General features: G+C 35.4%; 1 protein-coding gene, 1 long non-coding RNA gene and 1 pseudogene across 6 annotated transcripts; 1 reads left to right on the forward strand and 2 right to left on the reverse strand.

Annotated features, from left to right (window-relative positions):
* Positions 1 to 9,736: 9,736 nt before the first annotated feature.
* LOC147396244 (ABC transporter B family member 4-like) lies at positions 9,737 to 37,810 on the reverse strand (annotated as a pseudogene).
* LOC147396245 (uncharacterized) lies at positions 12,147 to 16,280 on the forward strand. Its single transcript, XR_015180419.1, has 6 exons — positions 12,147 to 12,556; positions 12,652 to 12,706; positions 14,871 to 14,919; positions 15,290 to 15,432; positions 15,598 to 15,693; positions 16,169 to 16,280. It is a non-coding gene; the product is annotated as an uncharacterized LOC147396245 (long non-coding RNA).
* A 6,758-nt stretch (positions 37,811 to 44,568) lies between the features above and the next one.
* On the reverse strand, positions 44,569 to 52,039 carry LOC147396246 (ABC transporter B family member 11-like). Of its 5 annotated transcripts, none has more exons than XM_086449950.1 (13): positions 51,759 to 52,039; positions 50,454 to 50,869; positions 50,112 to 50,166; positions 49,800 to 49,975; positions 49,491 to 49,712; positions 49,175 to 49,413; positions 48,550 to 49,075; positions 48,168 to 48,441; positions 46,880 to 47,766; positions 46,026 to 46,292; positions 45,658 to 45,921; positions 45,253 to 45,546; positions 44,569 to 45,125 (listed from the first exon to the last, which is right to left on the reverse strand). In XM_086449950.1, the coding sequence occupies exons 2-13, from the start codon at positions 50,796 to 50,798 to the stop codon at positions 44,772 to 44,774; spliced, it is 3,903 nt and encodes a 1,300-aa protein (XP_086306076.1). In that variant the 5' UTR covers positions 50,799 to 50,869; positions 51,759 to 52,039; the 3' UTR covers positions 44,569 to 44,771. The 5 variants fall into 5 exon arrangements, with proteins under 5 accessions (XP_086306076.1, XP_086306075.1, XP_086306073.1 ...); XM_086449949.1 differs by having other exon boundaries at positions 51,594 to 52,039; XM_086449947.1 differs by having other exon boundaries at positions 51,264 to 52,039.
* Positions 52,040 to 72,089: the final 20,050 nt, after the last annotated feature.

Here is a 72,089-nt window from a genome sequence, read left to right on the forward strand (position 1 = left end):
TAGGGTAGGGTGCGCCCAAGGAATTTTTCAAACAAATGGCCCACGGGCCAGATCACATCACCGAAGTATGGATATCAGAAAAATATGATCACAAAGCATAAAAATATCCATAACATCAATCAAGATCCATGCACACACATCAAAGATATATATCTATCTAGATCACGGCATATTAGATAGGCAATCAATCAAAGTAGTGCAAAAGATGATAACGATGATCAATCAATCAAGATAACACTAAAAAAATATCAATCATCGATCAACCATAAGCACATGAAACTTTTTTTTGAGGGACATGCTTGGCAAACCTTTGATTGAATTTTTAATACAAGATTCCCTTACTTTATGAAGTTTGTTACCCAACAAATCTGTGAGTGTGAACATAGGCTATCTTAACAAATTAAGTAAGATTTGAAACCTTACTTAGGGTTATTGAGTTCACATGGAGCATCACATCGATACATCAATATGACAACATTCTTGGTTTCACGTACAAAGCTTGAGTTGAAAAAATAAAATAAAATTTGAAAACAAATTCTCCCTTTAAAAAAAAAATTGTTTGGACCCAAGATTTTGAAAATGGATGGCTATCGAAATTTTAAAATTAAATTTTTTTCAAAATTTTCCTTCTTTGCTATCACGTGGCGTACTCAAGACCCCTTAGTAAGAAAGAAATTATACAAAATTAGTGAAGTTAACTCTAATTGTCAGTGCCATAATGATGGGTCAGGACACTTTCGTTGCCAAGAAAAGTGATTTCATTAACTAATCAAGGAGTGGGACTCTGAAAGCGCCTTCAATCCGCGGGGTGCGCGGATCCGCTTTTTACCCTTGAGGTTTGGGAGTCGGCACCTAGTTATTACGGTCTAGGAACCGAATACTGACTCTAAATGGATAAAAAAACTAATCTACTACAGAAAAACTGAATCCGGGGATCACATTACGGGGTTGGAAGGTGTTAGGCACCAACCCTGCCCGGCCAATACCGGTCTCTACTTATCCCAAATAAGACTACATTGCTAATGACAAAACCTAGATAAAAAAATAATAGAAATGTTACCTTCGATACGCAAAGGTTCTATTCCCTCAGATCTGGTGAAACTGCTCCTTGTACCGTACTTCTTGCTTCGTTCTATCTCCAGATCTAATTTCTGATCTCCGAGGCAAGGTATCTTCTTCTTGGATTTGGATGCTTCGAATTTGCTATGGATTTTGGGGTGTTTTTGAAAGGTTTCTAGGTATTTTTCAGGTTAAAATTGAAGTATGGGTGTTAGGTAAGGAGTTGAGGCTTCAAAATTAGGGTTTTGGGGAGGTTGTGGAGGCTCCTATTTATAAAGTTTTTTAAAAGAATTAGAATTTGATTAGGGTTTTTTTTAGGATTTTAATTAGGATTTTGACTTTAGTCATATGAGATTGACTTAGTCTTTAAGATTTTAATTTAGGATTTTGACTTTAGTCTTATGAGATTGACTTGATTAGTTTAGATTAGGGTTTTGACTTTAGTCTTATGAGATTGACTTTAATACTTTGACTTTAGTCTTTCTTGGTTGACCTTTAATATCTTGACTTTAGTCTTACTTGATTGACTTTAATTTTGGAGGACCCCCTTTTATTATATCTTTAATTCTTTGGGCCCCAGATGGAGAGGTCCTTGAATATTCTGGCAACCATCAACAATTTTGCCCGAAAGCCTGATTGATTGATTTTTTTGTTCAAAATTTTAAATTAATTTTATTAATGTTTCACTTTATATTATTTAATGGTTTATTTATTAATTTCAAAAAATTTAATTATTAAAATTGTAAAATTACTGTTTTACCCTTGGAGATGATTTTTTGCGTTTTAAGTCGTTTTTCAATGTTCCAGGATGTTTTGGAATCAATTTTTTCATAAGGAATTCAATGGAAATTTTGGTTTTTTTCATTTATAAATTTTTTCTGTATGAAATGATCGTGACCTTTATGAGCGGCATTTTCGTAATTTTGTTGAATTCTGTGAAAATTGGCGAAATGATTTATTTTGTTTCGATTTGTTATTTTATGTGTTTGAATGTGTTTTCCTAATCGTAACATAGGATCTAGGATTGTTTTTATGTTAGGGGTATTTTGATAATTTGATCATTTTTAGTGATTTTTATCGTGAAGCTTCTTTTTGGTTTGCAAGATGATGATTTCTATGTTTCTGGGGTCGTATTTTCCTAGGGTAGCGTGGTTTCTAAATTTTGTCAGTTCGAGATACCTCATCCGGATTTCTGAAACATATCTGGTAACAAAATAAAGCATTGGAATAGACATCCATCATTGGGAACCGTTGCGATCGGGTTGACGAGTTGATTAATCAGGCGAGTGCAAAAATGGGGTGTCTACAGACCCCATATATTTATAAATGATTTGAGTACCTAAAATACCCGAACAAAAGAACAAATGTTGAGAGGAGAGAGCAATATTCAACGTTTTATTGTTTTAAGAAGATGCAGGTCCCACTAATATATAACTGACAAAAACAATGGAACAAAGGTTCATTCTAAAGAATCGGGTCCCACTCCAAAATTGGTTTCAAGTAACAACTTCACAGGGCAATAGAGTTTTTGTGTTAAAAACTGTAACATAGTTTTCTCAAACCTTTTTGAAGTCTAACAAATCTTAAGATCGTACAGCTTATTCCTATACAAACAACAGTAAAAGAAAACCAAATATTTGGTTGTTTTTTGTTTTTTTCTTTACTTAAATTAAAAAAAAAAAATTATAAGAAAAAAATAACAGTGAGTCGGCCCAGTCAATCTCTTTTCTTTTATGTTGCTTCCAACATAAGAAACACACACTCACAACACCACGCATTCACACGAGGTTATCCCTCCACAACTTGCTCTAATTGCCAGGTAACAGATTGGGACTCAAACACAATTTTCTTCAAAGAATCATCAAGAAGAATCTTCGGGTCAGAATTAAAAGCAGCAAACAACAATTTTTTAGATGCATTGGGACAGCAGCAAGATCCTCCAAACAAGAAAAATATTGAGATGAAGAAGAACCAGAAGGCAATAGATCACCTTTAAAATTTCTGATCTCTTTGCACAAATGAGAGAGAAGAGAAATTCTACGGCTGAGATCTATGCAGTCTTTCTTAAGGGTACCTTCGAATGGTCCGATTTGTGGTGATTTCACTATAGTAACCAAAGAAGAACTAGGTTACAATTTTTCTCTATCTCTCGTATATCTCTCTCCCCCTTTCCGGTTTCATCTCTTACCCTTTATATACTTAGGGTTACAAAGAGGTTAAACTGGTCAGATCCAAAACCAAACCAAATGAGCCCAATATTTGTTAACGGATCATGAGGGAAACCCCACACATTACCAATTAAACCAGCTATACGGGTCGTTAACGGATTATCAAAAGATTCGGTTTGAATCCACGACAATCTCTATATATAAGAATAGAATACATAACCCAACAAGAACCTGTGTTTCGATCTAGAGAAACAATGGTTTCGTCATCAATAGGGGATCTCTTTACTCAAGCAAAAAATGGATTTTCTTCAATGATTTCTCTCCGACTCGATCGATCGAAAAAAAATCAAATGGGCTTAGTTTCAACGGAGATCCCTTTTGAGCTCATAAGGTTATTGCAAATGGAGCAATTCTGATCGTTTGAGCTCATACACAGATCATTGAATCCTCAATCTGAAAAAGGTATGAAAATAGTATAGATTAAGAAGATTTGAAAGTTCCGACTCTATATGTGGTCATTGGAGATGAAACAATAACATATATGATCGGTTCAAATGTTTGAACAATTTGCCAATTAGATGGAAAATATCCTACAGGTAGAAAACAAATTCCGATCTTTGATTATGATGGACATGGTGGCTGGTTTCTCCTTTCCTAGAGAGAAAGAGAGAGAGAGAGAGAGAGAGATAGAGAGAAAGATGAAGAAGAGAGGACATCTCTCTTCTTTTTGCCTCTTCAGCCCATATGAGAAGAAAAAACACAACAAAAAAGAAAAAAACTTTTTTTAATAGTAGCACACCACTCACAGGAACGTGTTTTTTTTAATCCCCCTTCATCACGAGAAAAAAAAACAATTTTACTACTACTAACATCAGCATCCACTTTATTTATTTTATTTTTTAATTTTTTTACTAACAATACATCACTTACGTATAAAAACAAAAAATTTCTTTTCACAACCCACTACCCATGCATAGTAGCGCGCTAGAATTTTTTTATCCATTTTTTTTTTCAAATTTCATGGCTCCTTATTCCAATTCCCATCATTCCATCTTTATTTCATTAACTTTTTTTTTTGAAATCTTGAATTATTTAGAATCATCAAAAGTGACCCTCGATTGGATCATAAAAAAAATCATAAAAAATCAAAAATAAAATATCCAAAATCCAATTAAATGATACACAATCAAGCCAAAACTAGGTTGATTGGGCAATGCACCAATATTTAGGATTTTTTAAGTTTGATCCACAAGATGTCCCCAGCAGAGCTACCACTGAAAACGTCCTCGATTGGCAGGTGTGAATCCATTTTTTGGTATTTTGTGAGTCACCACCTAGTTTTACGGTCTAGGAATAGAAACATAACTCTAAATAGATAAAAAGTATTGATCTATGAAAATAATGGGTCTGGGGATCATGTTACTAGATTGGAAGGTGTTAGGCACCAATCCCACCCGGTAAACGTCGGTCTCTAATTTTTTCAAAAATTTTACATTGCAAAAAATGACCTACAAATTAAAAAAAAACCTTTTTTACTTGGGTGATTGCGACGGTTGATTCCCTCAGAGTGGAAAACGTTCCTTGTGTAAGTCTTCATGTTTTATCTCTATCACTATATCCGCTTCCGATTTTCGAGATGAGGTATTCTCCTCCTACATCTGAATATTTTCTAACTTTTCTGGGTGTTTTGAGGGTTTCTAGATATTTTTTAGCTAAAAAATAGGATTTGGGTGTTAGGTAAAGGCTTCCAATTTAGGATTTTGAAAAGTTTTGGGAGAGTTTTTGGCCTCTCTTTCCTAAGATTTTTCTTGACCTGCAAATTTAGGCTGTGGAGGCTTCTTTTTCTAGAGTTTTTTTTTTTTTTTTTTTGGATTTGACTAGGTCTCTTTAAGTTGTTTAATTAAGGTTTAACTAGGATTTTGAATTAGAGTTTTTAATCTTATGTAGATGAGAATTTTTTTTAGTTTTTGGATAACCCCCTAATGGAAGGTTCTTTATTAAATTATATTTTTAATTCTTTGGGACCCTAAGTGGAGGGTTCTTTAATAAATATCATGTGGGCCACCACTTAAAATTTGACCTGTAGGCTTAATTAATTAATTTTATTTGTTATAATATTTAATTTAATTATTAAAATTTCACTTTATGTTAATTAATATTTTAATTATTAATTTCAAAATCTTGAATTTTTAGGGTTGAAAATTACTGTTTTGCCCTCAAAGAGAACTTTTGTGTTGAGAGGTTGATTTTCGATGTTTGGAATGTTTTGAAATCAGTTTTTCATAAAGAATTCAATGAGAATATTAGTTTTTGGCGTGAAATGATTGTATACCCTATGAGGGCATCTTCGTAATTTTGTCAAATTTTCTAAAAAATGGTGAAACATTTTATTTGGTTTTAATTTATTATTTTATGTGTTCGAAAGAATTTTCCTATTCGTAATGTAGGCTCTAGGGATGTTTTGATGTTAGGGGTATTTTGATAATTTGGTAATATTTTAGTGATTCTTCTCGTAAAGCTTCTTTTTGTCTCAAAATGATGATTTTTATGTTTTTGGTCATATTTTCCTAGCGTAGTGTGGTTTCTAAAGTTTTGCTTGCTTGAAGTAGCTCATCAGAATTTCTGAAATATATCTAGTAACAACAAAAAATATTGAAATATTCATTCATCATTGAGAACCGTCGCAATCGAGTTAATGAGTTGATTAATCAGGCTAGTGCTAAAATGGGGTGTCTACATTGAGCTCAAAGAAGTTTTTGGTAGAATTTATACAACTAAGGAAAAGGAAGGTCGGAGTAAATACGTTATTCCACCTGTGGCAGGAAGCAGGGGAGAGCATCCAGACTTTCATGTCAAGATTTCAGACTAAAACATTGGCAGTGAAGAATTTGGATGAGGTGACTACATGTGCAACTTACATAACATCGATTATTTTCGAAACACAGTTGCATGAGTCACTAATTAAGCCTGATCCATCGTGATTGGAAGACCTATATGTGAAGGTGAAGGAGTATATCCTGGTGAAAGAATCGATGAAGAACAAGGGGTAGACATCACAGACAACCACTATTAGTATAATAGAACCTGGAGTTCCCAGGAAACCAGAGCAAAAAAGGGTGAGAAGGCTGGGAGAAAGAGACGAAGGGAGACCAAGGGACAGTTGGGGTGGAAAATCATACGAATTTACACATTATTAAATGAAAAAATGTTCAAGATTCTGACGCATGTACGGAATGATCTAAGTTTTGTGCAACTACCTTGAGAATATCGAGGAAAACTGGGGAAGCTGTATTGTGACTATCGCGGAGCAAAAGATCATCCAACCCATGATTGCTACAAGTTAAGGCATATCATCGAGGATATGATAGAAGATGGGAAACTTTAAAGATTCGTGGCTATGACCACAATGAAGAAACAGAGACACCAACAAGAAAAGGAACAGATCCCACCTCCCCCACCACCGAGGGAGGAAAGGCATTGAGATCGTGAAGAACGAAGTGTAGTACATACGATAACAAGAATGTATAGTTTAGAAGGTCGGATGGGAAATATTCGGGATGAAGTCGTGATGTACCAGGTTTTAGTAAGGGTATGCATGTCATGGGTACCTGAGTCTGTTTGGGGGGACAAAGTGACTGTATTTACTCAGGATGACCTCTAAGGGGTTGCCACACCCTATTATGATGCCTTAGTAATAACACTCCCAGTTGGAAATGTGGATTTAAAGAAAATCATAATCGACGCCAGTAGTGCAGTTGATATCCTCTTTCTGGGGGCAGTAAAGAAAATAGGGATGTTAGAAAGCCTTGAGCCAACACGAACAACCGTGTTTGGATTCACTGGTGCTCCAACTATCCCTATTAGAGAGATTATGCTCTAGGTCGCTACTGGGCCAGAGGTCGTCATGACAAGATTCATTGTAATCGATGCCGACTCGATATATAATGCAATCTTAGTAAGAAGATGGATGCATGGTATGAAGGCTATCCCATCAACGTATCTTCGGGTGATGTGATTCCCAAGTAAAGATGGATCGATGAAGATTAGGGGAGATCAGAAGATGTCACAAAGATGTTTTACGATGACATTCAAGATTGAACAAATGTATTTGCATGGTCATTCGAGGACATGCTTGGGATAGACTCTCTCATCACGAGCCATCGACTGAATTTAGAAACAACAACCAGACTAGTCCGACAGAAGTCAAGGAAGTTATCTCCCCACCTAAGGCAGGGGGTAAATGAAAAAATCAACAAGTTACTCAATGCGGGATTTATTTGAGAAATCTGTATCCAGAGTGGATAACGAATATTTGGACTACAACCAAATCCCCCTAGCTCCCGAGGAACAGGAGAAAACGTGTAGGACCCCAAATTCTAACACAAATCTCCCTAATTACATGTTAGAATCCAAAGTACTAAAACAACAGTCCTCAATGATAATAACATAAACAGAGAAGTATGGTGATAAATAATAATATTGTAGTGAAAATTTTAGCAAGTCTGACATATAAATGTGCAAATGACAACCAAATAACTGAAATGTAAATCAGTACTAAACGAAAATCTGTCAATAAATTAACATGACGAAACCTTGCACTAACATCAAATTTTACTTTCAAACAAACTCAAATAAAATTGAAAACATGAAGTCCTAACATCTAATTCTTAATGGAATTAGTAAAAGTAATTCCACTTCTCGTTCGAAAGTAGACTCAGATCATCAATGTCACCTAAAAGTTGATACTTCTCAATAATTTCCTCTAACTGCTCCTTAATAGGAAAAATGACCTGCAACTAAAATTGATAGGGTGAGTAATGGGGAAGTTTCCCAGTAGGAAAATACTACCCCAAACTAATAGTCTCCTAATATAGGGAAAAACATTCTAGTACATTTGAAAATATATTCACGTTTTCCAATTAAAAAAGAAGTAAAACAAGTAGAAACATATTGAAATATAGTCAAAACAAACATAAACAATTTCAAATAAAATTTTAATATGAACAAATAAAAAAAATGTAAGTTTAAATACAAGTAGTGGTAGTGTGTTTGTTAAGAGCGATGAGAACCATGATTGGATACCTCCCAGTCAGGATTTGAATATGTTACAAACTTCATTGATGTGGAACCTCATCGTTAGTTGTTGATTTTGTGGTCGATCACTGTATTTACCACACTAGAGTGATCATTTATTCAGCTCAGGTTGGCCATTAACTATGACCATAAGGTATAGGTTTTTTCATGTAGTGTTAATACGTTCAACTACTAGTAGACAGTTAATAATCATTGACTCGTCATTTTCATTTAAGCTTATCAGGCAAACATATGGTTCTCTAAGACATCTCTACACTTTTCACAGCTACCTTTACATCACATAGTTCACCGATAAAGATAGAGAGGAAATTCTCGGATCTCAATTGTGATAGAGAGGAAACTCCTGGATTCCATTCCTACCGAAGGTCAAGAGGCACCTCGTTTTAAGCCAAATGGAGTTTTTGGGGATCCGTTGACCATATGGATAGGTGGTCCATCCCTTGATGAACCTACACACAAAAAATCATCTTGTTTGATAACATGTATCCACTAGATATAATATCTTGAAAAAGAATTTAAATCCAACGATTAGAAATCATTCTTAAGATAATGTTATAATCAATTGATGCATATCATCAACTTTCATACTATTTTGGTAGGTAGGACTTGGGAGGAATTAATTTTCAGCTAAACTTCAATACCCTCAGCACTAAGTACCTAAAATTGAAAATTTTCAGTAAGATGACTTGGGGGTCCATTTGGGGTCTTATGTGGATTCTCTGCCGAACTAATTTTGTTCTAATGATTGTTTGTTGGGGAGACAATTGAGCTGATGATGTGTGCATAAGCACCTTTCCATTGTTTTCATTTGGCTTGCTTTGTGAAAAAAAAATGGATGGAGTATCGTAGGCCAAAAAATTGTCTAATTCAAGAAAGAGACGCCAGTGTCGGATAATTGTCTATAAAAAATACTAAAATGTAGATTTAAGATACACACCTACTACGAATTTAAAAACAACCCACTTTTATTCTAGTAATATTATGATATTTTCTAATATTTGCTTGTGGCATTTTTTTATATAAAAAACTTATGGGACAGTTCTTTTCATAATTTAATGTTTTTGAAGAACGAACATTCATGACGAATTGGACTCTATTGTATCCTGCAGGTAGATTCATCAAAAAATTTATATTACTTTTGTTTCTCTATTAGAGTGGACAATAACTGCTATAGTACTTTATGTGCTGGGGAGCAATTTTCATGTTCTTCCCCGACGCTAACATTGTTAAAAGAGTGTGATTCATTGAGCAACCATGTTACAAAGAAGGGAAAAAAAAAGAACCTATTTTCTTTCTTTTCTCATTCTTCCGTAGAACATTACATTGAATCCAACTTCCAGACCAAAAAAAAGGTTAACATGAAGAACACACAAAAATCTAACACGAAAAAAATATGAGAACAATAGAGAAAATTACTAGGACGAAGCACTCATGTGAAGTGCTACAAGGGAAGCATAAATTCCATCCTTGATATTTAGTAGAGTGTCATGCTTTCCTTTCTCGGCAATAACCCCATTTTTAACCACTGTGATTAAATCTGCGTTCTTAATTGTAGATAAACTATGAGCCACCACAATTGTGGTTCGGTTCACCATCACCCTGTCTAAAGCATCTTGAACCACACGTTCGGATTCCACATCAAGTGCGCTAGTCGCCTCGTCTAACAATGATATCTTTGGTCCTTTCACTATGGCATGTGCTATGGCCACTCGTTGCTTCTGTCCACCTGATAATTGGATTCTTCACTGTCCAACTATTGTATCGTAACCCTGCATTGTTTTTTTTTTTTAATCCAACTTTTAGAAGATAGATTAACAAATTAACACTATTGCATTTAATAGTACTATGTCCTAAGAGGTAAAAATGATTTAAATTTGATATGGACGTGTGTTCTAACCTGTTGTAACCAACTAATGAACTTGTGTGCATTTGCAAGCTCTGATGCAGCAATGATCTCTGCTTCTGTCGCCTGTCCTTCCTTTCCATATGCAATGTTGGCTCGGATTGTGTTGATAAAAAACACGGGTTCTTGACTCACCAAACCCATTTGTAGCCTCAACCACCTCAACTGAAGCTTCTGAATTTCGATGCCATCTAGTGTAATGTGACTGAATCAGGGTCGTAAAATCTCTGCAACAATGAGATCATTGTTGCCTTGCCGCTCCCACTCTCTCCAACAAGAGCAACCGTCTAACAGATGGGATCCAAACCATAAGATTTTGTAACAATTAAAAAAAAAAACAGTTTTTTGTGTGTTGGACATAATAGAATAGCTATCAAGAGTTACCTTGCCGGAATGAATGGACAAGCATAAGTCCCAGAATATCTGAATGTCTGGCCTTGTCGGGTACTTAAAACTGACATGACGAAGCTCAATCTTCCCTTCAACATTGTCTAACGTCGTTCCAGAGTCATCACTTGGGTCTATCTTTTACTTCTGGTCAAGAATCCCAAATATTGAAGCAGTTGAAGCCTTGGCTTTACTGGAATCTGGTGCAAAGGAGCTTGATTGAGATATTCCAATTGCTGCCATGGTTAGAGCAAAGAAAACCTGTGAAACAGCAGAGAAACAACATATTAACGACAATAGAATCAGGAACCAACTTACATGTCAAACGACTATAGACTAAGAAATATTTGTGAAGGAATACATACGCTTAAAACCTTGGAAAATGTTGTTTTGCCGTTGTCAACAGGTCGAGCTCCAGCATAGAAACTGGTAGCATAGACACAAAAAAGCAAGAAAAAAGAGAGCCCGAAACCAACCCCACTAATCAACTCCTGCCTTATACCTGTCTTCATTGGGCCTTCACACTTCTTTATGTATAATTGCATCCCCTTATGTTCAGCGCGGAAGGAAGCAATTGTCCATATACTCTCTACCGCGTCATTCGCAACTTGACTTGCTTCCTCATACATCATCTGCAACCATTTGAATGTTAACCTTGTTCACAATCTAATAAAATATAGATTATTTGAACACCACTGAAATTTATGTTGGTGTATATCCCTAACTTCGCTTATTTTTTGGGTGTATCTTGAGCGTTCCCCCCAACACTGGACCCTAAAGGGGGCCAGGATTTGCTTTGCTTGGGCATCCATACAACTTGGGGGGCATTTTCATCTTTAGAAAGTGCATGTTTTGCCCTAGGACACCATACGTATTTCATGTTCAGAAACCGTAAATTTATATTGTATTTTCGCAATTGTCATCAATAAAGAACTATTATTGCAGCCCATGGACGTAGGTAATATTGCTGAACCACGTAAATCTCTAGAGTTTTGTTTTCTCTGCTTTTAATCTTCGTAGTTTATCAATCTTGATCAATCTAATGGAGTTTTTCTACAATACTTTATATATAGGTTATCGTCAGATATTAATACGGAGAGCTTAAATGAACAAAACTGAAAATACGTAAAAAAGATTTTGGTTCATCGGAAGATACCAACTTTCAAAGATATTTTTTCAATAAGAGAAATTTTTGGTGTTCTGGGTTTTAGACTGAACCTTTGCATCTGCACCGAAACCTTTCATGAACTTAACTTGAACATATCCATTAAATCCAATCATGGGCAGCAAAACAACAACGATGAGAGCCAATTGCTAGTTTACTACGAATGCGATAACCAAACCAGCTACTGCTGTTGCCGTGTTCAGAACAAGCAAAGCAAGTGCATCACCAACCAGACCACGGACAGTTGCTGCATCTGCAGAGAGCCTCCACTACGTCACAAACAGTTAAAAACGACTAAATAGTGTGGAAAAAATGACGGACTAAAGCCGTCGTTTATATATGACGACTTTCACCAATTGTTTAACACTTAATGACGATAATAATAATCGTTTATTAACAACTACTTTAATCTGTCATTTAATTAGTAAAAGAATCACTATTGCCACACCAAAGTTTACTAATGTTACACCGATTGGTGTGGCGTTAATAAAATGTGATTATCACTATTGCCGCACCAACTTTACCAAATCCCATATTCAACTTCTTCTTCCTTTCTTCTCTGTATCTTCTTCCTTTCTTCTCTGTGTCTTTTTCCTCTATAACTCCCTAGAGTTTTAAATCTCTAAAGAATAAATCCTATTTTCGATTTCTTCTCTCGTTTGTATCTTCTTCCCCTAAAAAAACCCTATTGTTTTAAATCTCTAAAGAAAATATCCGATTTCGATTTCTTCTCTCACGATTTTGAGTTTCGGACTTACGAATCCAGGCGAGGTTCGTGCGGTAATGCTCTCTCTCTCTCTCTCAGGCATAATGTTTTCTACATCCATTTGGAAATGATCTCTATCTGATTTTATCCTCACTGATTTTATTCACAGATCTCAAAGTTCTGATTTTATTCTCACTGATTTCAGACTTACGAAATCAAGCTAGGTATGATTTTAACGATGCTCACTGATTTTTTTAGTTTATATAGTGAACAATCTCCCATTATTTATTTCTTTGTATCCACTTATTGTGAGAGCTCAGGTTATGGTTAAGGATTGAGCTAGTGTTATTGAGAAATGATGTAAACATAACTGTTTTTCATCAGATATTAAATGCTTATAATATAGATAATGTTTTTTTTTTTTAACATTTCTCTTGGATCTCTTAAATTTGAAGTCTCAATAATTCAATTTACATGAATGGTGAGCATCTATTTTGCTGTCCTTTTATCTTTCCCACATTTTATTTCCATTGATGTATGCCAACATCAAGGTAAGTTCTAGGAAAGATCAGTACCAAAGATAGTTTGGGAAAATCGAAAGGGTCAATAAATAAGGTACCTTGGTGGGACCTTCTTTATTGAAATTCAATATTTCAATAAAGGGTAATATACTTACTGTGAGAGCTCAGGTTATGGTTACAGTTTCTTGGACTAGTTCAACCATAGAGGTTCATGATTTAACCTGTTATTGAAAGCTGATTTGAGAAAATCAATATTGAAATTCAATATTTTCAGGGATGTTTAAGACGATATTAGTGATACTACAGGCTTGGCAGATCCAGATGTCTGTAACTGTTGAAAGATCATGCATGAGTTCACATGAATATATTTATTGGACACTTCACAAGTCTGTAGAAGTTATTTTGTCATGTGTTTGTTTGATCCCTGTTTGATCCCATGCACCTGTAATGGTCACAATAGCGTCATTGAAACTTGCTGGAATATAATAGTTTCTTTTCATATCGAAACTCAATGCTTTGTGTGTTTGTGGGTGTGTATGTGTGCACAAGACAAGAGTCCAACAACATAAACAGATTTATGGATCTTAGCTATTAACAATTAGATTATCAAATTAAGGTCCAAAGACCTCATAACGTATCTTAAAACTTTCTTTGACTTTAAAACAGTTCATATTGGGTTCATCAAAGCTTTTGTAATTTGGCTCTTTTAGTAGCTTTATAGAGATTTGAAATATTTTACCAAGTTTCCCTTAACTTTTCATTCAAAATCAGTGCCTTTGTTTACAAATGTGCTACAGCTTTAATTTGTTGCTGTAAATCTGGATTGAACACCTCATTCTTGTAAATTTGAGATGGGGGTCAATTTGAGACTAATCCAACAAGGATTGGATCAAAACCGTAACTGATCTGATAAACATCAGATCAGATTCTTGTTGAATCAGGTTTATTAACCCTTTATCATGGTATTTATGGTTCTAAAACTTGGCCACTCGGCAAGTCATTCCAGTCTTTGGAAACTATTAGGTGAGATGTCCAATGTGAATTCTCTTGCCACCCCATCCACTATGAAGTATCCTGTCTTTTGGGATGAGATTAGTCCTTACGGTCACACATTTTTCGTATCTTCTTTGAAGTAAAATGAGATTTCTTGGTGAAGGTTGCACAAGAATATCAACCTATTAAACATTAGATATAAACGTAAGGCAAGAAGCAATGGAGAGAAATTTAGCCAAAGTCATCCAGTTTCATTATTTGCACTTGTTAAAGAAACTACTAACAGTTGATTATTTGTAGAGATATTGAACACTTGCACCTTAACAGATAGATACACAGACATAACGAACCTTTATCTTGATTGGGCTTTTATTCTCTTGATCTTATTGTAATTATGTGTATCACGATGGAAATCTGTTATGAGGAAAAATGAGTTTTGTATAAGAATAACACTCAAGTCTGTATGGTTGGTTGTAGCGAAAACATTTTGGAAGGGAAAATGGTCATGGAAAAATGAATTCTGTTGTGTCATTGCATCTAGGAAAATTTCAAAAAGAGTAGATTTTTTTTTTTTATAAATTTCAACGGATCATATTCTTCATTGCTTGGAGGCAAGGGCAGTTTGGGTGCATTTTCTTCAAAGTATTACTAGAATTCTATGCACAATTTCAAATATATTTTGGGATTAATACTATAAGGTTTTGAATCTTGGCCTATACCTGTCTTATCTTTTCCATTCTTTGCCTAGGACTTTCCATGTCAACCTACATCATTCAGTGACAGTTTCCATCGCCTTACAATGTGATTTGGAAATAGTTATTTTCGTTACTTGTTTGCTGGTCAACTAATCTATTTTATTTATAAATTCTTGTAGACATTGGGAAATTCAAATTGGGCTCATCACCAAGGTTGGGAACATCCAGGTTCGTTGTGCTCTGCAACTTAGTGCTTACCATGTGTTGCTCATCTTTAAATAATATGTTATCTATTTAACCCTCTCCATGCCTTGTGGATAACGTGCCTGAAACTACTTGAGTTAGTTGAACCAAAGCAAAGCATGTTAGCTGATCATGTGGTCCAATTGGGCTTAATCTCTTGTATCGAGCTTTGCTTTATTAATATTGATTTCTCTAGTCATGGGACTGTAGTAGTGGGCATGATGCAATTTTTGCCATTATCTTGGTGGCCCATTGCTAATAGAAGCATAAGAATTGAACTTAATGTTTTTCCTTTTCTCCATTCATCATGCATATGTGTGAGAGAGAATCTTACAGTTATATGTATTTTGAAAAGAATTGAATTTGCTGGAATGTAGTTTTAATAAGGGAGGCGAGAGTCATACGAGTTCCAACTCAAAAGTAATGGAGAAATGCAAAGATTTCTTCTTAGCAAGAACTTACGAGCTGAAAAGATGAAAGTTGCTGCTTACCAAATAGGTACTATGACAATATAATTGCTGCTTACCAAATAGCTTATTGCTGCAACTCAGAGCTAAATTCATGTCACATCGTGTATATAATTGCATGAAATCACTTTATACTTGATTATCATTCCCGAATCAAGTATTTAATAGAGAATATGTAGAACTTTTGTTTTTTCAGTAATGATCGCCATCATATTGACATGCTTGTTACATTTGTGCCAAAGCCCAATCTTGTATAGTCATTGGTGGCTCATGTGCCATTGGTGATGGCAATGTAAGTTGTTTGAGTTATTAACTTCTTTTACGTGTGATTTGATTTTGATATAGTTTTTTTATATTTCTACTTGGTTCCTTTTTATCGCATTTTTAGATAACTATTTTTTTAAATTCTAATTCATTCTTTCTTTCTTCAAAGTTCATAGATAAATGTTCTGATATTTTATTGTAGTGAACAGAATTGTACTTTTAGCTCACGTAAATGGTAACTATAATTCAATCTGTGTTACTTGGTGTACTAGAAATTCAATTCTAATTTCTTAGTAATTTCACATTTACCTTATATTGAATTCACAAGGTCTCTCTTTCCAATGCTCACTAGGCCGATTTAGTTTAGTCATTGTTAAAAAATTATAATAAAATAATAAAATGTTTGACAATGATAGTTATGAGAACTCTTTTATTTTGTAATTTGGTATATTTATCTTTCTTGCATAATTACTTGACAATGTTTTTTAATTTTTCAACCACAGATTTCGGCAATATGTCGCAAGAAGTAGAAATGTATGTTCTCCTTAAGAATCGCTACGTCATTCTTCCAAGGACCGAGAAAGACAGATGTTGGTTTTGATTTCTACAAGTGAAGTGAAGTGAAGCTGGTAGAAGATATTTTTTGAGAAATTATTTTAAATATTGGGATGTAGATTAAAATCGCCACCATGAAAACAGGGCATGTTGGATTATGATTGCACATGTAAAATTTGAAGGAAACTCGTTTCCATTTGAAAAATGTAAACATTTGTTTTTTTGGTGTATTTATTTATTTTGTTAGATTTCAATTTTTTGTCCAATGAAAATTGTCATTTTCTTTTTAAGTGAAAAATATAAAAAATGACAAACAATGATGGTTAAATAAAAAAAAAAGTTTGACAAAAAAATGACGGCTTTAAGCCGTCGTTTATATCTACTAATTAAATTTAAATTCGACAAAAAAAATGACGGGTTTGGGCTGTCGTTGTTTTTTGAAAGATCATGACCGTCGTTTTTTTCAACACTTTGTTGACACGTGCCAACCGTCGTTCACTAAAAACGACATCGTTATTTACAACTGCTCTTGCGACGGCGGGAGCCGTCATTTTTCTTAAAACACGATGGCTTTGGCCCGTCGTTTTTTGTAAAATATAACGTAGTGCTCGCACCGATTGCACCACTAGAGTGTGCAGGCTCATCAAACCAACTGACCTCCATGTGAACCACCTTTGTGAAGCACATCGACCGGACCCGTTTTATTAATGCACAACCAGCCACAGAAAAGAAATACGTTCTCGCCGGGGATGCCACGAATGTTGCCACCCCAAGGATGACAAACATCAATCCCCAAAACCTTGAATCCTTCTGAAGTTGACTTGGTGGCTCATAGAGTGTTTTAATGACACCCGAAAGAAGTATACCGAATACTGGAAATATAACTCCATTGATCATGGCAGATACAACACCAAGTGATATAAAGGGGATCTCTGGCTTGTTGAGATAGGCAAGGTGGTAAAGTGGAACTTCCGCTGCCCTTTCTGTTGGTGGTGGGGTTGTAGTGTCAAATTCTGTTGCTGAAGTTTCGAGGATGTTAAGTCTCGTAGGTACATCGAATGACTGAGAACAAGTGGCGGCTACTATTTTCGACTCCAAATGATCCCTGACTTATGGATAGAATGAAGGACATCCGTTGGCTTGACTTCCTGCCCAACTCCACCAAAACATCTGGTCTATCTTCATTATTTATGGTTTGGTCTAAATTTCGGTTTATTTCTTGTAAGTGTATAAGCTGGCAGTATGCTCCATCAGGATCCTCAAGAAGCTCTGAGTGTGAACCTGATCAATTGACACAAAATATATAACTCATTAATAGATTTTTTTTTCTCATGAAAAATAAATAAATAAATGCTAGGCCATTTCATCATCATCGAAGCTTTATGCCATAGTTTTTTGGGTTGGCTGAAGCTACGCCATTTCAATCCCCAAAAGGACCATAGTGAGCATATAATAGAGATGCACCTACAGTGAGCATATAAAATGTCGAGTCAATTGAATGTTTCGGTTAATGAAAAATCGATATGGTATTGACCGATACATTCTGGTATACCCAATGCATTTCTGAAACATTAAACGTTTTGGGATCAATTTTTCGTATCTGACTCAACCTATACATTCAGATATTTTAAACCATGCATCAGTGCTTGAAATAGGATGCTATGAAATTGTGTAAGATTGTATACCTTTTTCAACAATCTTCCCTTGATGAATGACGGCAATCATATCAGCGTTCCTAACTGTACTCAAACGGTGAGCAACAACAACCGTAGTTCTATTGACCATGACCCTGTCTAATGACTCTTGCATAATTCCCTCGGATTCTGCATCAAGTGCACTTGTAGCTTCATCTAGGAGTAAAATTCTTATGTTAACTCGGTCATTGTTGAAAAAAAAATATTTTTATTTGGTTTGCTAACATTGTTTGTGTTTGTTGTTTATGTTCTTTTTTTATTCACGCATGGACATGTTGTAATATTTACTTTCTTTTGCTTTAATTACATACTTGTAAGGGGGTCGATTGAAAAAACAAAATGATGAATGAAAATGCACAAGCACTTGTGAGCATAGCCAATTACATAAGCCACCACACCCTCAATATATCTAGCCCCGATATCTAGTAGTTCTACGATTTGAGATTGTTATTTCAAGTGTCGTAGATGAATACATTAAATCTGATCACCAACCAACGACATGTGTACTTTGGTATGCATCGAGTTTTGAATATCGGGCAACCATAAACCCGCCTATTAGCAGCATGCATGTGCCCGATTAGATGAGCTAGGACACGAGTTTCCAAGAATGTATCGACCCCCGAACAAAGTTGTATTTGTTTAAGTTGTTGTCGGGCCTCAAAGTCCAAATTGTAAGCCCACGAAGGCAACCTTGTATAGATTAGAATTTCTTTCTTTTCTTGCATTTCCTTGCTTTGCCCCTTAGGTAAAAGGGGAGGATGTGCTTACTGCATTACATTCAAAGAAAAACAGGAACTAGTGAGGAGCATTCAAAACAAAAATCAAGAAACCAATTTTTGTGGAATCTATAAATTGGATTTCTTTCTGGTTCGTGTTCATAACACGGATAACCAGAAATGTACCTTGTGCTTGAAACACGGATAACTTGAAATGTGTCTCATCCATGCTTGAAGCAAGGATAAAATAGGGAATGTCTCACCCGTGTTTAAAGCACAGATAGAACAGTTAATGTCTCATCCGTGCTTAAAACACGGATAAGACAAGGATAGTTCTATTCGTGCTCCAAACACGGACCAGTATGAATCCTGAACAAACTAGATTCATGAGAACTCCCACTTGTTGTTTAAACATCAATACCACTTTCAAAAAAGAAATAATAAAAAAATATCACAAATTTTGGAAAACTAAGCAAAGGGGATTTTCTTCAATGAGCCGAATCAAAACAAATTTTAGACTTTAGGCCTCAAGTGGGCCCATGGCACCTCGTCCAACCATGAGGGGTTTTCCGACCAATCAAGTTAGCCCCAAAATCTGAGGACAAGTAGGATCTAACATCCTCAAGACTCCCATCAATTGTTTTCAAAAAAAAGAAAACAAAAAAAAATGTGGAATTTCTCAAATCAAACCAATTTTATAGCCCCACCCATAACCGTTCGATCTGGGTCCACGACCTGTATCTACTCAAGCTGGGTCCATGACCCGTACCCATCCAAATCGAGTCCACGACCCGTATCCATCCAAATCGGGTATATAGCCCATATCAATCCAAATCGAGTCCACGATCCGTATCCATCCAAATCGGGTCCACGATCCATATCCATCCAAATCGGGTCCACGATCCGCACCCATCCAAATAGGGTTCATGACTTGTAAGGTTCATGACTCGTATTCAATCCAAATCGAGTCCACGACCCATATCTATTTCGAATCGGATCTGCCCATATACAATCTGGATATGTCTACGACCCATAACCGATCCAAATGAGGTCTACAATCCAATTTCGACCCGAACCGAGTCTAGGATCCATAGGTGACCTAATAAGGACAACAAACCAAGTGAAATCACTCATTGTCCAAAAAATTATCTTCAAAAAATACAAACAAAAAAAGATTCAAAGGCCCCAATTGCATTTATTGATCAAAGTCAGTGCCTAAGAACGATCTTGCTCTGTTGATACAAGATTAATATACTACGTCTATTCAAGGAAACGAGATGATTTAAGAGTGCCTTTGCGAAAGCATTGTGCGCTACCTCTTCCCTAGGGATCTGACTAGCCGGCCTTGATTTTAAAGAATTAGATTGGGAGCTAATAGAAAAGGTATTTTTTCAATTCAACTTATTTGCAACAATCTACTTTTACAAAATGCTATACCGACTTTGTGTTCATGCCAGCTCATGCTGATGTAATTCTTTTTCAAAATGTTTTACCAGCTCCGTGCTGATGTAATTATCTTTAAATTATACTGACTTTGTGTCGATGCCAGCTCCATGCTGGTGTAATCTCATTTTTCAAAATATTTTACCAACTCCGCGTTGATGTCAGTTCCGTGGTGATGCCAACTCTATGCTGATGTAGTCGTTCTTTTTAAATTATGCGTACTCCATATCAATGACGGCTCTATGTCGATGTAATCCTCTTTTTTTCAAAATGTTTTCTAATTCCATGTTGATGCCAGCTCCATGTTGTTTTAGTTCTTTTTTTCTTTAAAATATTTTACCATCTACGTGTTGATACCAACTCTGTGTTAATGCCAACTCCGTGCTGATGTAATTCTTTTTTATCAAAAGATACCAACTCTGTGTTGACGCCAGCTCCATGCTAATATAATTGTTTTAAAGTATACCGACTCCGTGTTGATGTAATCATTTTAAATTATACCGACTCTATATTGATGCCAGCTCCATGCTGATGTAATTTTTTTCTCAAATAATACCGATTCCGTATCGATACCAACTCCGTGCTGAGAAAATTCTTTTTTCAAAATGTTTTACCGACTCCGTGTCAATGCCAGCTCCGTGTTGATGTAATTATTTTTTCAAAATGTTATACCGAAGTTGTATCGATGCTAGCTCCGTGCTGAGAAAAATTCTTTTTCAAAATGTTTTACCGATTCTGTGTCAATGCCAGCTCTGTGCTGAGGAAATTCTTTTTTTAAAATATTTTACGGACTCCATGTCAATGCCAGCTCTGTGTTGATGTAATTCCTTTTTCAAAATGTTATACTGATTTTGTGTCAATGCCAGCTTCGTGCTGATGCAATTATTTTCAAAAGTACACAACCCAGCTCCGTGCTGATGTAATTATTTTCAAAAATATGCAACCTTGCTCTATGCTGATGCCAACTCCGTGTTGATGTCAGCTCCATGCTGATGTAATTATTTTCAAAAAAATACATAATCCAGCTCTGTGCTGATGCCAACTCCACGTTGATGTCGGTTCCATGCCAAAAATAACTTTATCCGACCTAATAAAACATCGTGCATTTTCTTTTTTGTAAACAAGATAATAACGCTTGGTCTTCTATACCCACAGGTGGCCAACCAAAAGAAATATAAATAGCCAGAGGTACCTCTGTATTTTTTCAGATCTTCAACCACTACCATGAGTACATCTGAAACAATATAACCTGCAACAACCGAAATGTTAGATATTGATGCAAAGATTACAACATTATTGAAAATTACTGAGTGGCAAGAAAATATGTTGAGTGTCGTGTTAGCCAATGCCAGCTTTATACAGGCCCGGACAATACAACACCATGCATTGGGGTCAAACCAGGATCTACCCGAGCAACCTTCACAAGGGCCATAGACCACCCTACCACCCACAGTGCCGGGATAGCAAGGGCCCCCACTTTACATTCCGTATAATCGACTACCCCCTGTGGTCATTCTTAATGATGAGTGTAAATATAAGGCCCAAAGACTAAAAACATGATAGACGAGAAGATGGCCCAAAAAATTGAGTTTCTTCATGAGGAAATAAGGATAATCAAAGGCATCAAAACCATGAACAAAACTTGATTTAAGGACCTCTGCTTCTATCCTAACGCACAGTTGCCGGCCAAGTTCAAGTGTCTGGAGTTCGAGAAGTACAATGGGGTAGGGTGTTCTATGTCACACCTAAAGTTGTACTATGGTTCAATATGCCAGTACGATGAGGATGACAGATTGCTAGTATAGTTGGTCCAAAGAAACCTAACGGGGTCGACCATCAAATGATTTTCAGAACTAGATCACATATTTATTAAGAATTGGCAAGACCTAGCGAAAATATTCTAGCATAATTACAGGTTCAATACAGATATGGGTCTGAACCAAAATGACATGTCTAAAATGACACGAAAACAGAGAGAAATAGTGAAAGAGTATCCCAGAGGTGGCGAGAGTTTGCTTCACAAGTAAGGCCTACGATGATCGAGCAAGAGATGAACACCACGTTTAGCTAAATACTAGGACACGCCTTTTATACTCATCTGGTGGGACATACTACGGGCTCCTTTTTAAATCTAGTACAAGTAGTAGATCGGGTCGAGGACAGGATCCGAATCGATCTGATATTTGACTTCACAAGCCTAGGGGCAGCAGCAGGGGCACCTCCACAAAGGAAGCTAGTACCATTGGGAAGGAAGAAGGAACAAATACAAGTTAACAATGTACAATCAAACCGACCCATCTTCATCCCGGTACTAGCACCAAAACCACAAGTTTCGTTTACTTCATAGGCTCCAACGCCTCCACCAACTTGGACCCTCACACCTTAGAACCCATTCTGAGCAAATCCTCCACCAGTCGTACAACAAGTACCACAATAAGGGTAGAACCAATAGGCATGTCCCAACATGGTAAATATAGTGTTCATCAGGTTGCTCATGACACTGTCAGATTTACTCCCAATCTTGCTCAAAGGAAAATATCTTACCAAACGACCACCAAATCCAGAAGTTGAGAAAGAACCAAGGTACAACCCTAACTTGTTTCGTGAATTACATATGGGTGCTCCAGGGCACTCTACAAATCAGTGCTGGCAACTCAAACATCAGGTACAGAACCTGATAAACAAGAAAGCCCTTATATTGGATGGACCAACACATCCCACCCAACAGCAGAACATCAACCAAAACCCCCTACCTACTCCCAATGGAGGGGGAAATGGGCACAGAATAAATGTCATTTTGAAAAAATTAGATTTTAATCCATCAACTTTGATAGCTCCTATCGGGACGAAGATCAGAATCCACCTAACAAGGGAACTAGAGACATCATTAGTTAACACCATTTTCCAGTATACAACGAACCCACCTCGAAACTTGTAACTACTACTTAGAATAGTTGATCTCACCATCCATCTTACTCATCAAATTCCCAATACTACTACCCGACCACCTCTTATTATACCTTGTACATCGTCAAATCTTCAAAATTTAACTCGGCCGCCTCTTCATAAACCTTACACCTCATCCTCACGACCACCACTCATCATTCCTTATATTTCATCGACTCCTCGAGTAGCTCTTCCCATCGCCACAACATCCAAATCACAACCACCACCCTTTATCCTTAATGTAAAACTTGATCCACCTCCAATGACCATACGCTCACCTAAACCATTCCCCTATAGCTCTAATCAAGCAGTCTCATGGAGCTACGAGACAACTATCATCACATCAGTCGGGGTCGAGACGATGAAAAAAATGATGGCGGCCAACATTGGCCACATGAAAAAAGTAGGGAGGTGCTAGAAAATATCGATAAAAGGGGTAAGCATCAAGGAAGAGATAAAAGAAGTAGCAAAATGAACAGTTGATGAGGAAAAAATAAGAAAAAAAAAGGGCAAGATAAATGAAGATGACAAGGAAGAGAAAAAAGGGAAAATGTCGGATAAGGAGGTGGCAGACTTCATTAAGCTTATTTGCAATAATGAACATAATATAGTGGACCAATTGAACAAGCACCCAACTCAGATCAGTATTTTGGGTATTCTACAAAAGTTGGAGGAACACCAAGAAGTATTATTGAGAATCCTAGGAAAATCGCATGTACTTACGACAACTTCGTCGACACAGTTGGAGCAGATAGTTAGTCAGATCATGGCTCCCAACCCCATCATCTTCACAGAAAGTGAATTCGTGCCAGAAGTACGGTGGCACGTCAAACCATTAAATATCATGGTCATGTGCAAGGGCATGATGGTTGTTAAAGTACTAATCGAAAATGGCTTAGCCCTCAATGTTTATCCTCTTAAAACCTTTCGAAAACTCAACGCTAACTGATCAAATGTCAAACCCAACAACAAGGTCATCCGAGATTTTGACAGCTTAAAAAGGGATTCTCTAAGAGAAGTGGACCTACCAATCACTATAGGCCTTTGTACATTTGAGGCCATGGAAATACTAACAACTTTCAACTTACTGCTGGGTAAGTCATAGATCCATATTGTTGGGGTGGTACCTGAAAGCGCCCTCGATCCGCGGGGTGCGCGGATCCGCTTTTGACCCTTGAGGTTTGGGAGTCGCCACCTAGTTATTACGGTCTAGGAACCGATCAATGACTCTAAACGGATAAAAACTAATCTAAAACCAAAAAAAACTGAATTCGGGGATCAAGTTACGGGGTTGGAAGGTGTTAGGCACCAACCCCGCCCGGCCAAAGCCGGTCTCTACTAAATTCCCAAGTAAATTAAATTGCTAAAACCTAGATAAGAAAATAAATAAAAATAAAAAGTTTACCTTTCCGATGGCAAGGACTTTGTTCCCTCAGATCTGACAAAAAGAGCTTCTTGTACCGTGCTCCCTTGCTTCGTCTTGTCTCCGGATTTGACTTCGGATCTCCTAGACTGAGGTATCTCCTTACTTTTGGATCTGAACTCTTCAAGTTTTTTGCGGATTTGGGGGTGTTTTTGGAAGGCTTTTAGGCGTTTCTTATGCTAAAATCGAAGGGGGGATGTTAAGTAAGGAGTTGGGGATCCAAAACTAGGGTTTATGGGGGGCTAGGGGAGCTTCTAGACCTACTTCTCTTAGGGTTTATGATTTGATCCGAAAATAGGGTGTGAGCACCTTTATTTATAGATATTTTTAGGGGTTGATTTGGATAGAGTTAGTGTTTAATTATAGATCTTTTAATTAAAGTTGTGTTTTAGTTTGACTTGTTTTAGGTAGAATTATGTTTTAATTAGAATTGTTTCAGGTAGAATTATTTTTAAGTTAGAACTCTATTAGATAGAGTTATTAATCAATTATAATTCTATTATGACTTTTGGTCTTATTTGATTGACTTTTAATGTTTTGACTTTAGTCTTAATTGATTGACTTTTAATATTTTGACTTCAGTCTTGCTTAATTGACTTTAATTTTGACTTCAGTCTCACTTGATTGACTTTAATACCTTGACTTCAGTCTTGCTTGATTTACTTTTAATTTTGGAGAACCCCCTTCCATTATTTCTTTAATTCTTTGGACCCCCAAATGGAGGGGTCCTTAAAGAAATATCCCACGAACCCTCAACAATTTTGTCTGAGAATCCGATTAATCGATTTTTTAGGTTCAAAATTTTAAATTAATTTCATTATATTTCACTTTAATTATTTAATGTTTTATTTATTAATTTCGAATTTTTTAATTATGAAAATTGTGAAATTACCGTTTTGCCCCCGGAGAGGACTTTTCACGTTTTAAGTCGGTTTTTAATGTTCTAGGATGTTTTAGAATCGGTTTTTCACAAGGAATTCAATAAGAATGTTGGTTTGTGTCATTTATGAAAATTTTTATGTGAAATGATTGTGAACTTTATGAGGGGCATTTTCGTAATTTTATCAGATTTTGTTAAAATTGGCGAAATGATTTATTTGGTTCCGATTTGTTATTTTATGTGTTTGATAAAGTTTTCCTAAGCGTAACGTAGGCTCTAGGGTTGTTTTGATGTCAGGGGTATTTTGGTAATTTGATCAATTTTTAGTGATTTTTATCGTGAAGTTTCTTTTTTGGTCTGCAAGATGATGATTTCTATGTTGGGGTCGTATTTTCCTAGCGTAGCGTGGTTTCAAAGGTTTTGTCAATTCGAGATACCTCATCCGGATTTCTGAAACACATCTGGTAACAAAATAAAGCAACGGAATACACATCCATCATTGGGAATCCTTGCGATCGGGTTGACGAGTTGATTAATCAGGCGAGTGCAAAAATGGGGTGTCTACAGTACCTTCCTCTTTGCACCAAAGGGTCAAGTTTATAATGGGATATTGGATGATATCTGTCTTAGCAGAGAACTTGATCCCAGTTGGGAGAGTTCTGCACATTCATTTTATTGACATAGAAATGACGAAGGATAAGGTATTTTACCATTCTTACCAATTCACTATCGTTAATCATGTCGAAAAAAGGAAAGAGAAGGTAAAAACAAAATTATCAAGGACAAATCTGATGATTGGACGGGTTTTGAAGGAAACAGGTTACCGACCCAGATAAGGATTGGGATTGGAAGGAAAAGGAAAAATCACGCCACTTGAAGCGAAGAAACACACTCATTATTTCGGTTTGGGGTTCAGGCCTACAAAAAGGGACATATCGGATATGAACGAAAAAAAAAAGAACTTCGACTAGCCAGAAAAACAAAATCGTGAACCAAATATTTGGAATCTGGGTAAAGTTCCTCATATCAGCATTAACTTTTAAAAATCTCAAGCTAGACCCGACAGCTTATCAAAACCACTGCTAACAAGCCAACTAGGAAGTCGAGAATAGTAAGTTACAAACCCCAACACATTCAAGAAGACTCAGTTGTTGAGTCTCAATTATCCCTCGTGGAAGGCATTGATATCCTATTCAATGGAGATTCCAACAAAAGTCTACAAAAAACAACCCGAGAACCTGCAAAAGTGGAAATCACTACAAGCAAAAAAAATGAACCACCCTTCTCCATCAGCATCGATTGGGTATCAGCCATCATCCCACCAAGCTTGGGAGGGACCATGCCAAAGTCTGACAGCATTCAACCTGAGATAATGGTCATCTCCGAACCACCAACAGAATCACCTTCCCACCTCATTCGTCCCATCAGAGAATGAGAGGTCTTGTACAACTAGAAAGAATTCCTCTTAGCCCTTGAGGCTGTTGAAGCCTATAAAAAATGCCATTTAACAAATCTAATTTGCATGAGGACCATAAAAAGCATTCGTCCTTAGGGAAAGACTATTTTGAAGGCTCCCTATCTTTACTAATGAATTTGCATGATTGTTCTTATTTCAAATATCTAGAAAACAATAAAAAAATCAAATATTCCTCAAAAATCAAAAACATTTCGAAAAATAAAAAAAAAATAAAAAACTTTTAAAATTGTAAAAAATAGATATTTTTCAAAAATTGAAAAAAGAGTTTTCAAGAGATTTATCTCGATCAAATGAGTACCAAGATAGAATAAAATTTAAAATGGATCAGTATGATTTCGATCTTGAACTCGACTTTGACCTCATAGGGATCAAAGAAAAGTCTGAGGACGAAATGAAATACCCACCTAAAAAAATCAATGACTTGGTAGAATGTCACGAGAAAGGTGTTCATCTAAACATTGGGGGTACAGATTCAATCAATCTTGGTATCGAAGAGGACTCACGAATCTTCAAGATCAGAGCTTTACTAACACAGCAACAAAATGATCAAACTCTTACAGGATTATCAAGATGTCTTTGCATGGTCATATAGAGATATGCTTGGGTTAGACAGATCTTAATGTCCACAAATTACCAATTGCTCCTGGAAGCAAGCCAATCAAGTAGAAATTAAGAAGGTTGAAGTCAAAATAGACCCTCAAGGTCGAAGATGAGGTCATGCTGCAACTCCAAGTAGGATTCCTCGTAGTTTCTACCTACCCCGAGTGGTTAGCTAATGTCGTCCCAATACCTAAAAAGGAAGAAAAGGTACGCATATGTGTTGACTATCGAGACCTGAATAAAGCTAGTTCTAAGGATGATTTTCCACTACCACACATTAACACTCTAGTCAACAGTACAGTAGAGCATGGCATGTTCTCGCTCTTGGATGAGTTCTCGGGCTATAACCAGATAAAAATGATAAAAGAGGACCAAGAAAAGATTACATTCGTTACACCCTGAGGTATTTTCTACTACAAAGTCATGCCATTCGGGTTAAAGAACATATGGGAAACTTATTAATGTGCGATGACCACATTATTCCATGACATGATCCATAAAGAAATAGAGGTTTACATAAACGACATAATCGTTAAGTCTGGCATAGAAGAAGATCATCCGGTAAATCTCAAGAAGTTGTTCGATAGGCTAAAGAAGTATATTTAAGGCTCAACCCGACAAAATGTGTATTCGGGGCAACATCGGACAATCTACTAGGATTCATCATCAATAGAAGAGGTATCGAGATAGATCCAACAAAGACTAAATATATCCTCAAAATGAAGGCACCCATTTCAGAGAGAGATGTTTGAATTTTTCTAAGGAGAATATAATACATTAGTCGGTTCATTGCTCAACTCACACCTATTTGTGAGTCAATCTTCAAGCTACTCAAAAAAGATACACCAAAGAAGTGGAACAAGGACTGTTAAGAAGCTTTCGACAATATCAAGTAATATCTGTTCAATCCACTAGTCTCAATCCTTCCTACTTCAGGGCAATTTTTGCTAATGTATATTTCAGTGCAAGAGACATCAATGAGGTATGTATTAGGGCAACATGATAAATCAAGAAGGAAGGTATATGGCATCTACTATCTCAACAAGAAATTTACCGAGTGCAAAGTGAAATATTCGACACTTGAGAAGACTTACTATGCATTAGTTTGGGCATCTCAATGGACTATGTGATTATTTGCTTAGTTACTTGACTATGCTTATTGCCAGAATAGACCCTTTGAAGTACATTTTTGAAAAATCAACGCTAACAGGTCACACTGCAAAATGGTAATTATTGTTATCTGAGTTTGACATTACCTATATCACTCAAAAGGTCATCAAGTGACATGCCATTGTCAATCACTTAGGCGAGTACCCTTTACTCAATTAATGAGTCGTTAAAGACAAACTTGCCTGACGAAGCCCTATTACTCACTAAGATTGAGAACGATGAAGAAAAACTAGGTTGAAAAATGTATTTTAACGGAGTAACTAATAAAAAAGGGAATGGAATGGGGGTAGTCTTGATCAAGTTAAATGGGTCCCATATACCAATTGCCATCAGATTAAAGTTTTAATGTCTTAACAACGAGGCGGAATACGAAGCATGTATATCAGGGTTGAAAGCAGCAATAGATCTTGAGATAGATGAAATTGACGTATTCGGAGATTCAAGCCTAGTAGTCGATCAGATGATTGGGGAATGAAAGACCCAATAGTAGAGATGGATCCTTTACCACGAGTATCACAAAGAATTAAGCCAAACTTTAATAAGATTTCATTCACATACATGCCGAGAGCTAAAAATCAATTCGTAGATGTACTAGCTACACTCGCTTCCATGATCAGTATTTCAAAAAATCTAGTTATCAACTCTATCGAGATCGAAATTTAAGATGAGCTGGCCTATTATCTACCCATCGAAGTAGAAGAGTCTGAAGAAAAGTCATGATACTCGAACATCAAAGCATACCTTGAATATCGAACCCTCCCCTCAGATGTAACGCCAAATGATCGAAGAACCATTCAAAAATTGACAGGCCAATTCTTCCTAAACAACGATATTCTGTACAAGAAATGACATCACGAAGTCCTGCTCCAATGCGTGGCAAAAGTAGAAGAAAAACAATTAATCGAGACTATACATGAGAGATTCTATGGACCCCACATGAATGGTCACATGCTAGCCAAGAAGATTATGAAGATGGGATATTATTGGACAACGATGGAGAGTGACTACTATTAGCATGTTTGAAAATGCCATCAATGCCAGATTTATGCCAATAAGATCACTTCGCCTTTAGAATTACATAACATGACCACCCTTTGGCCCTTCTTGCTCTAGGGCATGGATGTCATCAGACAAATCTTATCAAAAGCTGTAAACAAGCACTCCTTCATCCTATTTGCTATCGACTACTTCACTAAGTGAGTAGAAGTTGCATCCTACACCAATGTTACCAAAAACAACGTCTTGAAGTTTGTCAATAACAATATCATATATCGGTATTGACTTCCCAATGGGTTAGTAACTGACAATACAAAAAACTTCAAGAACAAGGATATGATCATGATGTGCAAGGACTTCCAAATCACTCATCACAACTTAGTATCCTACAGACCTAAGATGAACGGGTTAGTCAAGGCAGCCAATAAAAACATAAAAAAATGATCATAAAAAAGATAACAATTACATACAAAGATTGGTACGATATGTTACCTTTTGCGTTCCATGTTTATCGAACCTCGTTCAGGACTTCGACTGGGACAATGCCATTGTAATACCCTAAATTTTAACTGGTATCTCGAAGAAATCAAATAGTGATATTTTAAGGAAAATTCTAAAATAGGGATTTAAAGTAAAATATTCGGATATTGTTATATTTATTTTCAAGGAAAACCAACTTTACCATTATATTCAAAAAGGTCAAATATATATACTTTAGCCTATAAGCAAGTTCGAATTCTAGTTCGGACGAAAAAGTTATGAAATCATCGAATTTCGTGTTGAATGGGATCCAAAATAGTGAAATTACATTAGAGCAAGAATTAGAAAAATTTGACATCACCATTAGGTCTGCAATGAAAAAATATTCAAAATGGAATACTCATTCATCATTTTTCGAGTCCGAATAGTTAAGTTATAGCCAAAATTAGGAATAATGGGAAAATTACAAAGATGCCATCATCTCTTTTCTATTTAAAAGAAAATTGGCTTTCTTTTAATTCTTTCTCTTCTTCTCCAAAGAATCAAAATCCAACCTACTATCAATCCAAGGGTTTCAACCCATTGCCATCAAGTTCTAACACAAACGAGGCTAAGTTGAACCTCGACAAAGAAGGCAAAATTGTCTACTACGACGAGAGCTACAACCTCACCCTGTTTGTTGGCCCGTTCTCGTTCATCTTCCCCATCCTTCATAAAAAATCAGCCAGGAGTGAACCTCAACACACTCTATTCGAAGGCTGCATCGAGTTAGGAGTTAGGTCTATCTTCATTGTAGAAGAGAAGAAGAGCGTTGTCGTCAAATGTTTTTCAAATCCTCGCTCATTTTGCATCCAAGTCAACCCAACCTCAACTCTCATGCCATCCAACCTTGATTTGTAGTGCTATCTTATCACCATTGACATTCACGAACTTCAATAGTGGACTTTCAATTCTTAGTAGTAACTTTAGATTTCGAACTATGCATTTAGGAACTTTTAACGAATATGTGTGGTATTTATAAATCATAGAAATCTTGTGTTTGATTTTAAATTCATCTTCGAATTAGATATTTGATGTGTTTTTATCATGTTTTAACAACAAATTCGTGAGTGGGTTGAAAGGTTCGAAGAATGGAAGAAAAAACTCGAAAAATGATCGAAAAATCAAAATTTCGTGAAATTATTCAGTGTTGTCGGCAGGAGCTGGCGGTGCCACTGTTACCTACCGCAGGCCATTCTGGCGGTTCCACTGCCAAAATCAATGACTTAACATGTTTTCCCACCCTTTATTTCATTAAAAACATTTAAGTAAATGTCCTATTTAATTTTTACTTTTCATATACTTTAAGTTATATAATGAAATTATGGTTTTACCCCCATTTCGAAACAATGGGAATGGTTTCAATATCTAAATCTCAAAAAATCAAAATCTGAATTTTGGTTTAAGAACAAAACGTAAATTTTGACATTTTCGACAAATTCTCAAAAGTTAATATCTTTCACGTTATTTTGAATTAAGTTATAAAAATCACATGGTGTCGAATCTCATGTTCGAGGATTTCATTTCCAAAATTTAATTTTTGATTTCAAGAACTTTGAAAATTTGAATTTCTGACACTTAGCCAAATTTTCACCAATTTTTCCAACTTTGACAGTTTGACTTCGCATACTTATTGGGATCCCGTTTTAACAAAAAATTAATAGTCTTTTAATTGGATGATCAAAATGAAATTGAAAGCTTGAAAAGAAATATTTGATTTGAAAAGTTGAGGAGTAAAAATATTGAGAAATGGGTAAAGGGATGATAATGATGTGTTATGTGTAGGTTGGTGAAGGGATATTTAGGGATAATAATTGGTTGCATGTTTATTTAAATTTTGTTGGCATAGAGGCTCCGAATTCTGTTATTTATTTTAAGCTAAGTAGTCACAGTTGCATGGTAGGAAACTGGATATCCATTCTTAACCTTGTATGGTTAATTTCTCTTTTGCTTTCAAATGAAAATGATATATATATATATATATATACATAACTATTTTGTGAGCTGTTAAAAAGTCTGTGAATGCTTGAAGGGATAGTACGTCATATCATCCGGAGTAGTATACTATACTGGATGTACGGTAGAGACCACCAAGCTTATACATGGTATGAGATGCGTATGAGAGTGGAGTCATAACTGGAATCCAGGTCTATTCTTTTCTATCTTTACCAGTAAACGTGTATTGTAAATGTGGGACCGTATATGAATAGAGTGTATAACTTGGGAATCACATGCACGCCGGATAGGCATATACGAAGATGATTAGTAATGATCACTAACAATCTAGTAGTAGTTAAACGTTCTGACACATCGAAAAGACACTCATTGTTTATAGTCACGTTAAACGGCCAGACAAGCTAGATAAATGGTCCTATAAGTGTGGTAAACAACGATCAACCACAAAATCAGGAACTACGACTTATTTAAGGAATATCATGTCCCGACTAGGAGCGATCTAGTCATGAATCCCAACTCTTTAATTCTATTACTCCATCATCGTGTATTATGTAGCTGTTGTTTTATATTAATATATAAACTGAAAAGCGTACCTATCATTTCAATGTTATCAATTATATTTGTGTAAAAACAAAAATATATAATGAGTACTGATGATTGATGTTATGTGAACTTTTAAATTATTTAGTTGCTCATCCCTGGCTATATACCATTCAACAATTTCGACAAATTTTCAAAGGTTAATATCTTTCACATTATTTTGAATTAAGTTATAAAAATCACATGGTGTTGAATCTCATGTTCGATGATTTCATTTTCAAAAATCAATTTTCAATTTCAAGAACTTTGAAAATTTGAGTTTCCGACACTTAGCCAAATTTTTCACTAGTTTTTTCAATTTTGACAGTTTGACTTCGCATACTTATTGGGACCCTGCTTTAAAAAAAAATTAATATTTTTTCGATTGGATGATCAAAATGAAATTGAAAGCTTGAAAAGAAAGACTTGGTTTGAAAAGATGAAAAGTGAAAATGTCGAAAAAAGGGGAAAGGGATGAAACGATAAAATGTCAAAATCACACTTGAAGGGTGATGTCTGTATTTTACATTGTATGTTGTGTGTAAGTTGGTGAAAGGATATCTAGGAATAATGAATGATTGCATATTCATTTAAATTCTACTGATGCAAAGGCTCCGAGTTCAGTTATTTATTTTAGGTCGAATAGTCACAGTTGCATGATAGGAAATTGGATATCTATTCTTAACCTTGTATTATTAATTTCTCTTTTCTTTTCAAATGAAAATGTATATATATATTGTGAGCTGTTAAAAAGCCTGTGAATGCTTGAAGGGATAGTGCATCATATCATTCGGAGTGGTGTACTATCCTGGTGTACGGTAGAGACCACCAAGCTCATACGCGGTATGAGACGCATATGAGAGTGGAGTTACAACTGAAATCTGGGTCTATTAATTTCTAGCTTTACCAGTGAACTTGTATTGTAAAGGTGGTCGTATATGAATGGAGTTGCATAATTTGGGAATCACATGCACGCCTGATAGGCATAGACGTAGATGATTAGTCAGTGATCATTAACAATCTAGTAATAGTCAAATATTTTGAAACATCGAAAAAAGACCCATTACTTACAGTCACGTCAAATGGCCTACCTGAGTCGGATAAGTGGTCTCGCAAGTATGGTAAACATCGACCAACTACAAAATCAGGAACTACAATTTTATTGAGGAATATCACGTCCCGACTGGGAAAGATCCAGTCGTGAATCCTAATTCTCTAATTCTACTGCTCCACCATTCTGTAATATGTATTTGTTGTCCTAATTTGAATTATAAATTGAAAATCATGTTTACTACTTTAATATTATCAATTATATTTGTATAGAATGAAAATGTATAGTAAGTATTGATGATTGATGTTATGTGGACTTATAAACTATTTAGTTACTCATCCTTGACTATATATACTAGTTAATCGTAGTTTAATTTGTAAAAGTTTTGCATGTTTTGAAATGACTCAGTATGATTACTCGATCACGTTAGGTGAAGTTATTAGTATGAATTGTTTGTGGACCTACTCAATAACCATTGCTACTCACCCTTTTCTTTTTATTTTTTTTTTAATTTCAGAACTTGTAGTTACCGAGACAGGCATAGAGTCGACAATGAGGAGTATCTGATTGGTCAGATCGACAACCAAAATCTGTTGTATGGTGAGCACTAGGGCTACACCCTTTAGTAGGGTCTGTTTCGTCCACGATATATATAGGTTTTGGGGTTGAGTGTTAGGCTCATGTTAGAGTGAGTATTTTTGTAATCATGTATATTGTTGAACTTCCGTACTCTGATCTACTTACGTATTAGATGTAATTAGTCTTTCGCTTTTATTTTCATGTTTGCACTTTTATATACAGGATTTGTTGTATATTGGAAATTCAGGTTTTCAAGTTCTGTGGAACACTATCATAAATAGGAGGAGTCATGTCCAAATTTCGATATGCTACCTAGTAATTTGAGGTTTGACCTTTGGATTTGTGTTAGCGTTTGGCGGGGCGCCACAGCCATACTCGTTGGTATACGGAATAGAAACAGTCTTACCTATTAAGGTTGAGATTCCCTCCCTCGGAATCTTGAAGGAAGCAGAGTTAGATGAAACTAAATGGATTAAGCTTGGTTCGATCAACTGAATTTGATTGAAGAAAAACATCTTACTTTGCCACGGCAAATCTACCAACGGCGAATTGCACGTGCTTATAATAAGAAAGTCAAACTTAGAGATTTATTGTTAGGAGACCTCATCTTAAAGAAGATTCTACCAATCCAAGAAGACGCCAGAGGAAAGTTTTAACTAAACTATGAGGGACCATTTATCGTGCAAAAGGTAATGACAGGAGAAGTTCTAATCCTTGCAGAAATGACGAACAAGTCTTCGCTTAAGAAATATTACGCCTGAGATGACGAAAGGCCATCTTTGCTATCATAAACTAACTATCAACCCTAGTCAACCCTTTCGAGCCATCATGTTCATTTCTTAACCTAAGATTGAGACAAGTCAACAATTATAAAATAAAACAAAAAGAAAAAAAAATCAAGAAGAAAGTATTAAAGTACTCCTGGCCCGCATGAGGAAAAATTATGAACGGCTAAAAATACAAAATAAATAAATAAAAAAGTCAAAAAAACTCAGACACTTGATCTTGAGCTCGACCCAAATTTCCAACCTAAACAAGTTCAAAAGACACTGGGAGGAGACATACCTCACCTTTTCGAAACAAAATAGACAAATCCCATGTCTAACCCACTCTAGATAGACCTAAACCTTAACCTTTTTGTATCCTTCCACTACTATTAACTTAAGTCAATGTTTCATCCCACTGAAAGTCCTTTCGGATCAGGGAATGTTCTAGGGCAATACAATGACAAGAGCAGCACCAATGATCTTACAACTTGATCCGGATCTCAAATCTTATTAGTCATTAGAAGACTCGAGAGGAGAATCCAGATCGGATATTCAAAAAAAAATGCGTTTTGAAGCGTAGAGTAGTTGATTCGCGGCTCGACTTAAGTTGATGAACCATGAAAAGTTGTCAAAAAACTCAATAGGAGAATTTATATCGATTAGTCAAGAAAAAGTTCCACTACAAGAGTAGAGTCTTCGATCTTGTAGCTCAACTTGAGCCACCAAACCACAAAGACACAGAGACTCTGAGCAAGAGTTGTAATGTAAAAATAAAAAAAAATACAAGCATAATCTGAAAGAGCATAATGAAAATCCAAACTGGCATTATGAGTAAAATAGTCAAACTATGGCAAGATCAAAAGCATCAGCACAATGAAAACCTGAAAGGGTATTGATGCGTAAAAATGTGAAAATTGGGTCTAATGAAAATAGTAATTAGCACTAGGGACAATAAGGGGATAACAAACAAAAAAGACACAAAAATAAAAATAAAAAAAGGAACTCTTGGCTCGCAAAAGTATAAATTGTGAACGGCAAAATCTTTTCAAAGTCCCAAGGCCTGAAGAGGTAATAATCTTCCAATATCAGGGCACTGGGGATGACTCTAAAGGAACCAAAAGAACAATTGACGTTCGTATCCCTTATGATTAGCAAAAACACAAAGATAGTCACAGCCAAAGATTTTACAAATTCTGAATTTATTGTACTCATGTGATATAGACATTTCATAAAATTTCAAATAAAAAACTACTATTTTGGCCAATGACGATAAATTTAGGACTTATTCAACAAAACTTCATTTTTTTTTAAAATAATAGATATACATGAGACTAAGTAAGTACAAAACCTATTTTCTTTATATTAAATCTTTCAACATTTTGCATACATTCAAATAATGTCAAGAAAATACAAAAAAAATAAGAATACAACACATAACTTGTCAAACATCATGGTAAGAAATAAAAAATGAGTCAAGGCATTCCTCCAAAGCATGGATTCGGGTAGCTTGGTTGGTCATCATTCTTTCAGCATTTGAAGCGTCACGACTCACCAAATATGCTGTAAAGTCATCAAAATGAGGACTCTAGGCAAGCTGGTCCCTCAAATCAGTAACTTTGGCTCGAAGCCTAGCCACTTCACCACTATCATTAGATCTCGACTGTGCAAGTTTGGATGTCAGTCGAGCAATTTCTTTCTGCATCTTCTTCTCGGATATGAGCTAAATAACCTAAATTCGATGATGATTAGTTTGGGATTCCTCTACTCGATCTCGATAATCAAAGAAGAATGAGGCACCAGGATATGCTCGAGGCACTATCGACACCGACTGCCTCCCATAGATGAGTTCCCAAATTCAATGCAAGTATGACGGGAATATGTGAGCTACAAAGATGGGTCAACTCAAAATCTCAACTTGGCTCCATTCTTGCACGAGTCAACTCAAAAGTATAGTTGACAAAGGACCAACCAACTCGCTAAAATTCTCAAGGATGAGCACACCCTAATCATAGGCAAATTGCCAAAGAACCCAAAAGGGTACATTGTGGGTTGCTCCATGAAGATCAATCAAGACAAGGAAACAGACCCCATCAAATGTAATCACCAGAGACCTCCGAGGTTGGAACACACCAACCCATCTCACCTTCTTATCATCAAGGTTGGAAATGAAGGCATACCATTCCTCTTTACCACTCGAGACCAAGGGAGTAACTCACCTCGACATCATGAGCACAAGTTCAGTATTAATGCAGAATGGGTGGTTAACGACTTCGATTGAAGCCACGTGATCCATAAACCAAAGCTACAAAAATAGGAGCATTTTAAACTCTTGAAAACTAAAAAGTTTAAATTGTAAATCTATGCTAAGTTTGGAATTTACCTGCAGGAGTGGAGAGCATCCGTGAAAATTTTGATCATAACCAGATGAACAAGCCGTAAGAGATTGAAACATCTCACTCAAAAGCATAGGGGCCAATCGGCATCCCTCACGGACTTGTTGTATCACATGAATGAGAGAAAGGTCAATGATGTCTCTGCCACCTAGAAACAAAAGTTGACTCACTACCATCTAAATGAAGGCATTAAAATGAACCAACGGCCTCGAAGGATCTGTAAGATGCTCGATTAAGAAAGATCTAGACGTGGTCTTTAAAATCGATCCATTAGTTAAATCCTTAAAAATCTTACGATTTATCTCCAAGAAGTCAAAAGTCTCGCACAAAGGCAGAACAACAACTGTGCTCGACATTTCGAGACCCAATAACACTTCAAACTCCTCAATGGTGGGAGTCATTTCATGTTCCCTAAAACGAAAAATGTTAAGTTCGGGAACCCAACACTACAACATAGCCTCAATCAAACCCATTGCAATGGGACCTTTGGCATGGAGAGTGTGAACCCTAGCTTGTTCAAACACTATTGAACCTTCACACAAAAAAATAAAAAATTCAAAAAAAAATCAAAAATCAAATAAAAAAAAATCAAAAATCAAACAATAATAAAAAATAATAAAAAAAATAAGAAATCACTCAAAAATCAAAAGAATTTCAAAAAACCTTTCAAGTTGCACTTAACTCCGATTTGTCAAAACGGAACTGAAGAAATACCTGAATTTCAAAATTCATCAAACTTTCATCAAATCCAAGATCTCAAACGAGGTCCGTGTCATCAAGATCAAGGAATTAATAAAGCAAAACTCTATCAGACCCCGTGCTTGAGTAGTTATTTTTTACAAAAGTCATCAATTCAATCGGCAATTCGAAGTCGTATTTTTGTAAAAAAAAATTGCCCTATACAAATAGGGGTTTAGTTTATTCTTTACAGTTCTTTGCACTCAATTCTTCCAAAGAAGGGCAACTATAGACACCCCAATTTAAACGGGCTCTTACTCGAAAGGGCCTAAAAAAATTGGATTTTCTAAATAATTGGTTAATGGGCCTAAAAAGACCAATTCACCAAAACGTGACATTTTGATTAATCCAAGGTCCCTAAGACCCCCTAAGAGTCTAATGGACCTACTCATAAGATTCGGGATACCCACCACCTTACCTACCTTTCATTGCTCTACACTTAAAATCAAACTACTCTAAGCCCGTTTAGGGCCCACGAACCCTCAACTCACAAAAATGCATTTCTCACCCCATTCAATTTAACCTAAACTTAATCCCATACCACCTAAATCCTAAAACACACCCACCCCCAAAAAAGCTATCCTAAATAAATCATTCCCAATCCCAAATAACCTAAAGCTTTCACAAAATCCTAAGTCCAACACACCTAAAGCTCACAAACCATTATCCATATCAAATCTGCATTCATAATCTATAACTCATAACCCACAAACCATCATCCATATCAACCAATCACCCTTTTGATCACCAAAGGAGACACATGTCATCACCCCAACTCAGCTCCCTTATCCAATTACCTATCCCCATCACCTTTTTCTAACAATTCATCTACCTTTATCACCTCTCTCTAAAAATCATCTCAACCCATACCCATCTCTAATCTACTACATCATCTTTTTTCTAAACAAATCATCTACCCCCATCTCAACCCATACCCTTCTCTAACCTACTCATATCATCATTTACAAACCTATTTCTACAGATCAAACCCACACCTTTCATCTCCAATCAAACACTTATTATCTCTAATCAACTCATCTAATCACCTCACCTCCCCGTCTCTTTTGACACATGTCATCATCTCCTTAACCCTTTCAAAATCCAATCAACTAATCCCTTACACAGCCCATTCTCCTAACCTAAACACCTCACCTCTTCAACCTACCTATCACTCAACCCACAAACCACTTCCTTACACTCTCATTCTCTTAAACCAAATACCCGTCATTTTACCTCACGAAACACTCCACCCAAATGGATTTAGTAGGATCCAAATCATTTGGATAAAAATCACTCATTACACAACTGCCCTCATCCCAACTCTAAATTTCATAACCCCACGTTCAAAATCCATGTCATTCTCTACTCCTTCATTCATTCACCCCATTATATCCCTAAAATAACCTCTAAACATCTATAAGTAATCAAGTCTTAGACTTAAAACACTTTTCTTTCAACTCACTTCTACTCCACTCTCACACTCTCACATTTAATCTTCTAAAAAGTATACTTTCATATTTTATTAAGGACTCAAAGAAGAAGACATAGAAGAAGAAAGAAGGAAGGAAAAGAAGAAGAAACAAAAGCTTTAAGGTGGGTCAAAAGAACACACCCCCCTCTCTCTCCCCTCTCCAGATCCCTCTTCTAATTCCCTCTCTATTTTTTTATTTTATTTTAGAAAGCTTCTAAGATGTGATGTTCTCCCTCTTCTATCTCCGATAGATCAGACTTCGATTCGGTTGAAAGTATAGGGGTTGTAACCACTTTCAAAATCAAACCATTTTAATCCTTCACAACGTTTTATGGCAACCGACATTCGAGTTATTTTCGACTATTGAGAATGAACGTGTAACCAAAGCCAACACTTTTCAAATATGTGTTATTTCGAAGGCTAATGCCCATTAGGATCATCTCCTTCGTTGAGATGATTCTTATAAGCTAAAGTCGATAATAAATCCCTACTTAGGGTACAAGTTATCAACACATGACACTTTATTTTATTTTGTATTTTCATCTAAAAATGACCGAGTTGAGTTGACACTTTACCACCACTTGGTGGAGAGAAAATGGTGTCTAACACCTTCCATTTTCTTTGATCGAGCCGTTTACCCCGATCTCAAGGTTAGATCAGTATCTTATCCATCGAAAGTCATTAAACGTCAAAAATTACACTTTTTCTAAAAATACACACCGAGTGACCATTCACACCCTTTTATGAATATGAATAGTGGCGACTCCAAACCTTAGTAGAAGTGATCTTGAAAATCCAAGAATCACGTATCTACAATCACAAGATAAGTAAAACAAATAAAATTTGGAAGCATCTAAAGATTCAATTCCAATTTAATTGAACACATTTGATTCAATTAATGTGATAAGATCCCTAAACAAATTATAATGATACAATAATATCACTTATTCTTGTCAAATAAGTTTTGTAGAGGGTAATAACCACACAATCATCTAGACTGTACACATGTCAAGGCCGATTAAGTGGTACCATGCGCAGATCAGCATACAGGGCACTACTCAACAGAAAGGCATGCCAAGGTAGAGAACGCGTGACATGGCTAGAAAGGTAGTGTAGTACTGAATAAGACCTAGTATGCTAAGAGAATAAGATCCCTTGTGAAAAAATAACCCGTAATCTTGATATGTGCACGTCAAGCCCAGAGATCTCGAAGGAGATCTCCTCAGTATAGCATATCCAATCCCAAAGTTACCAATTCTATTTTATTTTAAATTCCAATTTAATTCAATTAACGTGAATAAGATCCCTAAACAAATTACAATGATGCAATAATATCACTCATTCTTGTTAAATAGGTTTGAAGGTAAAGTGCATTCATAAAGATATGATTGTTGGTGATAACCAACAACGCAAGAAATTTGTCATTATCGTCTCCTTTTTAGAACGAAGTACAAATTTGTCGTTGTCGTCTCCTTTTTATTAAGGATATAGATAGAATCCAAAGTTCCAAACACTTGCAAAATTAATTATGAGAGTTTATATTGGCACCCCAACTTTTACCTATCCTCAACCATTGATTTTTTTAGGGTAAATTACCATTTCGTGTGATGAATATGATGAAATTTTGAGTTCGGTACAATGTTCATTTTAATTCCCAAAACATGTTTTCAAGCCAATTCACTAGTAGGTATTCTAATTTAAAATGACGATCTCATTCATAATTAACAGTAATTTTGTTGTTAAAAACTAAGGATATTTGTCTTTAAATTTCCGAGCAAGATTGTCATTTTTGTTTTTTATTAACAAGATTGTTACTTTAAAATCAAGGAAATTTGTTCTGTAAATTTACAAATGAGATGATCATTTTTTATCAATGGGGGTTGTCACTATAAAGTAGAATATCTACCAACAAACTTACTCGAAAACATGTTTTGGGAGTTAAAATGAACAAGGTATCGGAATCGGAATTTTAGCAAAACTTGTGCACGTTTAGAGGAAATCATTTTTTTTTAATAAATGTTTTAGGAAGGAAATTGAATCCAAATTCTTAGAAAATTAAGTAGAATCCAAAATTAATTATGAGAGCTGTTATTGTCACTCCAACCTTTTTTACTTATTACACACCAATTAAAATTAAAAAATAGGAAAAATTACCATTATGTGTGCTGAATATGATGAAATTTCAATTTCGATACACAATTCATTTTAATTCCCAAAACATGTTATCGAGCAAGTTCGCGGTAGGTATTCTACTTTAAAGTGACGGTCTCGCAAATAAAAAGTGACAAACTTGTTGATAATTACAATTGACCTCATCTTAAAAAAAAAAAAGATATTTGTACTTTAAATTTACCAACGAGGTCGTCACTTTTTTAACAGCGATCACTTTAAAATCAAGGATATTTGTTCTTTAAATTTATCAGCGAGATTATCATTTTAAATTAGAATACCTACCAACAAACTCATTCCAAAATATATTTCGGGAATTAAAATGAACAGTGTATTGGAATCGGAATATTTGCAAAATTTGCACACGTTTTAGGAAAAATCTCTAAAAAAAAAACAAGTCAATGATTGTGTAAAAGTAAAAGTTGGGGAGCCAATAGACTCTCTCTCTCTCTCTCTCGAGATTCCGTTGGTTAGATTTAGGATTTTATATTTGCCCAACCCTATTTGTTGAAGTTGTTTCATGTGTTCTAAGGCTTTGTAATGCTAAAATAATAACTTAACCAAATTTTTGTAATGTTTGAGAAATAATTGAAGAAATTAGAGTGTAATAAGTTGGGGTGCTGATAGCAGCTCTCTTAAGTCTTTTGGTCATTTTCTTATTCTGTTTATGGAAGATTCACTTTTACAATCCAACATGCCAAAAATGACAAATTCTAGAATCGGATCATGGATGAGAATGAATATTTAGAACGATAGCGATTTTCTGGAGATTTGTGCTTTCTAAAATCTGTCGATTTTGATGCACCGTGGTGTTGGACCATTATTGTTGAATCCGAAAGTACCAAATCAGGTAGTGTTAGTTAAACCTTTTGTTCTGGATGGGATAAAACCTTTATTTTTCTCTCTTTTTGCGGCAGAAAAAGTGGATTCCCACTAGTTGTTGGCTTGTTTTTTCTGGTGGGTGTATAAGAGTAGTGATATGGTGCGCGTTTGTGCGTTAGAGACAGATGCCTCATCTCAATTGCAACTATCGATCGATGATGAAGATTGATCTAAGAGCAACTCCAACCGTCCTTTGAAACTTCCAAGTATAGATGCATTGGCAATTGTACCAAACTCCAACAGTCCTTTATTTTGAGGAATAGGGCTGGAACTTGGGCGGGTTTATCCAAACTCAACCCAGGTTCAACCCGATTGATTGGTGAACTTGGGCCGAGTTATATACAATATGAGTTGAGCTTGGATTAGGATATCTCAATCCGATCTCAATCCAGGTTGAGGATTCATTTAATATTTTAAATATCAAATCAAATCAATTAACCGATCAAGCTCGATGAAAATTTGTTACAAACTATGAAACAAACCTTTGTAATGTTGAGATTATAATTTGAGAGAAACCTTTTAATGTTCAGAGAGTGTTAAATTTTAATTGGGGGTGACAAATAATTTAAGAAATTGGGGTGCCAACAACAATTCTCTTTTTTTTTTTTTTTCTTGGAATTAGAGTATGATAAGTAAAAGTTGGAGTGGCAACAACAACTCTTTTTATTTTACATTTTTATTGTATTTTTTTAATATGTTTGAATAGTGTTTTAGAATAATGAAAAGTGATTTGAAGGTGGAACCCATTAGAGTAGAAAGTGGCTTGGAGCCTTATTTTGAAGAAGATGTCAATTTGAAGACAACTTTTAAAGCTCCAAATGTCTATATTGGGAGTTAGTTATCTTTACTGCTATAATGAGAGAAGACGGAATAGGAATTGTTCGACATCAAAAAAAATTTAGTCATCATAAATACCCCCACTTTTATATTTAAATTTAGAGTAGGGACTCAATCAGGTGTCCCATTCATACCAAAGGTCACATGACACCTCATTTTATGCTGAGTGGAATTCTTGGGGATCCGCTGACCGTATGGATAAGTGGTCCATTCTTTGAAAAAGAATTTAAATCTAATGATTAGAAATCATTCTTAAGACCATGTTATAATCAATGGATGCAAATCATCAACTTTCTTACTGTTAGGGTGGGTAGGACTTGGGAGGAATTATTTTTCAGCTAAAATTTCAATACCCTCAGCACTAAGTACCCAAAATTGAAAATTTTCATTAAGAAGTCTTGGGGGTCCATTTGGCGTCGTATGTGGATTCTCCACCGAACCATTTTTGACAATCCAAATGAGGTATGAAAATGGACCAATGGAGATAAGTCCAACTTTTTTTTATTTATATTTTATATTTTTTTATGTGGTGAGATGACCTCTCACAAAAAATAATTTTGTTTTAATGATTGTTGCGGAAGACAATTGAGCTGATGATGTGTGCATACGTTCCTTTCCATTGTTTTCGTTTGGCTTGCTTTGTGAAAAAATAAAATGCATGGAGAAAGGTAGGTACCCCAAAAATTGGCTGTAATTCAAGAAAGAGACATTATTGGCTAGAAAGAGACGCCAGTGTCTAAAAAAAGACTAAAATGTAGATTTAAGATACACACCTACTACGAATTTAAAAACAACCCACTTTTATTCTAGTAATAATATGATATTTTTGAATACTTGCTTAAGTGGCATTTTTTTATATAAAAAACTTATGGGACAGATTCTTTTCATACTTTAATGTTTTTGAAGAACGAACATTCTTGACGAACTGGACTCCATTGTATCATGTAAGCAGATTCATCAAAAAATTTATATTACATTTTTTTCTCAAGTGGGGTGGACAATTACTGCCATAATACTTTATGAGCTGGGGAGCCATTTTAATTTTCTCCCCAGACGCCTACATTGTTGAAAGAGTGTGATTCACTGAGCAACCATGTTACAAAGAAGGGACAAAAAAAAAATTTGAAAGAAGAAGCTATTTTCTTTCTCTTCTTATTCTTCCGTAGAACATTACATTGAATTCAACTTCTAGACCAAAACAAGGTTAACATGAAGAACACACAAAAATCTAACACGAAAAAATATGAGAACAATAGAGAAAATTACTAGGATGAAGCACTCATGTGAAGTGCTACAAGGGAAGCATAAACTCCATCCTTGATATTTAGTAGAGTGTCATGCTTTCCTTTCTCGGCAATAACCCCATTTTTAACCACTGCTATTAAATCTGCGTTCTTAATCGTAGATAAACGATGAGCCACCACAATTGTGGTTCGGTTCACCATCACTCTGTCTAAAGCATCTTGAACCACACGTTCGGATTCCGCATCAAGTGCACTAGTCGCCTCATCTAACAATAATATCTTTGGTCCTTTCACCATGGCACGTGCTATTGCCACCCGTTGCTTCTGTCCACCTGATAATTGGATTCCTCGCTCTCCAACCATTGTATCATAACCCTGCATTGTTTTTTTTTTTAATCCAATTTTTAGAAGATAGATTAACAAATTAACACCATTACATTTAATATTACTATGTACTAAGAGGTAAAAATGATTTAAATTTGACATGGATGTGTGTTCTAACCTGTTGTAACCCACTAATGAACTTGTGTGCATTTGCTAGCTCTGATGCAGCTATGATCTCTGCTTCTGTTGCTTGTCCTTCCTTTCCATATGCAATGTTGGCACGGATTGTGTCATTAAACAACACGGGTTCTTGGCTCACCAGACCCATTTGTAGCCTCAACCACCTCAACTGAAGCTTCTGAATTTCGATGCCATCTAGTGTAATGTGACCTGAATCAGGGTCGTAAAATCTCTGCAACAATGAGATCACTGTTGACTTGCCGCTCCCACTCTCTCCAACTAGAGCAACCGTCTAATAGATGGGATCCAAACCATAAGATTTTGTAACCATAAAATAAAATAAAATAAAATAAAAACAGTTTTTTGTGTGTTGGAGAGAATAGAATAGGTTATCAAGAGTTACCTTGCCAGAATGAATGGACAAGCATAAGTCCCGGAATATCTGAATGTCTGGCCTTGTCGGGTACTTAAAACTGACATGTCGAAGCTCAATTTCCCCTTCAACATTGTCTAACGTCGTTCCAGAGTCATCACTTGGGTCTATCTTTGACTTCTGGTCGAGAATCCCAAATATTGAAGCAGTTGAAGCCTTGGCTTTACTGGAATCTGGTGCAAAGGAGCTTGATTGAGATATTCCAATTGCTGCCATGGTTAGAGCAAAGAAAACCTGTGAAACAGCAAAGAAAAAACATATTAATGACAATAGAATCAGGAACCAACTTACATGTCAAACGACTATAGATTAAGAAATATTCGTGAAGGAATACATACACGGAAAACCTTGGAAAATGTTGTTTTGCCGTCGTCAACAAGTCGAGCTCCAGCATAGAAACTGGTAGCATAGACACAAAAAAGCAAGAAAAAAGAGAGCCCGAAACCAACCCCACTAATCAACCCCTGCCTTATACCTGTCTTCAGTGGACCTTCACACTTCTTTATGTACAATTGCATCACCTTATCTTCAGCACAGAAAGAAGCAATTGTCCTTATACTCCCTACCGCGTCGTTCGCAATTTGACTTGCTTCCTCATACATCATCTGCAACCATTTGAACGTTAACCTTGATCACAATCTAATAAAATATAGATTATTTGAACACCACTGAAATTTATGTTGGTGTATAGCCCTAACTTCACTTATTTTTTGGGTGTATCTTGAGTGTTCCCCCCAATCCTGGACCCTAAAGGGGGCCAGGATTTGCTATGTTTGGGCATCCATACAACTTCGGGGGCATTTTCATCTTTAGAAAGTGCATGTTTCGCCCTAGGACACCATATGTATTTCAAGTTCAGAAACCCTAAATTTGTATTGTATTTTCGCAATTGTCATCAATAAAGAACTATTTTCGCAGCCCATGCTCGTAGGTAATATTGCCGAACCACGTAAATCTCTTGAGTTTTGTTTTCTCTGCTTTGAATCTTCATAGTTTATTAATCTTGATCAATCTGATGGCATTTTTGCACAATACTTTATATATGGGTTATCGTCAGATATTAATAAGGAGAGCTTATACAAACAAAACTGAAAATACATAAAATAGATTTTGGTTCATAGGAAGATATCAACTTTCGAGAATAATTTTTTCAATAAGAGAAATTTTTGGTGTTCTGGGTTTTAGAGCATACCTTTGCATCTGCACTGAAACCTTTCATGAACTTAACTTGAGCATATCCACTAAGTCCAATCATGGGCAGCAAAACAAGGATGATTAGAGCCAATTGCCAGTTTGCTGCGAATGCAATTACCAAACCAGCTACTGCTGTTGCCGTGTTCTGAACAAGCAAAGCAAGTGCATCACCAACCAGACCACGCACAGTTGCCGCATCTGCAGAGAGCCTCGCACCGATTGCACCACTAGAGTGTTCGGGCTCATCAAACCAACTGACCTCCATGTGAACCACCTTTGTGAAGCACATTGACCGGACCCGTTTTATTAATGCACAACCAGCCACAGAAAAGAAATACGTTCTCGCCGGGGATGCCACGAATGATGCCACACCAAGGATGACAAACATCAATGCCCAAAACCTTGAATCCTTCCGAAGTTGACTTGGTGGCTCAAAGAATGTTTTAATGATACCTGAAAGAAGTATACCGAATATCGGAAATATGACTCCATTAATTATGGCAGATACAACACCAAGTAATATAACAGGGATCTCTGGTTTGTTGAGATAGGCAAGGCGGTAAAGAGGAACTTCCGCTGCCCTTTCTGTTGGTGGTGGGGTTGTAGTGTCAAGTTCTGTTGCTGAAGTTTCGAGGATGTTAAGTCCCGTAGGTACACCAAATGACTGTGAGAATGAGTGGCGGCTACTATTTCCGACTCCAGATGATCCCCGACTTATGGATCGAATGAAGGACATCCGTTGGCTTGAGTTCCTGCCCAACTCCACCAAAACATCTGGTCTATCTTCATTATTTATGGTTTGGTCTGAATTTCGGTTTATTTCTTGTAAGCGTATAAGCTGGCAGTATGCTCCATCAGGATCCTCGAGGAGCTCTGAGTGTGAACCTGATCAATGGACACAAAATATATAACTTATTAATATTTTTTTTTCTCACCAAAAAAAGAAAAAAAATTGGTAGGCCGTTTCATCATCATCAAAGCTTTATGCCAAAGTTTTTTGGGTTGGCTCAAGCTACGCCATTTCAATCCCCAAAAGGACCAAAGTGACCATAGAATAGAGATGCACCTACAACCAAGGTTTAAAATGTCGAATCAATTGAATGTTTCTGTTAATGAAAAATCGATATGGTATCGACCGATACATTCTGGTATACCCGATGCATTTTGAAACATTAAACGTTTCGGGATCAATTTTTCGTATCAGTCTCGGCCTATACATTCTGATATTTTAAACCATGCATCAGTGGTTGAAATAGCATGCTATGAAATTGTGTAAGATTTTATACCTTTTTCAATAATCTTCCCTTGATGAATGACGGCAATCATATCAGCGTTCCTAACTGTACTCAAACGATGAGCGACAACGACCGTAGTTCTATTGACCATGACCCTGTCTAACGCCTCTTGCACAATTCGCTCAGATTCTGCATCAAGTGCACTTGTAGCTTCATCTAGAAGTAAAATTCTTGGGTCTTTCAGAATTGCTCTAGCTATGGCAACTCTTTGCTTCTGCCCTCCTGATAGTTGAGTACCATGTTCACCAACCAAGGTATCTAGTCCCTAAATAAACAATAGATAGAATTGAAAAACTCAATTGAATCACCGTGAAAAAAAGAAGTGTAAAGAGCAATTTAAACTTGTAACCAAATGATCGGAAAAAAATAAAACCTGTGGTAGTTTATCTATGAATTTGGCAGCATTGGCAAGCTCAGCCGCAGCTTTGATTTCTTCAAGAGTTGCACCATCCTTCCCATACGCAATGTTGTCTTTAATGCTAGAAGCAAATAGCACAGGTTCTTGGCTGACAAGCCCAATTTTGTCTCTGATCCATTTCAATTGAAACTCCTTGAGATTTATACCATCTATAAGAACTTCACCAGCTTTTGGGTCATAAAATCTCTCTATCAGACTGATTACAGTTGACTTTCCGCTTCCACTTTGTCCAACCAACGCTGCAGTTGTGCCACTTGGTATGGAGAGAGAGAACCCATTGAATATTTGTTCATCTGGTCTAGCCGGGTAACTGAAGTAAACATCTCTTAACTCGATATCTCCACGAATATCATCCAATATACGCCCATTGCTGTCATAAGCATCTATTTCTGGTTTCCTATTTATTATTTTAAACATCTTTAATGCTGCAGCTTGTCCAGCAGCGAATGCACCCAGACACGGTGACGCCTGTCCTAGTGACCTGAAACATCAAATATTACTCAGCAATCATACTATAATTTCTGTACGCAAAGAAAAATTGAAGTTATCTCCAAACTTAAAGAAACTTATTGTGACTTACAAGGAGCCAGTCAACACAGCAACAATGACGTTAATGACATCACCCCCGGTGTAATGTCTGTCGATTATCATCTTTGCGCCAAACCATACGGCCAAAGCATAACTACAAAATATGATGAACATAACTGCACCAAGACCCAATCCAGAAGCCAGGCCTTCTTGAACACCAGACTTGTAGGCACTAATTAGAGATGTTTCATATTTACTAATGGCTTCTTTCTCCCCTGTAAATGACGCAACCTATACAGTAACCATGTTAGTTATACTTCCATAAAAAGGTAAAACTAAAAAAAAAAAGGCTCTTTACAGCTACGTACTGTTCTAATTGAGCCGATTGTTTGTTCCACAACAATCCCTGCTTGTGAGTAGGCAGCTTGTCCACGAGTTGCCATCTTTGATATAATAAGGGTCATGACTGCACCAGAGATTACAAGAGGAGGAATAGAAGACAACATGACAAGAGTGAGAAGCCATCCTTTGATGAATGCTATTACAAAACCTCCTAAGAAGGTTGCAATCAATTGTATACACTTTCCAACCTACAAAATATACGATGATCGTTAGTTCTAAGCTTCCAAGCTTGGGATGAGATGATGTTTTCAGTTTAGACAAGGTCGACTTAATACCTTCTCACCCATGGCATCCTGAATAAGAACAGTATCACCAGACATTCTCCCGACAACTTCGCCCGTGTTTGTTTCTTTATCAAAGAAACTGATATCCTGCCTCAATATAGTTTTCAAGTATAAGTTCCTTATTCGTGCAGCTTGTCTCTCTCCTGTGATCATCCAACAAGCCACCTCTGAAAAATAACAAACATGTGTTTCTTCGGTGTCCACTAGTTCGAAACTTCAATTTTTTTTTTTAATATTTTTTTTTGTTCTATATTTGGTGAGAATGTTGGATTCTTGTACAAGTATAGAATTGGATGTACTTACGAAAGAAAGATGCAACGCCAGAGGCGACAGCCAAATAAACAAATTTCAATACTACCTGAAATCATAAAATCAAAATTAATCAAGTGCTTTAGCTGGTATTTCTCGGCTAACAATTGAAAGAACAGGGGTTTTGCTAGAATACATTATTGAATCACAGAATAACTAACCGATAGCAAGTTTTTAGAGTAGAAATACTACAGAGAAAGAAATCGGGACCCTACTCTGCATTCAAAATGGTGCTACAAATAATACAGAAAAGTTTCATACTTGACATGGCTTTCACATCTTGCATATGAAATTAAGCTTAAAATCAAGCAATCTAGTAGTGTCCTTAGTATATACCTTGGAAACCACACGAAGAGTATCTTTGGTGCCTGCAGTTTGCCCAAAAGAATCGATCAGATCTCCAATGAGAAGGGTCATAACGGGCATGGACATCCCATTTGCAATAGCCGCAATTGTGCCGACAGCCATCAAGATGAAATCTTTGGAGTCCGCAAAGGAGAATAGCTTGTAGTATGGAACAGTGCGAACAGTCTCCTGTCCTCCCTTGTTCTTCTCATGATCTTGTTGTTGGTCATCTGTCTGTCCTGAACTTCCATCTGTCTCAATTACAGGTGATCGGCTTGATGATGCGGTGGTTTGGTGTCCATTTATATCAACATTCAAACCATTCTCCTCGGCCATGTTGTGAACCTCAAGATGTGTTATCCTATTGTCTTCTACAAAAGTTGAACCCTGTTGAGCTTAAACCATAACTGCAAGACAATATAAATATGTTAGAAATCAGTGTTCTATAAGTGAAGCCAAATAGGCAAATCGATGGGCAACGATAAAGATAATCGAAAATTTGATGGTTTGAATATTAATCTGTGTGAGAATCAGGAGTTTTAATCTATCTGCAACTCAAAAATTAAATTTAGGAAATTGACCAAAACAACAAAATGAAAAAGTAAGATTGATGAATTTTACTATTACCAATCCATCATAAACCAACCCCATAAGAGTTTTCGCAACAAAATCATTCACAACAGATATGAAGAAAATCCAAAAAATGCAATCAAGATTTGAAAGAATCCCAACAACTACACAAACAAAATGAAATCCATCTTACCCACACACACACACACACAAAGAGAGAGAAAGACCCACCGTTTGGTTTCAACTTAAAAAGGGTCATTCTCTCTTCAAAATGACAATGGAGAACATTGTTAAAGAACATAGAAAAGTATGTAAGCAAAACCCTTGGTTTCAACTGAAAACTTGAAACAAGTACTAGACAATAATCTGATAACTCCAGAAGAATTGGTCAATCTCTCTTCAACTCATCGTACACATATAAAACTATAAGAAAAATCTTTAATCCCTTCTCCCATCTAAGATCAAAATATCATCAACCAAGATTAAAAGAAGAGAAGATTGAACCAATGGTCTGTCTTCAACTCAAAACACAATTACAACAAACAAAGGTGGTTATTGCACCTTCATAAGACAAGAGTGCCGGCTAAGATTACAAAATCCAAAAAGAGAAGAAAGAACATGGATGCCACCATCAAAACTCACTCTGCAACTTTAAAAACCATCATTCAAGGTTCAAGAACAAAGATGCTCAAAGTCCAAAACAATACATAAACATCAAAAACTCACCAAAATTTCTAAAGGGTACTTATATTTCAAAATTTTGGGATCTGGGTTCTGAAAATTGTGAACTTTATAACTTTCTTTATGGATTAAAGTCAAAGGAAACTATCTTAACTAGCAAGATTACTTGGTGAGCAAGAATCATGGACCGAAATGTAAACAGTTAAGATCTCAGACCAAATTTAATATGTGATATTTACTCTCTTTAATTTAATAATTCTTTCTCTTGGCATGAGAACTTTTAAAAAATTTAAATTTTCATTTTAGAGGAATCCTTTTTACGGCACATATGCTCTGTATTTCTTTAAATCACGAAAATCTTCCTTTTTTGTTTGCTTTAAAAGTGATCTATGAAATGGCAAAAATAACCTTGTGATCTCATTACGTGCGTCAAGTATCATATTTTCGCCAACACCGACCACCCACACTATTATCTTATTTATGCCTTGCAATGTCAACGAGAAATTTTTTGCCCACAATCTTTTTCGTCACAGATCTCACATGCTCAACATTGTGTGACACGTGGAACCTAGCAATGCTAGATTTGTAAATTTGGGAGGCGGACTCATATATGATTGATCGATCTCAGATCCTTTGACATCTTTGAAGGAAAAGTCTGATTGAAATTTTTTCTATGTTAATTGGTTAGTAGATTTGATTCTATGAATTTGAGTTCTTTATTTGCCATTAATCATTCCCCATTTGAATTTGGTGCTTTGTAGGAGAAGGAAGAAGTTATTTATTTCTTAGTTTTTAGTTTGATTCAATTATATATATATAGGGAGCGGTTCGACAGCCCTAAAGTTTGCTAAACATTTTTTGTAAATCACTTTTGATGGGATTAGAAGTTTTGTAATAGGCTGATTTTTTGTGAGGATGATCTCTACGGTGAAGAGATCATCCTCACCAAAAATCAGCTCATTTTGAAACTTCTAACCCTAATTTACAAGTTGAAGAATCATGGACCATCCAATTTTTGTAAATCACTTTTGATGGGGTTAGAAGTTTTGGAATAGGCTGATTTTTGATGAGAATGATCTCCTCATCATAGAGATCATCCTCACAAAAAATCAGCTCATTCCAAAGCATCTAACCCCATCAAAAGTGATTTACAAAAATTGGACGGTCTAAAATTTTTCAATTTGTAAACATGGGGTTAAAAGTTTCATAATGTATTAATTTTTACGGTGAGGATGATCTCTACAGTGAGGAGATCATCATCACCAAAAATCAGCCCATTCCAAAACCTCTAACCCCATCAAAAATAGTTTACAAAAACGGTCCACGATTTTTCAACTTGTAAACATGGGATAGAAGTTTTGGAATGGGCTGATTTTTGGTGATGATGATCTCCTCACCGTATAGATCATCCTCACCAAAAATCAGCCCATTCCAAAACCTCTAACCCATGTTTTGAAAAATGTTTTGCCAAAATGTTTGTTGCTGAACGGGACATATATATATATATATATGGGTAGCGTTCAATGGCTAACTTTTTGGCAAAACATTTTTCAAAACATGGGTTAGAGGTTTTGGAATGGGCTGATTTTTGGTGAGGATGATCTCTACGGTGAGGAGATCATCCTCACCAAAAATCAGCCCATTCCAAAACTTCTAGCCCCATGTTTATAAGTTGAAAAGTCATGAACCGTCCATTTTTTGTAAATCATTTTTGATGAGTTAGAAGTTTTGGAATGGGCTGATTTTTTTGTTATGATGATCTCCTCACCGTAGAGATCATCCTCACCAAAAATCAGCCCATTCCAAAACCTCTAACCCATATTTTGAAAAATATTTTGCCAAAATGTTTGTTGCTGAACGGGACCCATATATATATATATATGGGTCCCGTTCAGCAACAAACATTTTGGCAAAACATTTTTCAAAACATGGGTTAGAGGTTTTGGAATGGGCTGATTTTTTGTGAGGATGATCTCTACGGTGAGGAGATCATCCTCACCAAAAATCAGCTCATTCCAAAACTTCTAACCCCAGTTTACAAGTTGAAAAATCGTGGACCGTCCATTTTTTGTAAATCATTTTTGATGGGGTTAGAAGTCTAGGAATGGGCTGATTTTTGGTGATGATGATCTCCTCATCGTAGAGATCATCCTCACCAAAAATCAACTCATTCCAAAACCTCTAACCCAAGTTTTGAAAAATGTTTGTCAAAATGTTTGTTGTTGAACATTTCCCTATATATATATATAGAGAGAGAGCAGTTCAGCAGTCCTAAAGTTTGCCAAACATCTTGCCAAACATTTTTTGTAAATCACTTTTGATGGGGTTAGAAGTTTTGTAATAGGCTGATTTTTTGTGAGGATGATCTTTACAGTGAAGAGATCATCCTCACCAAAAATCAGCTCATTTTGAAACTTCTAACCCTAGTTTACAAGTTGAAGAATCGTGGACCGTCCAATTTTTGTAAATCACTTTTGATGGGGTTAGAAGTTTTGGAATAGGCTGATTTTTTGTGAGGATGATCTTTTCATCATAGAAATCATCCTCACAAAAAATCAGCTCATTCCAAAGCTTCTAACCTATGTTTGGCAAGATGTTTGGCAAACTTTAGGGCTGCTGAATCGCCCCCATATATATATAGGGTGGAGTTCTTTTGATAATATTCTAGACAAAACAGTTTGTCTTATATGGATTAAAAATTTGGGAATGGGCTAATTTTTTGTGAGGATGATCCCTATGATAAGAAAATCATCAGCACAAAAATCAATAAATTCTAAAAAATTTAACCCTAATTTATAAGTTAAGTTAAATAATCGTGAACTGTCAATTTTTTAACTGTTAGTAACCACTTTGTATAGGGTTAGAACTTTCAAGATTAGCTGATTTTTTGTGAGAATGATCTATTCACTATGGAGATCATCCTCACAAAAAATCAACTCATTCCCAAACTTTTTAGTCATATAAAGCAAAATTTTGTGTAAAATGTTATTTAGGATTTTGTCAAAATAACCCTACCCTATATATATATAGGGTAGCGTTATTTGGCAAACATTTTGGCAAACACATTTTTCAAAACATGGGTTAGAGGTCTTGGAATGGGCTGATTTTTGGTGAGGATGATCTCTACGGTGCGGAGATCATCATTACCAAAATCAGCCCATTTCAAAACTTCTAACCCCATAAAAAATGGTTTACAAAAAATGGACGGTTCACGATTTTTCAACTTGTAAACTGGGGCTAGAAGTTTTGGAATGAGCTGATTTTTGGTGAGGATGATCTCCTCACCGTAGAGATTATCCTCACCAAAAATCAGCCCATTCCAAGACCTCTAACCCATGTTTTGAAAAAGTGTTTGCCAAACTGTTGGCCAAATAACGGGACCCATATATATATATATGTGTGTGTGTGTGTGTGGTTCGGTTCCAATAATTCATGAGAAAATACATGAATTTACACGAGTTAGGATCCTAATAACACATATTTCATATATGCATATTGTAAGGATAAAGATTGAGATCATGTAGTTTTTTTTTAAGTTAGAATCCAGAATGGTGTCTTGTTCCTATAAGAAAGGAAAGTGTCTACGTGACAGTTTTTTTTTTTGTTGGAGTTTAAAACACTTTGGGCACTTAACTTAGGCAATATGTTTGAATTCTAATAAAATATGTCACTTAGACACCTAACGTTGTTATAGAACCTGAACACCCTTTCTGGACTACGGTTCAATTTTTTCTTTTTTTTCCATGAGACACTATTCCTAAGTCACTAGGACCTTTTATGTATATATATCATTCAATTAGGTGATGAATGGATTACAAGTACATAATTTTAAATAATCGTAAGCTAAAATAATGTAAATATTATTCAAGTATTAGATATTGATATAATAAATTGACACTAAAACAAACATCACATCTAAAAGACATAGCCTCACTATGTTTAATTGTCATTTTAATAAAAGTATAACCAACAATTTTCTTATTCTAAAAAGTATATACGAAAGAAAAGAAAAAAAAAAAAAACGTAAATATTTACTTCGTTGAATGTTATTTCATGTCATCAAATCGAAATGTTTAGCAGACGATAAAGATTAAATTTACAAATATATTTATAAGTGGTTTTCCTTATATGATACGAATCCAAAATGAATCATACCACAAAATAGTTTGATTCTTACCAATTTGTAGTTTGATATTGGGGAATAGCTAAGATACCGAAACATCGAATCACTGGATGCATCGAAGTATTTTCCAAAGTACACCACTTTCAACTACATCAGTACAATCAAGCACCTTGTTAGCAATTCGGAATATGACAAAAATTCGATACGTGGAAAGTGCGAGTTCTGTTCGATTTTGAATTGCAAAAATCCAGTCAAAAATTCAATAAACGAAAAATATGTGACATATGCTTCATACGTGTATTATCCATCTCATTTCAAATATTTGAAAACCCAAAATTCGATAATATGATAGTGATGGTGATAATGAAATTGGTGATGTTAATGGCGATGGTGAAGGTGATGATATAGTGGTGATAATGAAGGCATTGAGATTATTGTTACATTGGTTTATAAAAGAAGACCAAAGTCATAAGACAAATCATCAATTTGGAAAATTAAGGTAAAATCTCAAATAAAGTTAGAGGAGAATGTCATTAATTTTTAAAAGATAAAAGGGACATTTATCACTTAAAAAGGTGCATTCTTCCAAAATTTTGAAGCATGATAAGTTTAAAGTCGAACTTGTGTTACATGTCAGAGGTTACAAGTTTACACTTTGTAGACACCCCATTTTTGCACTCGTCTGATTAATCAACTCGTTAACTCGATTGCAACGATTCCCAATGATGGATGTTTATTCCAATGCTTTATTTTATTACTAGATATGTTTCAGAAATTCGGATGAGGTATCTCGAACTGACAAAACTGTAGAAACCACGCTACGCTAGGAAAATATAACTCCAAAAGCTTAGAAATCATCATTTTTCAGACAAAAAGAAGCTTCACAATAAAAATCATTAAAAATGATCAAATTACCAAAATAATCATAATCTTAAAATATCCCTAGAGCTTACATTACGCTTAGGAAAACCCTTTCGAACACATAAAACAACAAATCGAAATCAAATAAATCATTTCGTCAATTTTCACAAAATTTGACAAAATTACAAAAATGCTCCTCATAAAGTTCACGACCATTTCACACAAAAAAATTCATAAATGACACAAATCAATATTCCTATTGAATTCCTTACAAAAAATCTATTCTAAAACATCCTAGAATATAAAAAATCGACTTAAAATACGAAAAGTCCTCTCCGAGGGTAAAATGGTAATTTCACAATTTTTATAATTAAATTTTTTGAAATTAATGAATAAAATATTAAAGAATTAAAGTGAGACATTAATAAAATTAATTTAAAATTTTAAACTAAAAAAATCGATCAATCAGGCTCTCAGGCAAAATTATTGAGGGTTGTCAAGATATTTCTTTAAGGACCCCTCCATTTGGAGGTCCAAAGAATTAAAGATATAATAGAGGGGGTTTCTCCAAAAAATTAAAGCCAATCAAGCAAGACTAAAGTCAAGGTATTAAGGTCAATCAAGTAAGACTAAAGTCAAAATTAAAGTTAATTAAGTAAGACTAAAGTCAAGATATTAAAGTCAATCAAGTAAGACTAAAGTCAAAATCTTAAAGTCAATCAAATAAGATCAAAAGTCAAAACACTAATAGAGTTCTAATTAAATAATAACACTATTTAATAGAATTCTAACTAAAATATAACTCTACCTAAAACAATTCTAATTAAAATATAACTCTAACTAAAAGAATTATAATTAAACACTAATTCTATCTAAACAAACCATTAAAAAAATTTATAAATAGGGGTCTTCACACCCTATTTTTGTATCAAATCATAAACCCTAATAGAAATAGGTCAAAAAGCTTCCCTAGCCTCTCATAAATCATAATTTTTAAGTCCTAACTCCTTACCTAACACTCATACTTCAACTTTAGCTTGAAAAACACCTAGAAGTCATTCGAAAACACCTAGAAATCTATAAAAAAATTCGAAGAATCCAGATCTAAGAAAGAGATACCTTGCCTCGGAGATCAGAAATCAGATCCAGAGACAGAACGAAACGAGGAATACTGTACAAGGAGCTGCTCTATCAGATCTGAGGGAATAAGGCCGTTGTCTTCAGAAAGGTATTACTTAGGTCTTTCAACAATGTAGTTTATTTGAGAATTAGTAGAGACCGACGTTTGCCGGGCGGGGTTGGTGTCTAATACCTTCTAACCCCGTAATTTGATCTCCGAACTCAGTTATCTTTTTTAAGTAGATTAGTTATCTTTATCTGTTTAAAGTCGATATTCGATTCCTGGACCGTAATAACTAGGTGGCGACTCCCAAAGCTCAAAGGTCAAAAGCTAAATCCGCGCACCCCACGGATCGAGGGTGCTTTCATACTTTGCAACATACAACAAGTTATAATAACATTTTTTTTCCATAGAGTTTTATAAAAATTCGTAAAAAAAAAAATGCATTTTAATCTTTTTTAATTTAAAATATGTGAATTCTTCATAATAATTTAATAATCCAAATAATAATACTTTCATTGAAATAAAAAAAAATCATGAATTTTTCAAGAATTAAATAGGAGATTGCTAACAATAGTCGAGCATAAAAGAGCTACCAATCAATAAATGCAAAAGATTGATTCTATGCGGGTACTTATGGCATGTAAGACTCATGATTAACTATAAGAGCACTATATATTACCCAAAAATGCCTTAAGGGATTCTGAGAAACTTTCACTTCCAATACTCAGATCTTACTTGTAGACATGAGATTTTCATCTTCAAACCTCAATGCTATGTTGTTTGGAGTTACCACCATTCTTTTTTGGAAATGGGTGTGAATGGGCACTCGAATCGATTTTTTTGAAAAATTATTTTCATGATATTTTAGTAATTCTTATTAATGGAAAATGTATGGTCTACCTAAGATCTATATAAGGGGATTCAATTATAGAATGTGAAAAGTGTTAAGCACCACATTCTCTCCACCTAAGGTGGTTATCTTTTAAATTTGACCATTTTTTAAAAGATTAACATAACAATAAAAATGCATGAAGTGGGTGTGTGTGCATGGTGAGTATGTACTTCTTTGAAAGAGGATTTAATGTTAGTGTTAATATGAGAAATATCCTATGGATATCCCATGAAGTCATCACATTTTACATAAGTTGAAATGTTGGTTTAGGATTTTAAAGAAATTCCATGAATGAAATTTTCTTAGATCCATAACCTTAATGCATGCATGCTTGGTTAGAAACTTAGTGTTTCAATCCTATCGAAAAAAGTTACGCGTTTCTTTATCATGGCCAAGTATGTGTGGTGTGTATGCATAGTGTACATATGATGCATGGAAGAAAATGGATTAAAAATGGGCTTCAACCTCCATCCTTTCAATCAAACCACCTCAAACATTCCATGTCCAAGGTTGAGATTCAATCTACTCGGGATGAAGAAGGGTTCTCTATTACATCCTAAAAATTTTTAAAAAGAAAAGAAAATAGAAAGATAGGAGAAGAAGATGCAACTTAAAAATAAACTAGATCCTAACCCACATTGTCCCTTGATAGTTTTGAATGAGCTTAATCCTTTAGAGATAAATTTGAAAGTTGAATGATTTAGTTGAGGGTAGAAAATGAAAGTTGTTAAGTTGAAGGTTGAGAGATAAAAGAATGCATAAGGATTTTGGTAGAGTTTTATGTTGATAGATGAAGACTTGAGAGCATGTTTTATTCATAGAAAATAAGGGTATTTATAGAATTTTTAGAGAACTTTTGGGGATAAAGTGGTCCAACCCTAAAAATAAAGAAAATGGACATAAGATTTATAATTTTTTTTTTTTTTTGAATTTTTAATTTGTATGAGGGTAAATATGACATTTGTGAAGAAATCCTGAAAGTATTCCTTAATCTTTGGCCTTTTGATAAATAGAGGTGAGAGAGCAAAAAATACTTTTGGGATGGTGAGTAGGGGAGTGATATGTATAAAGGTGGAGTGGTAGGTGAAAAGTAAACATTGATTCATTTGTAAATAACTCATAAAATAATAGTGAATGTATATTTTTGAAATTGATTAATAGGAGAGCTACATGTATGTACTTGAAGATTCTCACCTTTTGAGAGTATGATTATAAATTCTCTAAACTTTATGAATTTCTATTAAATATCAAAGTATCTTTTTGGTTTGACCACATTTTTTGAGAATGATATTTTTGGATTTTCAAAAGGGAGAGTTGACTCTCCAATTAGATTAAAGTATTGGGTATTGAGGGCTTATGGGAGATCAACATGTATCACCTTTTAGGAGAGTGTAAGGGAATGGACTTAGAATAAACTTGGTATTAAGATTAGAATGGACTTAGGTTTGGATTTTGGTATGGACTTTAGGTATTAAGAGTAGGTTTGAGAGTGAGTTTAGTATGGAGTTGGCTTATGGAATTAGGTTATGGATAATAGGTTGGTTAATGGAGAGTTGATACGAAATTGGGTCGGTCCATGATTAAGAAAATGGGTTAGGTATGGATTTAGATTGGATTAGAGACACGATATGGACTTGCAAAACTATTTGACATAATGCATGTATGCATGCATGCATGAAAATGGTGTTAAGTGACAATGTGGACCTATTGGAGGGCTTAAGCTCTAAATTGAAATCAACTCGAGAAAGTTTTGAATTTTTCTAATGAGTTCGTGCAAATTAAGGTGTCTACATTACTTACTCGATTTCTCTTGTTTTCCTAAATAGAAAAAAGAAAAACTTTATCTAAAGCTTCAACTGAATAGAAATGGGTGATCAAGTGAGTTGTTTCAGGAAGTTAATGTGGGGTGGGGGGTCTCTCTGCCTTTCACTTTATTAGGACACACTAGAACAAAATATTAAAAGGTAATTAATAAAACTAATAGCACATAAGTAAGGAATGGGGACCCATGAATTCTTACACATTATGAGCTTAAATGGGCGGCTGAAGGATTGTCACGAAGTTTTCAATATATTAACCAATATTGGAGGAACCTATGGAACTAATTGAAAAAACATTAGCTAGTGTAAAGAAAACCTAGTGATATTTTTTTTATTCCATTCAGATCTAGCTTATTAATCCAAACAAATTTCATTTGAAGAACAAAACTTAGTAATTGAAGAAAACGAAATTGTTTTATAACTTTTTCTCTTTCTTTTCCAAACGGAGTTATAATGATATTTATAAAAGAAGAAAGAATAAAAACCTAGTTCTATTCTAATTGACATACTTAGTATAAATAATAATACTATTTATAGTAAGTCTAAAAATAGTAAAATTCTAATTACTTCCTAATTGGATAAAGAATCCTAAATGCGTTAAAACTCTCTCTTACCACAAGTTCAGAATCACAATCGAATTAGAGTTATTTGTAGTCAAAGATTCTATAAATAAAAAGTCCAGCTTTGATTGTGATTTCAGAGGGGTAAACGATGTCGAAATACTTTTGTAGCGCTTGGACATTCGGTTGCATAGCCCTTTGAGTCCTATTTCCAATGTCTTTGGAATCGTTGAATTCTGAGTTGTATGACAAAATTATGTCCAATTTACTATAGACTATCTATATAGATCCTTTTGGATCACTTATCCATAAAAAATAGAAATAAAAATGATTAAATGCAACTTACAATATGGCGTTAACATGATTTTTTTTTTTTAAAAGAACAAAAAAAAACATTATTAATGATACGTATGTGGGACTTTAACATAGGTTGCCGATTAGATACAATCCTCTTCCTTGAGTCCATATCTTATGCTCTTAGAGTGGACGATACTCTCTTCCCACACCTCAACACATACCGCGTAAATCACAATCCAAGGAATTGATGCCAAAAATATCTCCTTTTAAAATAAATAAAATAAAATTCCTTGAATTGTGGTTTACATGGCATAGGGTTGAGGTGTGGGAGGAAGGTTTTAATCTTTCACCTTGGGTATATACAATTTGGACTCTTTAGGAAAATGCTAGTCTCAATCCACGGGTTACGACTATTAATTGACATGACTGTTGGGATAGTAGGGATTTCCAAGAAAAATGTATTAGAAAAAAGTGTGTCAATCTCTATAAGATCATAATTGATCTCTAGGACATCTGCATTTTCCTTTATATCCTAATGGTTATGTTGACAGAGAACCTTAGGGTTTGAGACTGGAAAAGTCCCTTCCTTTATTATGGTTGAGGACTGCCAATACAAGGGAGAGAGAAAATTACAAAGAACAAAAATATTATTATTATTTATAATTTTTAAATTAATATTATACAAATATTTGCATTTTCAAGCAACGAACACTTGCAAGCCTTGATAAATAAATTTCAAATTGTAACCAAACTGCAATAAAATGCTCTAAAACAAAAGCTTGTGTTGCAATATTTTAATACACAATTGAAACTTTATAAGATAGCAGCAAGGGGCTTACAGAGAAGATCTGCTCCATGTATCAATCTTGTTATTGGCTGAGGAAAGATATCTCAAGAAAGCATATTTACCCTTCTTGGGCAAAAATAAAAAATAAAATAAAATAAAATAAAAATAAATAAAAAAAGGACAAATTATTTAAAGGACTCTGACGGAAGGATTTCTTTCTAAATAGTCATTGAATTTTGGGTGGTAGCTTGATAGTCCATTGAGTAAACTTTTTTATTTCTTAATGCTCCCTAATATTGTTGAGCTCACCACTTTTTATTTATTATCGAGGTCAATATTTTTATTTATTGTAGAGCTCGCCACTTTTTATTGTCGAATTTCAACATTTTTTTATTATTAAATTGATAAATAATAAAAAAATGTTAAACTCGACAATAAAAAACGATGAACTTGATGGTGGGTAAAACTCATACTTTTTCGTTTTCTGACTAAAATACATGGAAAGATTGACTAAAAAATTGACATAACGACTTGCCTACATAATTTCAAATCAAAAGGACGAAGAAAAAAAAAATTGAAAAAATCCTAAATTTTTTACATACATCTTCAAAATACTTGAAAATGCCTTCTTTTTTTTCTTTCTCAAACCCTTTATATCGGAATGGAGTCTTCGAAACTCTATTAGGATGTCGAAAATCTATTATTATTTTTTTTGTGAAAATGGCAAGTTTGAACGATAAGGACACATTCAACATTTCAATTGTGAGAAATGAGGGAAGTAAGGTTTAAGGAGTGATTAGAAAGAAATATCTTATTAAATGAACTATTAAGAGAAATCCTAAAACGTAGGGATTAATTAGATAGAAATGGGTCCTAGAGCGAAAACTTGTGTTTCTTAGACATAGTTTATTTTTTTGTTTTTTGTTTTTTTGAGGGCCGAGGGTGCGCCGGTTACCTTCAATTACTTTATTCACTCACCAAAAGTTATCTTATTCATTTTTTAAACTATGGATGCAGTTTCCATACAAAATGCTATATAGGGAATGTACCGGGGGACGTGTAGAGAAGCATACATTATCTTCAATTATTTTATTTACTCAGAAAAAAATTATTTTATTCATTTTTGTTTTTAAAAATATTATGAAAGTTTTGCATAAAACACTTAAAAAATAAAGTAACTAGATTTGGCGAGTTTGACGGGTGTTCCTTCCACAACAATTAATATGAAAGCCCCTAGAAAATTTATTTGTTGTTTGTGTAAACACAGAAAGCTTTATGTCAACCTTCCAAATGTCACAGGTATAGTTAAGTACTGTTTGGGCCAATTAACCCTGTAAAAGAATATATATATATATATATATTTTCTTTTTCGGATTTGAACTATAGTTAAATATTGAATTTTTATTATTAGGATGGGAGTAATGCAGTAATGCCTTCGGTTGCACCCCCTGACCTCAAGAAAATTTCCCAACGAGTCTTAAATCATGATGCTAAGCAAATTCCTTAGCTTACGATCAGTCGAAACTACCAGAGATGGACCTGTGATACTTGGAATTGATCAAAATTCATATTAGAATAAGCCTAGAAAATCAAGAGTTGTTCTGAAGCAGAATACGCACCTTTTGTTGTCGAAAGGCAATAACGTGTAATCACAAAAGGAATATATAATCATGAGCAAGGGCGGAATCAGGATTCGCTCTAGTGGGGGCAACCAAGAGAAATTTTCTTTTGTGGGGACAATCAATTGAGAAAAAAAAATTGTGAGGGTAGTAACGGCGGATTTTCTTTTCCGTATGTGTTATCTGTCGTAATAACTCATTTATAATCATAGACTTAAAAAAAAAAAAAATTGTGAGGGCAAATGTGACCAATGTAAATCCACCCTGATCATGAGTATCAATAGTCATGGGGTCCATAGTCTACCACTGGCACAAAGAGACGCATGTGTTCTAAAGAATTAACAATTAAAGTTGCCACCCTTAGCAATCGACATGTGTGTTAGAACGCACAAAGACACCAAGATTAAAACATGACACCGTGCAAATGTCATGCAACCAAGTAAAATAATATGATTAAGTAACAAAGTGATACAATTTGGGAGATGGAGTATAAGATCATTAGAATAAGATAGGATTATGTGTAATAGAACTCATCAAGTCTCGGAATTATTGATCAGTGAAAGTTAGGTCTACGATTATTGTGATAGTGGGAACATATGAATATACATATAACATAACGTAATTGACGATTTGCCATCAATCCTATTCCAGATGAATATGGTGAACTATTAGTCGACTCAGATTGAATAGGAAAACCAATTGTATGTGATATACCTTTCTCTATTACCCGCTTACTACAAGGTATGAAACTTCCATTCCATTATTAGAGTCTAAACTCTATCGGATTGAATATGAATTTGATCATCAAAATGTTTTTAGGACAAGAGTTGATCAATGATGATCGGAAAGGGAAGAGGTAGGGTAGAAATTAAGATTGATCCTAGGTGCAACTTTGGTTCCCATGATAACATTACCATGAAAAGAAAAAGAGAAATGTGTACAGATTCAATGAGCCTAAAAAAATTATGGCACAAGGGCATTTAATTATTTACTAATGAAAGTGTGTTCATATTTCATTACTCCAATTATCATTCACACTTTACAAACGCCATATATACTAATCTCTAGAAGCTTATACAAGTTTTGTCCAAAGATTCACTAGGATCAAGTGAGGTGTCCTGTTCTTATAGAGTAAGGAACAGTGTCTATGTGACACATGTTAGTGGGAATATTAATCACATCAAACTCCTAATCAAGCAGTTTTTTGCATTGAATGCAGCCCAATATATTTAATCTCCAATCAAAATGTGTCACATAGACACCGAATGTTCTTATAGGAACGAGACATCGTTCTAAATCATGACTCTTGTCCAAATGCCACCTCTCAGTAGCGTTATTTTCGACCGGCATGAGTTGCCTAATAATTAATAAATAATAAATAAAGGCTATATATCTTATTCTTTTTCAAAAATAAACGTATGATGCAATTTGTCCTAAACATTGGCCGCTCGAATTTTGTAGTATTTGCTATTGTTATGTGCGATGGTGTCAGTCTAAATGTGTCTCATTATCAGAAGCATTAAATTAATTAAGATGTTTGGATCATTTATTTATTGGTCAAAGTTTGGAAGAATGTGAGAAGCAATTAATCCAACAATTCTAGATTATTCCGCTGGCATCTATTGCTTTCTTATTATTTGTATTTTTTATAAACTGCAATTCTTGGCTTTATGTAGGCGGTAAATCAGCTTTTTTACTGTTTAATATGTTGTTGTATCCAATCCAGTTTTTATTTTTATTTTTTTAAAAGGGGTATTTGGTTGCTATTATAAGTTTTTCTTTTGAGATTTAGATTTTCTTGTATATAAAACATCTTCGTCTACTTGTTTTATCTTTGCTATTATAATGAGTGAAGGCAGATAAATTAATCCAAAATTTTAATTGGATAATAACCACTTACCCAACTCAATAAATTTAGATAAATTAATTTGTAATTATTTTTATCTAAATATTTTTAGTATGGGATATGGATATGCATCCTATCCAATCTGAATAGTCGTTTATTCAAGTTTAATATGACAAATTCATAATAAAATATATGTATAACCATAAATTAAGAATTTTTCATCATCTTCCCAGTTACCTATATATATCCAACGTAGATATCCGCTTGAACTTTAAGTAAAAGTTGGATATGGATATCCTTTAAAAATTGGATTAATGGCCGGATATGAATATCCTTAAAATAAGTGGGTAAAAAATGGAATATGAATAATTGATTATAGAGTTGGATAAGGACATGGAAATAACTTCATCGATCCACACCCGAGCCATTGCCACCTTCTGGTTAGTTACAAAATCATATAACTTATTTAGATGCAATGGTTTTTTCAAAATTTTTATTATTTTTTTCATTCCATTATAATTTTCATTTGATGGGCATTTCCGTCCTTAAAAAACAGTCCTAAAGAGCCTAAGTTTTAAAGGGTAAGATTGTCTTTTCAACAGTAAACTTTTGTTTTGATAATGATATTTAAAAAATAAATAAATGAAAAAACTACGAAAGAACAAAATTGTGTTACCAATCATGAAAAGTTGGTCACATCACAAAAAAGAAAAGAAAAAAAATGTGTAGGCAAGAAAAAGTAGTCAAAAGCTTTAAACTTTCCCTTAAACGAGAAAATCTTCTAGTAGTTGCCACCATTGAATCTTGGTCAAGAAAAAAAAAATAATAATAGTAAAAGTGTATTTTCTCCTCTTCTCCTGTTACTCATCGTGTCATTCTCTCTTAATCTTTTTGATATCAATGTATGTATCATCAAGCATCACAAGAGAATGAGAGATCTAGATCCACAATTGGCCCATATATCAAAATGGACGACAGTGATAAAACATAACTTCTAAATATAATCATGAACTTGCACCCTAGAAACCAATCTGATTTATGAACAAATTACAAGTCGTTAATGAAAATTTCTAAATGCAATAGTTAAAAATCATCAATCATACTAATTCTATGAAGGAAAACTTCACAAGTTCAATGGGTCTAATTTAGTGCGTCACTTCACATTTTTGGCAATGGGATTGTCAGGGCAGGAGCCAGGATTTTGCCTATGTGGGGCAACTAAGAGTTAGAAAGTTTTTGGTGGAGACAATTACGAGTGGAAAAAAAAAAAAAAAGAGTTGTGGGAGACAACTAAGAGTAGAAAATATTTTTGTGGACCAATAGTGACAGATTTTTTTTATCCGCAGATCAAATTTGTCGCAATATCTCACTAATCCATAGATTTTGAAATTTTTTGTAAGGGCACGTGCCTCTCACTATAAATCCTTCACTAGGGATTTTTAAATATCAATGATCTCGAAGTTGTTCTACATAATCCGAGTTTATGTACGAGTTTTTCCACTTATATGATGAGTTTCGCGTGTGGAAAAGCTTGTAAGCTTTGACCCTTGACCTAACTCAGGGATCGTTTTGGACCAGGCCTCAACATTATTACTTAAATTATGGAAATAACATTATATCAGGATTTTTATTATAAAATAGAAATATCACTAAACTGATTATTTACATCATTCATTCAATAACTCTTAGTTTTATTAGTTTTGTTAAATTATTTAAAATTACAAATCAAGTGAGAAGAGTCTGATTTTCCTTTCAAAATTGTTATTTAAATTACCCATATCAAAACCTCTATTTACATATGATGCCCTTTCAAGTTTAAATTATTCCATTAGAGATTGGACTGGGTTGGAGACGGAGCAGATCTTCTGAAGTACACTTTCCCTGTAGTGCCGTTTAAGTTGCAGAGATTGGCATTTTGAAAATAAAATCTAACACTTTTGTCTTGTATCGATCATTGTGTAGATAAGATTTAAAAAATATATATATTTTGAAAAAAAAGACATCTTTTGGAGTGTGATGAAGGCCTTGAAAATGGATGGTCCATGATCTCCAATTTTTAAATGAAAGGGATTTTTGTGGTGTGTGATGTGCCTCTCCCTCAACCATCAAATGCAACTACATGAAATTGCAGGGAAAGCATATTATATCATGGTTTTAAAACCCGGTTTCACGTCTCGTCTCGTCTAGGTCTGATATCGAGTTGTCTCGGACGAGTTTTTCGATATGTTCGAGACGTCTCGTTCAAAAAATCAAAAAATTGAGTATGAGTCTTAAATCTCGGTCAAAAAAAGTGATTTTGTGAATTGGTCTTGTTCAACTCTAATACCGAGTTAACTCAGACGATACATTTCCGTCTTGGATGAATTTTAAAATCATGTATTATATAGGATCCACTGCTGACTTAGACTATTAGTAGATTACTAACTTTGCTAATCCCGAATTTTTGGTTTAATAATTCAAAGAGGATATAGTAGCTTTTGTCGGATCGATCGTGAGTAAATAAAACATTAAAATATGGAAGGATTATTTAATTGTATTAATTTATATTTATAGGTGCTAAAATGAAGAATAGGTCGATTGGGGCACAAGGAACGACAAGAGTATCTGAAATCGTCAAAACGCAATAGGGAAGGTTGTGACTTCAAGGGAAGGTTGTGACTTCACGTTTGTTATATTAGAAGAAGACAGGGTACTTGGAAGGTTGGTGAATACTTTCCCTACAAGTAATGGTCCTCTTTATTTATGTTATCATCCAGATTGCAGTAAGTCAATTAATTTCTTTTTTCCACTCAGCCCCGTGATTTAGAAATTTATAATATCTTTCCTATATTCGTAACGTACGTAAAAATGATATGGTGCATGTTTCGACACAGCTCTTGTAGTATAATGACCAAAATGTACATATTTGTTCAACTATTAAATGACCATTACAACCCTCAATTAGGTAAAACAGTTCCTTCAAGAGAACTAATTAAACAAAGAAAGTGATATTCAACCCATTCAAACGTTATTAATACCAAGCGGAAAAAGTTGTATAACCATTTAAGTATGAAACCAACTAACCAACTGTAATAGATATTTTTGATATGATTATAGGTACTGACACATGGCAGCTATGAGATGATTTTACTGAGCTACCGTGTATATGAGATAAAAAAAGATCCGATCGATCATTAAAGATTAGTATAAGGGAGATCGGATGTTAGGGAAGCGAGTCTTAAGTCAAGATTCTGAGGGTATAGCCCGATCAAGTCGTATCTCTGAGAATCAGGAATTCAACCATATTCGCAAGAGTTAAGAAAATTTTCTAAGATGACGAAACGATTTAACAGAAAGAACGAAAGTTAAGGAGAAAATTAGGGAGGAAGCCCTTATAAATACATGGGCACAGGACATTAAAAGGTATGCAATTTTCTCCTATAAAAACTATATACTATTTTCGTGTACTAAGGTTCTAACTTGGGCGTTGGAAATGTGTTGTTGCCAGTACACCTAGGAGTATAGGAAGTAGAGAATCTAAACTGAGTGTGAATCTCAAGGTAGTGCAAGATTTTGCATATACAATTTGACGTCGTCTGTGGGAATACGTTACAAGGAGAAATGACTAGCATGGTGAAAATAAGATGAGAAGGACCTAAAGAATCAATGAACCCACCATTGGCACCACAAGACCCTATATAGGAGGTTGTTGACAGAGATGCGATAGGGACTTGAATGATAGAATGATGAGATTATGGCAATAAGAAGGGAAAACGAAGAACTTAGACAGAGCCTGAGTGAAGGAACTAAAATTGCAGGAGAACTAGGAACTGGGCAAGGATTTCCACCCCATGTAGTAGTTCAAATCGAGATTGATCGAACAGTAAATTCGTTAGGGGTGAGGACTTAACAGGGAAGTTCAGATGCTTGGAATCCCATGACAAGGGAATAGGTAGAGGAGCTGCTGCGAAGGAGAGACGATGAACAAGTTATGGGAAGTGATTTAAGGTGTCATGCACAAAGTATAATTTGAGAACCCAAAGGGTTGCCATTCTCACCAGTAATAATGGCATTTGACCTACCAGGAGTATTCCACCTGCTGAAATTTGAAATGTTTGATTGGACGAAGGATCCAATGGAGTACATCCTTCATTACAAGAACCATATGGTGTTATATTAGAACGATAACTCGTTGCTCTACAAGCTTTTCCTGACGATATTGAGGCACATAACTGTATCTTGGTTCCAGGGACTACCCTCGGAATCAATAAGAGCATTCAGACTTTCCTGTCGAGATTTCAGACTAAAACATTGGCGGTGAACCATTTGGATGAGGCGACTATGTGTACAACTTACATAACAACGATTATTCCTGAAACACTGCTACATGAGTCACTAATTAAGTCTGATCCATCGTGATTGGAAGACCTATATGCAAAGGTGGAGGAGTATATCCTAGTGGAAGAATCGATGAAGAATAAGGGGCAGACATCACAGACGGCCACTGTTAGTATAATAGAACCCGAAGTTCCTAGGAAGCCAGAGAGAACATGGGGTGAGAAGAATGGGAGGAAGAGACGAAGGGAGACTAGGGGACGGTCGGGGTGGAAAATTGGAAGAATCTACACACTATTAAATGAAAAAATGTCTGAGATTTTGAGGTAGGTATGGAATGATCTAAGTTTTGTGCCGCCACCTTGAGAATACTGAGGAAAGCTGGGGAAACCATATTATGACTATCACGGAACAGAAGATCATCCGACCGATGATTACTACAAGTTAAGGCATATCATCCAAGATATGATAGAAGATGGGAAACTCTAAAGATTCGTGGCTGCGACCACAAGGAAGGAACGTAGACACCAACTAGAAGAGGAGCAGATGCCACCTCCCCCACTACCAAGGAAGGAAAGGCACCGAGAATGTGAAGAACGAAGGGTAGTACATATGATAACAGGAATCTATAGTTCAGAAGGTCAGACGAGGAATACAACAAGGGCTATGGTCAAGAAGATCTAACATAAAGTCAAGGTGTACCAGGTAGCAACAAGGGTAAACATGTCACGAGTACCTGAGTCTGTATGGGGGGACAAAGTGACTGTGTTTACTTAGGATGACCTTCGAGGGGTGACCATACCTTATTACGATGCTTTGGTAGTAACACTCCCAGTTGGCAATGTGGATTTAAAGATAATCTTAATCAACGTCGACAATGCAGTCGATTTCCTCTTTTTGGGGGCCACGAAAAAATGTGGATGTCAGAAAGCCTCGAGCCAACACGAGCAACCGTGTTTGGATTCACCAGTGCTCCAACTATCCCCGTTAGAGAAATTATACTTTAGGTTGCTGCTGTGTTAAATCAGCTCGTGGCTGATCTTCTCTTCTTTTACCTGTGATTTTGACAGGTTTGCTAGTGGTGGTAGATAAGACTTATTTAGTTTTGAAGGACTTGCTATCCTTCTTTTCTTGCTTTCGAGACTCGCTTGGTCATGGAGTCTGATGCACAGCTATGCTCTACTCCATGTCATGGGCTCGAGTGGCTAGTTCTTCGAAAGTGTGTGGCTTGATTCCTTTCAAGATGTAAAGGAGTTGTCAGTGCATCCCTTGAACATACATTTCAATATCAGAAGATTGAGAGAGTCGATCTATGCAGTTGAGAGAAAGATTTCTTCATCGCTCAATGTACTCGATAACCGGTTCATCCTTCCTTTGTTTGACGACGGCGAGTTCCACCATACTCACTATTCTTCTAGTGCTGTAAAAATGGCCAAGGAACACTCTTTCAAGTTGATCTCAATTGTCTATTGAGTTGGGTTCCAAGTCAGTGTACCAATCGAATGCATTGCCGCGGAGGGAGCGATCGAATTGTTTCACCATGAAATCACCGAATGTACCGGCGTTGTTGCAAGTTTCGATGAAGTGGACAATATGCTGCTTTGGATTGCCTTTTCCTTCGAACTATTGGAATTTTGGTGGTTGATATCTTGTCGGAAGACGCATTTGTTTGATGAGTTGAGTGTAGGGTTTGGAGTAGACCAATGAGGATTGTGGCATGCCCCCATACTGAGCACGAATGGTGTCAATAATCATTGCTTGCAGTTGTTGAACAGAAAGCGAAGCAACAGACCCCTGTGGTGAATCTCGAGTAGCTTTTCGTGAATCAAAATAGTCTGCTCGTTGTTCTTCTTCGTGCGGAGCCACGTATGCTTCAGGGGTAAATCCTAGAGGATGTGAGTCCAGTACTCGATTCATTATCTTTGTCTTTTTGCTCCAAACGGGTGACGAGAGTTGCAATTTGAATATCTTTGTCTTCTATCGCTTTTGTTAACTTGTTGATGGTGTCTACCATCTGAGTAACTTGTTTATCCATCATTAGCGTTCCAGCTATCATCACTGCTCTGATGGATGTGTGAGTTTGTGACGGAGAAGTAATCGATAAAAATCTAGATGATCCCTCGCTTGACTTCGA

Source organism: Akebia trifoliata, chromosome 8 (assembly GCF_017979445.1).
Source record: "Akebia trifoliata isolate Shusen 1 chromosome 8, ASM1797944v1, whole genome shotgun sequence".
NCBI lineage: Eukaryota > Viridiplantae > Streptophyta > Magnoliopsida > Ranunculales > Lardizabalaceae > Akebia > Akebia trifoliata.

Bases quoted from the DNA above. Each gene is read 5' to 3' on its own strand.
- LOC147396246 (XM_086449950.1), bottom strand. From the start codon at position 50,798: ATGGCCGAGGAGAATGGTTTGAATGTTGATATAAATGGACACCAAACC. The intron at 50,167-50,453 runs GTATATACTAAG...TTATGATTTCAG, and splicing joins CTCTTCGTGTGGTTTCCAAG to GTAGTATTGAAATTTGTTTA. The intron at 46,293-46,879 runs GTATGCTCTAAA...AAATGGTTGCAG, and splicing joins GTTTCAGTGCAGATGCAAAG to ATGATGTATGAGGAAGCAAG.